Below are 72089 nucleotides of genomic sequence, written 5' to 3' on the forward strand. Positions count from 1 at the left end.
CCTCAATATTATAAAAGCCCTCTAGGAAAAGCCGACAGTGAATATCAACCTCAATGGGGAAGAACTGAGAGTTTATTCTCTAAGGTCAAGAACACAACAGGGATGCCCATTCTCGCACTGCTGTTCAACATAGTACTAGAAGTCATACCGTCAGCAATCAGACAACACAAAGAAATAAAAGGCATCCAAATTAGCAAAGGAGAAGTCTAACTTTCACTCTTCCACAGATAACATGATATTTTATGTGGAAAACCCAAAAGACCCCACCCTGGAAATGTAAGGAGTCATATAGGAATTCAGCAAAGTGGCAGGGTATAAAATCAATGCACAAAAGTCAGTTGCATTTCTATACACTAACAATGAGGCAGAAGAAAGAGGAATCGAGGAATCGATCCCATTTACAATTGCAACAAAAAGCATAAGATACCTAGAATTGAACCTAACCAAAGAGGGAAAGGATCTTTACTCTGAAAACTATAGAACACTTATGGAAGAAATTGAGGAAGACACAAAGAAATGGGAAAACATTGCACACTCAAGGATTGGAAGAACAAATATTATTAAAATGTCTATACTATTGTATGGTGACTAACATAACATAATAAAATTTTAAAAAATAAGTAAAATAAGTAAATGAAAAAAAATGTCTGTGCTACCCATAGCAATCTACACATTCAATGCAATCCCTTTGAAAATACCCTCAACATTTTTCACAGACCTGGAACGAACATTCCTCAAATTTGCATGGTACCATAAAAGTCCTCAAATATCCAAAGGAATGTTGAAAAAGAAAACCAAAGCTGGAAGCATCACAATTCCAAATTTCAAGATATATTACAAAACTGTAATCATCAAGACAATATGGTACTGTCACAAAGACAGACACATATATCAATGCAGTAGAATAGAGAACTGAAAAATGGACCCTCAACTTTATGGTCGATTAATCTTCGAGAAACAGGAAAGAATATCCAATGGAAAAAATATTTATTCAACAAATGGTGTTGGGAAAACTGTACAGCAGAATGTAGAAGAATGAAACTGGACCACTTTTTAATTAACATATAATGTATTATTTGTTTCAGGGGTACAGGTCAATGATTCATCAGTCTTACACAATTCACAATGCTCACCATAGCACATACCCTCTGCAAAGTCCATCACCCAGCCACCCTTTCCCTTCCATCTTCCTCTCCTCCAGCAAACTTCAGTTTGTTTCCTGAGATTAAGAATCTCGTATGGTTTGTCTCCCTCTCTGGTTTCATCTTGTTTCAGTTTTCCCCCCCTTCCCCTATGAACCTCTGTCTTGTTTCTTAAATTCCTCATATCAGTGAGATCATATGATAGTTGTCTTTCTCAGAATGACTTATTTCACTTAGCATAATACCCTCCAGTTCCATCCACGTCATTGCAAATGGCAAGATCTCTTTCCTTTTGATGGCTGCATAATATTCCATTGTATATATATATACCACTTCTTCTTTATTCATTCATCTGTCGATGGACATCTTGGCTCTTTCCACAGTTTGGCTATTATGGACATTGCTGCTATAAACATCAGAGTGCACGTACCCCTTCGGATCCCTACATTTGTACCTTGGGGTAAATACCCAGTAGTGCAATTGCTGGGTCGTATGGTAGCTTTATTTTCAACTTTTTGAGGAACCTCCATACTGTTTTCCAGAGTGGTTGCACCAGCTTGCATTCCCACCAACAGCGTAGGAGGGTTCCCCTCTCTCCGCGTCCCCACCAACATCTGTCGTTTCCTGACTTGTTAATTTTAGCCATTCTGACTGGTGTGAGGTGGTATCTCATTGAGGTTTTGATTTGGATTTCCCTGATGCCGAGCAATGTTGTACACTTTTTCATGTGTCTGTTGTCCATTTGGATGTCTTCTTTGGAAAAATGTCTGTTCATGTCTTCTGCCCATTTCTTGATTGGATCATTTGTTCTTTGGGTGTTGAGTTTGATAAGTTCTTTATAGATTTTGGATACTAGCCCTTCATCTGATATGTCATTTACAACTATCTTCTCGCATTCTGTCGGTTGTCTTTTGGTTTTGTTGACTGTTTTTTTTGTTGGGCAAAAGCTTTTTATCTTGATGAAGTCCCAAGATGTTGCCCTTGCTTCCCTTGCCTTTGATGAAGTTTCCAGGAAGAAGTTGCTGTGGCTGAGGTTGAAGAGGTTGCTGCCTGTGTTCTCCTTCAGGATTTTGATGGATTCCTCCCTCAGATTTAGGTCTTTCATCCACTTTGAGTCTATTTTTGTGTGTGGTGTAAGGAAATGGTCCAATTTCATTCTTCTGCATGTGACTGTCCAATTTTCCCAACACCATTTGTTGAAGAGACTGTCTTTTTTCCATTGGACATTTTTTCCTGCTTTGTCAAAGATTAGTTGACCATAGAGATGAGGGTCCATTTCTGGGCTCTCTATTCTGTTCCATTGATCTATGTGTCTGTTTTTGTGCCAGTACCATACTATCTTGATGATTATAGCTTTGTAATAGAGCTTGAAGTCCAGAATTGTGATGCCACTAGCTTTGTTTTTCTTTTTCAACATTCCTCTGGCTATTCATGGTCTTTACTGGTTCCATACAAATTTTAGGATTATTTGTTCAATTTCTTTGAAGAAAGTGAATGGTATTTTGATGGGGATTGCATTAAATGTGTAGATTGTTCTAGATAGCGTGGATATTTTCACAATATTTGTTCTTCCAATCCATGAGTATGGAACATTTTTCCATTTCTTTTGTCTTCCTCAATTTCTTTCATGAATCTTCTACAGTTTTCTGAGTAGTGATTCTTTGCCTCTTTGGTTAGATTTATTCCTAGGTATCTGATGGTTTTGGATGCAATTGTAAATGGGATCGGCTCCTTAATTTCTCTTCTGCCTTGTTGTTTGTGTATAGAAATGCCACTGATTTCTGTGCATTGATTTTATATCCTGCCACTTTACTGAATTCCTGTATGAGTTCTAGCAGTCTTGGGGTAGAGTCTTTTGGGTTTTCCACATAAAGTATCATATCATCTGCAAAGAGTGAGAATTTGACTTCTTCTTTGCCTATTTGGATGCCTTTTATTTTTGTTGTTGTTGTTGTCTGGTTGCTGAGGCTAGGACTTCTGGTACTATGTTGAATAGCAGTGGTGATAGTGGGCTAAACTGGACCACTTTCTTACACCACACACAAAAATAAACTCAAAATGGATGAAAGAGCACAATGTGAGACAGGAATCCATCCAAATCGTAGAGGAGAACCCTTGCAGCAACCTCTTTGGCCTTGGCCAAAGCAAGTTCTTCCTAGACACGTCTTCAAATGCAAGGGAAACAAATGCAAAAAAAATGAACTCTTGGGACTTCATCAATGTAAAAAGCTTTTGCACAACAAAGGAAACAGTCAACAAAACCAAAAGACAACCAACAGAATGGGAAAAGATATTTGCAAAGGATATATCAACTAAAGGGCTGGTATCCAAAATAAGCTCTTTAAGTTCTATAAAGAATTTATCAAACATAACAGCACACAAACAAATAATCCAGTCAAGAAATGGGCAGAAGACCTGAACAGACATTTCTCCAAAGAAGGAATACAAATGGCCATCAAACACGTGAAAAAAGCTCAACATCCCTTGACATCAGGGAAATACAAATCAAAACCACAATGAGATCCCACCTCACATTAGTCAGAATGGCTAAAATTAACAATTCATGTTACAACAGATGTTGGCAAGGATGTGGAGAAAGGGAACCCTCTTACATTGTTGGTGGGAATGCAATCTGGTGCAGCCACTCTTGAAAACAGTATGGAGTTCGCTCAAAAAGTTAAAAATAGAGCTACCCTACAACCCAGCAATTGCACTACTAGGTATTTACCCAAAGGATACAAACATAGTAATCCGAAGGGGCACCAGCACCCCAATATTCATAGCAGCAATATCCACAATTGCCAAATATGGAAAGAGCCTAGATGTCCATCAACAGAGGAATGGACAAAAAAGTAGTGGTATATACATACAATGGAATATTACTCACCCATCAAAAAAAAAATGAAATCTTACCATTTACAACAATATGAATGGAACTAGAGAGTATTTTGCAAACCGAAGAAACTCAATCAGAGAAAGAAAATTATCATTTGATTTCACTCATATGTAGAATTTAAGAAATGAAGCAGATGGTCATAGGGGAAGGGAGGGAAAAAGAACATATGATGAAAAATAAAACATGATGAAAATATGATGAGAGGGAGACCAACCATAATAAGCTCTTAACTATAGGAAACAAACTGAGGGTTGCAGGTAGAGAGTTGGGGTAACTGGAAAAAGGGATGGGGTAACTGGGTGGTGGGCATTAAGGAGGGCATTTGATGTAATGAGCACTGGGTATTATATGCAACTGATGAATCGCTAAACTCTACCTCCGAAACTAACACACTATATGTTAATTAACTGAAGTTAAATAAATTTAAAAACAAAAGAAAAGATAAATGAAACCAGAGCTGATTCTTTGAAAAGATAAAAACAATTCATTAACCTCTAGCCAAATTCATCAAAAAACGAAGAGTAAGGACTCAAATAAAATTACAAATGAAAGAGGAGAAATAACAACCAACATTACAGAAATGGAAAACCTTATAAGAGAATATTATTAAAATGATATGCCAACAAATTGGACAAGCTGGAAAAATGGATAAATTCCTAGAAACATATAAACTACCAAAACTGAAGATGGAAGAAATACAAAATTTAAATAGACTAATTATAAGCAATGATATTGAATCATTAATCAAAAAACTCCCAAAAAAGGAAAGTCCAGAACTAGATGGCTTCACAGACTAATTCTACCAAATATTTAATGTAGTGTTAATACCTATTCTTCTCAAACTATTCCAAAAAATAAAGGAGGAAGGAAAACTTCCAAATTAATTCTATGAGGCCAGCATTACTCTGACACCAGAACCAAAGAAAGATACCACTGAAAAAGAGAGATACAGGTCAATGTCTCTGATGAACATGGATGCAAATATCCTCAGCAAAACACAAGTAAACAGAATCCAACAATACATTCAAAAAATCATTCACCACTATCAAATGGGATTTATGCCTGGGATGTAAGTATGGTTCAATATACACAAATCAATCAATGTGATACATCACATCAACAAGAGAGAGGATAAGAACCATATTATCATTTCAATATATGCAGAAAAAGCATTTGACAAAGTACAACATCCATTTATGATAGAAAACCCCAACCAAAGTAGGCTTAGAGGGAACATACCTCAACATAATAAATGCCATATATGAAACACCCATAGAGATCATCGTACACAATGGGAGAAAACCAAGAGCTTTCCCTCTAAGCTCAGGAACAAGACAAGGATGTCCACTCTCGCCACTTTTATTCAACATAGTACTGGAAGTCCTAGCCATGACAATTAGACAACAAAAGAAATAAAAGTCATCCAAATTGGTAAGAAAGAACTAAAACTTTCATTATTTGCAGATGACATGATAGTATACATCAAAAACTTTAAAGACTTAACCAAACTGTGGAAAGAGCCGAGATGCCCTTCAACAGATGAATGGATAAAGAAGATGTGGTCCGTATATACAATGGAATATTACTCAGCCATCAGAAAGGATGAATACCCAACTTTTACATCCACATGGATGGGACTGGAGGAGATTATGCTAAGTGAAATAAGTCAAGCAGAGAAAGTCAATTATCATATGGTTTCACTTATTTGTGGAACATAAGGAATAGCATGGAGGACACTAGGAGAAGGAAGGGAAAAATGGGGGGGGGGATTGGAGGGAGAGATGAACCATGAGAGACTATGGACTCTGAGAAACAAACAGGGTTTTAGAGGGGAGGGGGAAGGGGAGATTGGTTAGCCCAGTGATGGGTATTAAGGAGGGCATGTACTGCATGGAGTACTGGGTGTTATATGAAAACAATGGATCGTGGATCACCACATCAAAAACTAATGATGTATTGTGTGGTGACTAACATAACATAATAAAATTTTAAAAATTAAAAAAATAAAAATAAAAAAAAGACTCAAGCAAAAATTCCTAGAACTTATAAATGAGTTCATGAAAGTTGCAGTGCACAAAAAGAATGAGCAGAAATCTGTTGCATTTCCATACACTAACAATGAAGTAGTAGAATTAGAAATTAAAGAGCCATTCCATTTATAATTGCACACAAATTAATAAGATACCTAGGTAAAAACCTAATCAAAGAAGTGAAAGGCCTGTACTCTGAAAACTATAAAACATTGACAAAAGAGGTTGAAGACATCACAAAGAAATGGACAGACTTTCCTCCCTTATGGATTAGAAGAACAAATACTGTTAAAATGTCTACATTCTATACATTTAATGCAATCCTCATCAAAATACAAACAACATTTTTCACAGAACTAGAACAAACAGGGAACGACGAAAGACCCCAGATAGCCAAAGCAATTTTGAAAAAGAAAAAGTTGGAGGTTTCACAATTCCAGACTTCAAGTTATATTAAAAAGGTATAATAAAACAGTATGGTACTGTCACGGAAGTAGACACATATCAATGGAACAGAATAGAAAACCCAATTATATGGTCAATTAATTGTTGACAAAGCAGGAAAGAATGTCCAATGGGGTATGGAGAATCTCTTCAACATATGAGATTGGGAAAACTGGTCAGCTACATGCAAAGAAATGGAACTGGACCACTTTTTTCACCATATATTCAAATTCAACATGGATTAAAGACCTGAATGTGAGACCTGAAACCATAAAAATCCTAGAAAAGAACACAGGCAGTAAGGTTTATGGTATCAGCCATAGCAATATATTTCTAGAGATGTCTCCAGAAGTAAGGAAAAAATAAAGCAAAAATAAACTATTAGGACTAAATCAAAATAAAAAGCTTCTGCATAGCAAAGGAAACAATCAACAAGCTAAAAAGTAACCTACAGAATGGGAGATATTTGCAAATGACATATCCAATAAAGGCTTAGTATCCAAAATATATTGAAGAACTGATACAATTCAACATCCAAAAACCAAATAATTCATTTTAAAAATGGGCAGAAGAAATAAACAGACATATTTTTTTTTTCAAAGAAGACATCCACATCCAGGTGGCCAACAGACACATGTAAAGATGCTCAATATCACTAATAATCAAGGAAATAGTTATCAAAATTACAATGAGATATCAGCTCACACCTGTCAGAATGTCTAAAATGAAACACACAAGAAACAAGTTGTTGGCAAGGATGTGGAGAAAAAGGAAATTTGTGCAATGTTGTGAAACTGTCTAATGGGAATATATCTATATAGATATAGACATAATGTAATATTACTAAGCCATAATGAATAATGAAATCTTGACATTTGCAATGGCATGAATGAAGCTAGAGAATATGTGAAATAAGTCAGTCAGGGAAAGACAAATACCATATGATCTCACTCATATGTATAATTTAAGAAAAAATACAAATGAGCTAAGGAAAAAAGAGAGAGAGAGAAAGACAACCCCAGGAACAGACTCATACATATTGAGAACAAGCTCATGGTAACCAGAGTGGAGGGGAGCATGGGGTTGGGTGAAATAAGTGATGGGGATTAAGGAGTGCACTGGTCATTATGACTACTGGGTGATGTATGGAATTGTTGAATCACTATAAGGTGAACATCTAACACTATTATAACACTCTATGTTTGCTATACTGGAAGATAAAATGAAAGTTTGGAGAAAGAAAATAAATAAAGTAAAAAGATTAAACAATAAAAATGAATCTTTGGGAATAAAAAATTTAAACTAGGCAAACTTTGCTGTATAAAATTGTGTTATCATATACTCAAAATAAAAACATTCTAGTATTTACTTATCCTTACGGAATATTTTATGAAAATTTTATTTTAAATTATACTGTATCACCAAATTTTTATGTTGTCTTTGGAAGAAACATTTAATAAGGATTATGTATAAAGAAAAAAATTATCTCACTTTGTGAAAAGGAGAAGCTAAATTAGGTTTAATCAATATGTTAAATTATTTGGGAATCATTATCAAGAAATGATGATAAAACTTATTAGGATATATCTCTGTGGAGATATGTTACTAATAAAGGTATTGCAGAAAGTTTAGAAAGTTCATAGAAATTTATCAATTATTGGTGTCTAGTTATTATGTTTAAATATTGTATTACACAAAGTAACTACTTTTTCTTAACAAATGATTTATTTCTTGTAAGAAACAGTTATTTGGTAAACTATTTTATAGAACTATATCCTAAAGTGAAACAATTTCTTATTTAAACAACAGAAAGCATAATCCAATCTGTCCCCCATCAAAAGGCTACTCCATAACTGAAGTATCTTAAACCCATGAACTGTACTGCTAAAAGAGGGGGGAAAGAAATGAAATTTCCACAGGAAAACTATGTAAATCTGACAGTGGTTAAGCACACATCAGCCAGTACCCAAAAATATTACTGAGCATGAAAGATTAATGGAAAATCTAAACTTGCTATGAACAATTCTTTGTTCTTAATAAATTTCAGAAATTACTATCTCTTAATTGTGTTGGTACACGTTATGTAATGTAAACTGATAAAATCAAAAAAGTAAAGTGGACTGTATTATTGTCGATCTGATTCTTTATTTTGGTTAACAGCTGGCTTATGTAGTTGGCTGCTCCCATGTTGGGGGCAAAGATATTTACAATTGTTAGATCTTCTTGTTGGATAGACCCTTTAAGAATGATATAGTGTCCTTCTGTGTCTCTAACTACAGTCTTTAGCTTAAAATTTAATTTGTCTGATATGAGAATTGCTACCCCAGCTTTCTTTTGAGTTCCATTGGCATGAAAAATTGTTCTCCATCCCCTCACTTTCAATCTGGAGGTATCTTTAGGTCCAAAATGAGTCTCTTATAGACAGCATATGGATGGTTCCTGTCTTTGTATCCAATCTGCAATCCTGTGAAGTTTCATGGGAGCATTTAGGCCATTCACGTTGAGGGTTAGTACTGAAAGATATGTGTTTATTGCCATGCTATTGTCTGTACAGTCCCTGCTTCTATGGATTGTCTCTGTAAATTTCTGGTCCATATTACTCTTGGGGTCTTTCAGCTTTTATAGGATCCCCCTTAGTATTTCTTGCAGGGCTGGCTTTGTGGTCACATATTCTTTCAGTTTCTGCCGGTCCTGGAAGCTCTTTATCTCTTGGTCCATTCTGAATGATAGTCTTGCCAGATAAAGTATTCTTAGCTGCATGTTCTTCTCATTTAGTACGTTGAATATGTCTTGCCAGCCCTTTCTGGCTTGCCAGGTCTCTGTGGACAGGTCTGACGTTATTCTGATGTTCGTCCCTCTGTACATAAGGAATCTCTTCCCCCTAACTGCCCTTAGGATGGCTTCCTTAGTGCTAAGATTTGTAAGTTTTAATATTATATGCTGGGGCAGTGGTCTGTTCTTGATCTTGGGAGGGGTCCTCTCTGCCTCTAGGATATGAATGCTTGTTTCATTCCCCAGATTAGGAATTTCTCAGCTATGATTTGTCAAATATATCTTCTAGTCCTCTCTCTTGCTCTCCATCCCCTCAAGGATCCCGGTAATTCTGACACTGGATGTTTCATGGCATCCTTGATTTCTCTAAGTCTGTTCTCATGGATTTTAAGCTGTTTGTTCCAGGCCTCCTCCTGTTCCTTCCTTTCTATCAGTTTATCTTCTAGATCACTAATTCGTTCTTCTGCCTCATTTACCCTAGCAGTTAGAGTATCTAGTTTAGACTGCATCTCATTCATAGGATTTTTAAGTTTAGCCTGATTAGCTCTCATTTCTGCCCGTAGAGATTCTATGTTGCCATTAATGGTTTTCTCAAGCCTAGTTAATTTCATCATAATTGTTACCCTGAAGTCTATTTCAGACATCTTTCTTATATCCATACCCATTAAGTCTGTGGGAGAGGCCATTGCCTCTGGTTTTTTTCTTTGTTAGGAGTTCCTTCTCCTTGTCATTCTGTGAGAGGTGGTTGAGGGGATGTACAGAGTTGAAAATACCAACCACAATCCAGGCAAGGTGCATCCTGGCAAAGTTTGGAGTAATTGGAAGCTACCACCAAAAAAACACAACCAAAATGAAACCCAAGAATAAGATTTATAAAGGTCAAAAAAAAGGGGGCTGAGGGGAAGGGGAGCTATAATCTCTCAATGTGGACAAGGTAAAGTGTTTCAGTTCTTCCTGGGTGTACTTTGTTCTCTTTGTTAGAGAGCACTACTTCCCAGAGTTACAGGGAGATTAAAACTAATATATATATATATATATATATATATATATATATATATATATATATATATATATTATATATATATTTATATATATATATAAAGGTAGTATTGAATAGGGAAAAAAGGACTACTTTGAAGATTATATTTATAAAGAATAAAAAAGTATAGGTGTGAAAAAGTACAAGTTAAAAAGTTACTATGGAATATGTTGTATTAAACATCTAGTTGGAATAATAAGTAGGTAAAAAGAAAAAAACAGAGAAGAAACATGAGAAAGAATAAAAAAAGAAAGCTGTATTTAAGTAATACACAGGTCATGAGGCAACACCAGTAGCTCAATATACTATTATCCCCTAGCGTTGGGGTTTTACAGTTTTATGGGAACCCTCGGGTTTTTGTCCTCTTGTTCTTCCAGCTTCTCTTCTGGGGGACGGGCCTGCTGCATCGTAGATGGAACTGGAGTGGATTATGTTAAGTGAAGTAAGTCAAGCAGAGAAAGACAATTATCATATGGTTTCACTCATATGTGGAACATAAGCAATAGCATGGAGGACGATAGGGGAAGGGAGGGAAATCCAAAGGGGGAGAAATCAGAGAGGGACATGAACCATGAGAGACTATGGACCCCAAGAAACAATCTGGGAGTTTCAGAGGGGAGGGGTGTGGGCAGAGGGGGTAATAGGGTGATGGGTATTGAGGAGGGCACTTACTGTGATGAGCACTGGGTGTTATACTTAACTAATGAATCACTGAACACTACATAAAAAAACTAATCAGGTACTGTACAGTGGCTAACGGAACATAAAAAAAAAAAACGTAAAGTGGACTGGATTTTAAAGCAAATACAGGTAAATTACTAGATATATACAAGAACTTTAAAAGGAGTCTTTAGCTCAAATTTAAAACAAACATTCCTGGGGCACCTGGATGGCTCAGTTGGCAAGTGTCTGTCTTCTGCTCAGGTCATGATCTCAGGTTCCTGGTATTGAGCCCCACATCAGGCTCCCTACTCAGCCAGGGAGTCTGCTTCTCCCACTCTCTGCTCATGCTCTCTCTCTATCTCTCTCAAATAAATAAACAAATAAAATCTTAAATACAATAAAACAAACATACAGGACTGGAATCCTCAGAATTTTCTAGTGTCTTGAAAATCTCCATTTTCTCTTTATCTGTCCTGAGGCATTCATTTGATCAACAAGATCACTTTGATCTAAAAGATCTTTATCACTAATGACCTCTCCTGATACTTTTACTTCCCTTTCATAAACCTAGATTTTAATAATTCCATTAATTCCTTAAGGTCTAAAATTTTCTTAGATTAATTTAATCGAGACTGACCACCTTGGAAATGATTTTTGTGGATGATCAACTTTTCCAGTTCTCTTTTAGCATCTGCTCTTTCCTCATTTTTCTGATCCATAGTATTTGCTGTGATGAGATGATACACAACAACTGGCTTTGACTGTCCAATTCTATGAGATCTATCCTGAGCTTGAAGATCAAAGTGGGGGTTCCAATCACTATCATCAATGATAACTGTATTTGCTGCAGTCAAATTAATGCCCAAATCACCAGTTCATGTACAATCAAAAAAGATAAAGAGAAAATGGAGATTTTCAAGATAACTAGAAAATTCTGAGGATTCCAGTCTTGAATGTTTGTTTTAAATTTGAGCTAAAAACCGTCTTTTAAAGTTCTTGTTTGCATCCAGTAATTTACCTGTATAGGTTTTATTTATTTTTTAAAATTTTATTTTATTTTATAATGTTATGTTAGTAACCATACAATACATCATTAGTTTTTGATGTGGTGACCCACAATTCATTGTTTTCGTATAACACCCAGTGCTCCATGCTGTACGTGCCCTCCTTAATAACCATCACTAGGCTAACCCAACCCCCCCCCCACTCCTCTAAAATTGTGTTTGTTTCTCGGAGTCCATAGTCTCTCATGGTTCGTCTCCCCCTCCGATTTCACCCCCTTCCTTTTTCCCTTCCTTCTCCTAATGTCCTCCATGCTATTCCTTATGTTCCACAAATAAGTGAAACAATATGATAAGTGACTTTCTCTGCTTAACTTATTTCACTTAGCATAATCTCCTCCAGTCCCATCCATGTGGATGTAAAAGTTGGGTATTCATCCTTTCTGATGGCTGAGTAATATTCCATTGTACATATGGACTACATCTTCTTTTTTTTTTTTAAATGTTTTATTTATTTATTCATGAGAGTCAGAGAAAGAGAGAGAGAGAGAGGCAGAGGCAGAGGGAGAAGCAGGCTCCCCGCCTAGCAGGGAGCCCGATGCGGGACTCGATCCCAGGACCCTGGGATCATGACCTGAGCCGAAGGCAGACGCTTAACCATCTGAGCCAACCAGGCGCCCCTGGACCACATCTTCTTTATCCATTCATCTCTTGAAGGGCATCTCAGCTCTTTCCACAGTTTGGCTATTGTGGACATTGCTGCTATGAACACTGGGGTGCATTGGCCCTTCTTTTCACTACATCTGTGTCTTTGGGGTAAATACCCAGCAGTTCAATTGCTGGGTCATGGGGTGGCTCTATTTTTAATTTTTTGGGAACCTCCACACTGTTTTCCAAAGTGGCTATACCAACTTGTAATCCCACCAGCAGTGTAAGAGGGTTCCCCCTTCTCCACAGCCTCTCCAACATTTAGGTTTTAAAATCCAGATTATCCACTTTACTTTTGTGATTATGCATATTTTTTTCTCTCTCTGAATAATCCATGGATCAATCAAGCCTGCTAAACTTGATTTTTTTTTTTTTGAGAGAGAGAGAGAAAGAGAGCATGAGCAGAGGGCAGAGCAGAGAAAGAGGTAGAGAGAGAATCTTAAGTAGGATCTAGACCTAGCACAGAACCCAAGGCAGGGCTCAATCTCACAATCCTGACATCATTACTTGAGCGAAAATCAAGAGTTGGAGGCTTAACCAACTGAGTCACCCAGATGCCCCGAACTTGAAATTTCTAAAATGACAGTAATCCACTAAAATATCCAACATTCTTGTCATTTAAAAAAAAAAAAAGGCAGAAACTTGACCTCTGGCTTTTAGTTCTGGCAGCATTGGATGCAGAAATAAGATGGAAATAAGAATTTCCCAGAATTTGTTACAAAATCTTCGTCAATCTTAAACTCTTGTGTGATCTGGTCTATAGGATACTCAGTCAAATATGGATGATTACAGCATTTATGAAGGAGCATCATTATATTCTGCACCTTCAGATTAACTTCAGATTGTACAGGGATGTTCATTTCCACAACAGCCCTTTCTCAGTCTACTTCTGGCCACATTTGACTGGTCAATTTTTCCAGTTCACTAGGGAAATCATCTATTTTGCTATAATTTATTGACTTTCTAGTTTGCCATCTTGGTCATGCCATGGTACTTAGTTAACTGTTCCTTTTTCACTGGATTCAAGTGTGTTTGCAATTGCACCATTCACAATGGCTGTATAAAAGAGTTGTTTCTTTGAAAGTGGTGCATAAATGACTATTTCTCATTTAGGAGGAATTTTAAAAGCAACATCAGATTTTAGTCACTTAGGTAAAAAAGATGTTAGAATCTGGTGCAGCATGTGCAAACACTCTGTTCTCTTTATTTACCAATAATATCTTCTGCAGTTTCAGAAAGACTAGTGATATCATACCAAGATTCAAAGCTTTTCAAGTCACCGAATACATCTGGCAACAAAAAGTTTAGTGATGGCCAAAGTTCTGAAAAATTGTTTTACAAGGGAGTCCCAGGCAAAAGAAGTTTGTTATCTGCATTGAATCATTTTAACTACCTGATCAGATGGCACTTCATATTCTTAATCCAGTGTCCTTCATCTACTATTAAGTATTTCCAATAACTGTTGTAAAGTCTTTTGGTGTCTCATGGCTATTTCAAATGAAGTAATTACCACAGGATGAATATTCAGTGTCCCTTTTTACTTTTGAATATTCTTTACACAATTTTCAACGTTCCTGCTGGGTCCCATGAAATAATTTAGTAGGAATGTCTGGTGTAAATCTTTACAATTCAGCCATCTATTTAGGAAGTGTAGACAAAGGACCACAGACAAGAAAAGGTCCTTGTAGTCCTCTCTGAATCATTAATGCAATTGTAGCAATACACTGAACTGTCTTTCCCAATCCCATTTCATCTGCTAAAATGCCATTAATTCCGTTTTCCCAAAGTATCCTAAGCCATTCCATGCCTTCCACTTGGTACCATTGCATCACTCTTTTTGGGAAGTGTTCTGCTTGTTGAAATGGTACTCGCTGTTCATGACAATTCCAAACTGGGATGAAAAACAATTTAGTATTCTGCCTAACCATTTGAGGCAATCTATATTTAATTATACTATTTGAATCTTCGTTTTTCTGAAGGTCTTTTATACAGAAAAGGACCTTTTATAGAGATTAAAAAAGAACCTTTCGTTCTCGTTCTTTATTTATTTATTTATTTATTTATTTATTTAGCCATGGACAAAATTTCCTCTTTTGCCATTACCTCTGAAATATTGTATGATTCATCTTCTCTTCCTCTCTACTTTCTCATAACTGGATTGTATCCACCTGCATCAATGGAATTTTTACCCTTAGTAACTTTTAAATATTCTTTTTTTTTTTTTTTTTTATTTGAGAGAGAGAGTGAGAGAGAGAGAGAGCACAAGAGGGAGGAGTGGGAGAGGGAGAAGCAGACTCCCTGCCGAGCCCGATGCGGGACTCGATCCCGGGACTCCAGGATCATGACCTGAGCCGAAGGCAGTCGCTTAACCAACTGAGCCACCCAGGCGCCCCTACCCTTAGTAACTTTTAAAGATTATTTTTATCTCTCCAATTCATCTTTCTTCTTCTGTTCCTCTAGTTGTTGCTGTTCCATTTAGTCAATAAAAAGTTGGAGTAGATCTTGCTTTTTATGTTGAAGTCTACAGTACTGAATGTCCACAGGCTCTCTATCCCATGACATGGGAGTCTTTTCTATCATCCTTTGTTCTCTCTCAAACCTAGCAGCCTCAAGCTCTTCCTCCTCCAGCATGGCTTGGGTAATCACTGCAGTCTGCAGTTATTCAATCATATGTGGGGCTAGACCCACTGCTGCTTGCAGGCCACTGTGCCAGCATGGCTGGACACGCAGCGTGGAACCAGTCCTCTCTCAGAATCTGTACCACTGCACTCTAAGTCTCACAGCTGCTGCCTGCCCAGCCTTCCTTGCCAAATCCCCAGCCAGGGAAAAATACATGTAACAAATAAGTTCTTTTTTTTTGTTGCATATTTTTTTTATTTTTTTATATTATGTTAATCACCATATATTACATCATTAGTTTTTGATGTAGTGTTCCATGATTCATCGTTTGCGTATAACACCCAGTGCTCCATTCAATACATGCCCTCTTTAATACCCATCACCAGGCTACCTCATCCCCACACCCCCATCCCCTCTAGAAACCCTCAGTTTCTTTCTCAGAGTCCATAATCTCTCCTGGTTCGTCTCCCCCTCCAATTCCCCCCCCTTCATTTTTCCCTTCCTACTATCTTCTTCTTTTTTTTTTTTTTTTAACATATAATGTATTATTTGTTTCAGAGGCACAGGTCTGTGATTCAACAGTCTTATACAATTCACAACACTCACCATAGCACATACCCTCCCCAGTGTCTATCACCCAGACATCCCATCCCTCCACCCCCCATCAATCCAGCAACCCTCAGGTTGTTTCCTGAGATTAAGAATTCCTCATATCAGTGAGATCATATGATACATGTCTTTCTCTGATTGACTTATTTCGCTCAGCATAAACCCTCAAGTTCCATCTACGTTGTTGCAAATGGCAAGATTTCATTCCTTTTGATGGCTGCATAATATTCCATCGTATATATATACCAGATCTTCTTTATCCATTCATCTGTTGATGGACATCGTGGCTCTTTCCAGAGTTCGGCTATTGTGGACATTGCTGCTATAAACATCAGAGAGCACGTACCCCTTGGGATCACTACATTTGTATCTTTGGGGTAAATACACAGTAGTATACTTGCTAGGTCGTATGGTAGCTCTATTTTCAACTTTTTGAGGAACCTCCAGATTGTTTTCCAGAGTGGCTGCACCAGTTTGCATTCCCACCAACAGTGTAGGAGGGTTCCCCTTTCTCCTCATCCCCGCCAACATCTGTCATTTCCTGACCTGTTAATTTTAGCCATTCTGACTGGTGTGAGGTGGTATGTCATTGAGGTTTTGATTTGGATTTCCCTGATGCTGAGCGATGTTGAGCACTTTTTCATGAGTCTGTTGGCCATTTGGATGTCTTCTTTGGAAAAATGTCTGTTCATGTCTTCTGCCCATTTCTTGATTGGATCATTTATTCTTTGGGTGTTGAGTTTAATAAGTTAAAGGCCCCTACTATTATCGTATTGTTGTTGATGTGTTTCTTTACTTTTGTTATTAATTGGCTTACATAATTGGCTGCTCCCATGTTAGGGGCATAGATATTTACAATTGTTAGATCTTCTTGTTGGATAGACCCTTTAAGTAGGATATAGTGTTCTTCTTCATCTCTTATTATAGTCTTTGGTGGGGCGCCTGGGTGGCTCAGTTGGTTAAGCGACTGCCTTCAGCTCGGGTCATGATCCTGGAGTCCTGGGATCGAGTCCCACATCGGGCTCCCTGCTCAGCAGGGAGTCTGCTTCTCCCTCTGACCCTCCTCCCTCTCATGCTCTCTGTCTCTCATTCCCTCTCTCGCAAATAAATAAAATCTTAAAAAAAAATTTATTATAGTCTTTGGTTTAAAATCTAATTTGTCTGATATAAGGATTGCCACCCCAGCTTTCTTTTGGTGTCCATTAGCATGGTAAATCACTTCCACCCCCTCACTTTCAATCTGGAGGTGTCTTTGGGTCTAAAATGAGTCTCTTTCAGGCAGTATATCAATGGGTCTTGTTTTTTTATCCAATCTGATAGCCTGTGTTTTTTGATTGGGGCATTTAGCCCATTTACATTCAGGGTAACTATTGAAAGATATGAATTTAGTGTCATTGTATTGCCTGTAAGGTGACTGTTACTATATATTATCTGTGTTCCTTTCTGGCCTATGTTGCTTTTAGGCTCTGTCTTTGCTTAGAGGACCCCTTTTAAGATTTCTTGTAGGGCTGGTTTTGTGCTTGCAAAATCCTTTAGTTTTTGTTTGTCCTGGAAGCTTTTTATCTCTCCTTCTATTTGCAATGACAGCCTAGCTAGATATAGTATTCTTGGCTGCATATTTTTCCTGTTTAGTGCTCTGAATATATCATGGCAGTCCTTTCTGGTCTGCCGAGTCTCTGTGGATAGGTCTGTTGCCAATCTAATGTTTCTTCCATTGTAGGTTACAGATCTCTTCTCCCGAGTTGCTTTCAGGATTTTCTCTTTGTCTCTGAGACTCGTAAGTTTTACTAGTAGATGTTGGGGTGTTGACATTTTTTTATTGATTATGAGGGGGGTTTTCTGTGCCTTCTGGATTTTGATGCCTCTTTCCTTCCCCAAATTATGGAAGTTCTCTGATATAATTTGTTCCAATATACCTTCTGCCCCTCTCTCTCTTTCTTCTTCTTCTGGGATCCCAAATATTCTAATATAGTTTAGTCTTATGGTATCACTTATCTCTCAAATTCTGCCCTCGTGATACAGTAGTTGTTTATCTCTCTTTTTCTCAGCTTCTTTATTTTCCATCATTTGGTCTTCTATATCACTGATTCCCTCTTCTGCCTCATTTATCCTAGCAGTTAGAGCCTCCATTTTTTATTGCATCTCACTTTTTGATTTCGACTTTGTTAGATTTTAGTTCCTTTATTTCTCCAGAAAGTGTTTCTCTAATATCTTCCATGCTTTTTTCAAATCCAGCTAATATCTTTATACTCGTCATTCTGAACTCTAGTTCCGACATCTTACTAATGTCCATATTGATTAGGTCCCTGGCAGTCGGTACTGCCTCTTGTTCTTTTTTTTGAGGTGATTTTTTCTGTCTTGTCATTTTGTCCAGAGGAGAATAGATGAATGAGAGAACAAAATGCTAACAGGGTAACAACAACCCCAGAAAAATGTACACTAAACAAATCAGAAGAGACCTGAGACCAGAGAAAAAGAAAGGGAAGGAAAGAAAGAAAGAAAGAAAAAAAAGAACAAGAAGATTAAAAAAAGAATATGATCAAATATTGTCAGGCTGGTACATAGATCAGTGCTACACACTAGATTTTGCACGTATTTTGGTCTGTTAGAAGAAACTGCCTCCCAAAATTTTAAAGAAAGAAAAGCTTATATATGTACAAAAATGACTGTAAAGATGAAAATTATAGAAGATTTTATAAAAGGAATTGATAAGATAAGAAGGTGGTTGAAAAAAGAAAGGAGAAATTTAAAGAAAAAGGGCGTGATTGTGATCAGGCAGGAGACTAGAACAAAGCTATACACTAGAGATTTAGGGTATATTTTGTCTATTAGAAGAAACTGTATCCCAAAATTTCAAAGAGAGAACAATTAATATATATACCAAAAATAACGTTAGCTACTATGAAGGGATAGAATATGACTCTAAAAATGAAAAATAAATAAGATTTTTAAAAAAGGGATTGGTAATGTGTTGGTTGAAAAAGGGAAAAAGAAAAATTTAAAAAAAAAGAAAAAGAAAATTAAAAAAAAAAAAAACTTTGAAAGACTAAAGAATTTGGGGGAAAAAGCCATGAATTCTATGTGCTGTATTTCCCTAGTGCTGGCGTTCTGCCGTTCTCATTGATCAGTAAACTTAGTCTTGGCTGGCTGTTCTTGCTGATTTTCTGGGTGAGGGGTCTGTTGCAGTGGTTCTCAAATGTCTTTGCCTGAGGCGGAATTGCCCTGTCCTTGCCAGGGGCCAGGCTAAGTAATCTGCTTGGGTTTGCTTTCGGTAGCATTTGTTCCCTGCAAGCTTTCCGTACAGATTTGGAGGACAAGAGTGAAAATGGCAGCCTCCCAATCTCTGCCCTGGAGGAGCCAGGAACTCGGGGCCCCACTCCTCAGTGAGCCCCCAGAGTAAAGCAGTCAATCACTCCTTTCTTCCCGGTCTCGGGCCGCACTCCGTGCTCACCCAGCCTGTGACTGAGCATTTCTATCTCTGGCACACGACCCCGTTTGGAGTCTCCAAACCCAGCAGATTCCTGCAGAGTGCTCACATGCCACTCCTCCTGGGGGAGGAAGGGGAGTCTCCCCAGATCTGCCACTTGTTCAGACCCTGCTTGAAGAGCAGTGGCTGACTGTGCCACAGATCATGGTTTATGGCAACCCCAAGCTGAGAGCCCACTCCGTGGCTCCGTCTTTGCAGCCGGCTTCCCTGCTCTAATACCTGGGAGCTCTGATGCACTTAGGCACCCCCGATCTTTCTGTGACCGCAAGGGTCCTGAGACCACACTGTCCCAGCAAGGGTTCCATCCCCTGCTTAGCCACTGGAGAGACATCCCTTAGCGGACCAGACTTCTAAAAGTTCCGGTTTTGTGCTCCACCACTCTATCACTTGCCAGTAGCGGCTGATGGAGGCTCCCTCCCCCCGCCGTCTATCTTCCCAAATATCACCTCTGATTCACTTCTCTGCACATCCTACCTTCCAGAAAGTGGTCACTTTTCTGTTCAGAGAGTTATTGCTATTCTTTTCTTCGATCTCCTGTTGAGTTCGTAAGTGTTCAGAATGGTTTGATCCTTATCTAGTGAATTCCCGGGATCAAACGAAATTTAGGTCTCCTACTCCTCCGCCATCTTGCTCCTCCCCTAACAAATAAGTTCTTATTAGAAATTTAACAAAGACCCATTTGTTTTAGTTTTATTGAGAATGAATGGATATATATCACTGCATGTTCTTTAAAGATTTTATTTTTAAGTAATCTCTACACCCAACATGGGGCTCGAACTCACAATCATGAGATCAATAGTTGAATGGTCTACTGACTGAGCCAGCCAGTTGCCCCTATCACTGTATAATTTTAATGCGTAGAGCATGATGGTTTGATTTACATATATCATGAAATGATAACCACAATAGGTTCAGCTAACATTCCATCTTCTCATATAGATACAATAAAAGGAAAAACTGAAGAAAAAAGAAGAAAAATTGTCCTTGTAATAAGATTTCTTAAGATTTACTCTAACAAATTTCCTATATATCCCACAGCAGTATTAGCTCCAGTCATTACGTTGTACATTGCACACCCATGGCATATTTATCTTGTAAAATAACAAAATTTAACTGAGTAAACTTTTTGTTTGAGTATAGTTTACACATGATGTTACATTATTTTCAGGTGTACAACATAGTGATTCAACAATTTTATAAATTATGCTGTGCTCACCAGTAGTGTAGCTATCATCTGTCATCATAAAACACCATTACAATATTATTGACTATATCCCCATACGTTTGTTCCATTATGTCCAATCTTGAACCAACCAATGAAATGTCTTATTTTGCTTTTTAAAGGTTAGGGACAGAGTTAGATTTACTCCTAGACTAAAATAAAAGGATTTACCCCTCCCCCTTAACAAAGACCTGGAGATAGAGATGAAGGTATTATCTTTCCAAGTCAATGCCTGAGTAAAGGAAAGGAAAAGAAGGAAAAGGAGTTTTATGTTCATTTGAATTTGAAGTCTTGATTCATCATCTTCAGTGGCAGCAGTCAATGCTGATATCAGTTACTTCTCATCCTCATTAACTTAATTTAGAGATCTCAAGGATCTTTTAGATTTGCAGCAATGTCTGTGGACTGGATTACTTGGTAAGGTGCTTTTCAATGGGTCACAAGACTATCTTCCTCTGATGATGTTTGAGAATACCAGTCACCAAGCTCTTGACTATGACTGTCAGATTCCTTTGAATAGGATTAAGAAAGGCTTCTTTAACCTGTTGATGACAGGCTTGATCATAAGATATTAGAGACTTATAGAAGCAGATTATACTTGCATAAGGCAGCAAGAAATCAGAATGTTGAATACTGGCAGAATTCCAAGAATTTCTAAGGTTTTTGTTAATGCTCCTGTGATTTGTCCAGTCAAGTGGGTGCCTCAATCATTGGATATAGGGAAAAGTACAATTCAAGTGGGAAACACATTTTTAATTTTTTTTTTTTTTTTTAACTGTGAGGCCATCTGCTTTCCAGGAAGGAAAGTCTATCCCATCTGGAAAATATATAACAACAAGAACATATTGAAAACCCATACAAAGTGGCAGTAAAATGAAGTCCAGCTACAGGTAATTAAAGGGCCAAGAAGGAAGTGTGAAGTCTCTAGGAACAAACAAACAGTTTTTCCAGGATTATGAATCAAACAGGTCAGACACTGCTGGTTGACTGTTTCTGCAATTTCATAGAAGTCTCTACACCAATGTCTATTCATAATCTGAGTCATCTTAAATGCACTATTGTAGATCAAGGAATGTAAAAAAAAAAAAAAAAAAACGTAAAAATATGGGGTTTTCCAGGGATCTAGGAAGAACCTGTGGCTGTCTTGATTCCCATTGTCCCAAGTGTTTCTTAGTTTACGTCATTGTTTGCCCACCTTTATTTCTGATTCAAAAGCAGACTGTTGTCATGTTACAAGGACATCAAGATGGCAAAAGTCTGACAATGAGGAGGAATTTCTTGCATAAGGACAATGGACTTTATCCATGTGTGTCACAGTCTTACAAATACAATATAGAGAAGACAGTATAATTTATTTAACAATGTTTTCCATGTATTTTACATGTCAAATAAGGTTAATTAGTTCAACAAATTATTTGGAATATTGAAGGTAAAAAAAATAAACAAACAAAAATTTAGAATTTGAGTTTGGGAAGTTTGTCAAAAATATCAAAAAGATTGGAGAGCCTGAGTGGCTCAGTGGGTTGGAGTGTTCTACTTCTTGATTTTGGCACATGTCATGATTTCAGGTATGTGTGATCAAGCCCCACATTGGGCTGGGTGCTTGGCATGGAGCCTTCTTTTTTTTTTTAATTTTTTATTGTTATGTTAATCACCATACATCATTAGTTTTTGATGTAGTGTTCCATGATTCATTGTGTATAACACCCAGTGCTCCATGCAGAACGTGCCCTCTTTAATACCCATCACCAGGCTAACCCATCCTCCCACCCCCATCCCCTCTAGAACCCTCAGTTTGTTTTTCAGAGTCCATCATCTCTCATGGTTCATCTCCCCCTCCAATTTTCCCCCCTTCATTCTTCCCCTCCTGCTATCTTCTTCTTATTATTTTTTTTTTTTCTTAACATATATTGCATTATTTGTTTCAGAGGTACAGATCTTTGATTCAACAGTCTTGCAAAATTCACAGCACTCACCATAGCACATACCCTCCCCAGTGTCTATCACCCACCCACCCCATCCCTCCCACCCCACCCCCTACTCCAGCAACCCTCAGTTTGTTTCCTGAGATTAAGAATTCCTCATATCAGTGAGATCATATGATACATGTCTTTCTCTGATTGATTGACTTATTTCGCTTAGCATAACACCCTCCAGTTCCATCCACGTCATTGCAAATGGCAAGATCTCATTCCGATTGATGGCTGCATAATATTCCATTGTATATATATACCACATCTTCTTTATCTATTCATCTGTCGATGGACATCTTGGCTCTTTCCACCATTTGGCTATTGTGGACATTGCTGCTATAAACATCGGGGTGCACGTACCCTTTCGGATCCCTACTTTTGTATCTTTGAGGTAAATACCCAGTAGTGCAATTGCTGGATCGTATGGTAGCTCTATTTTCAACTTTTTGAGGAACCTCCAAACTGTTTTCCAGAGTGGCTGCACCAGCTTGCATTCCCACCAACAGTGTAGGAGGGTTCCCCTTTCTGGCATGGAGCCTTCTTGAGATTCTCTCTCCCTCTCCCTCTGCCCTCCACCCTCCCTCCCTGTCTAAAAACAAATAAAAAAGATGAGGGTTTTTTTTTGTATTTTTTAAGGCATACACTTATTGTGATGAGCACCATGTATTGTATATAAGTGTTGAATCACTAAATTGTACACCTGAAACTGATATTTCATGGTATGTCAACTAACTGGAATTCAAATAAAAACTACATATGCCAACCTGATCAAAATTATAATGACATTTTTTTCAAAGTGCTGGGACAAACAATCCTGATATTTGTATGGAATCAGAAGAGACCCCAAATCACCAAGGAAATGTTGAAAAAGAAAACAAAGCTGGGGGCATCACGTTGCCTGATTTCAAGCTATATTACAAAGCAGTGATCACCAAGACAGCATGGTACTGGCACAAAAACAGACATACAGACCAATGGAACAGAATAGAGAACCCAGATGTGGACCCTCAACTCTATGGTCAAATAATCTTCGACAAAGCAGGAAAATCTATGCAATGGAAAAAAGACAGTCTCTTCAATAAATGGTGCTGGGAAAATTGGACAGCCACATGCAGAAGAATGAAACTCGACCATTCTCTAACACCATACACAAAGATAAATTCAAAATGGATGAAAGACCTCAATGTGAGGCAGGAATCCATCTAAATCTTAGAGGAGAACATAGGCAGTAATCTCTTTGACATCGGCCACAGCAACTTCTTCCAAGATACATCTCCAAAGGCAAGTAAAACAAAAACGAAAATGAACTTTTGGGACTTCATCAAGATAAAAAATCTTCTGCACAGCAAAGGAAACAGTCAACAAAACAAAGAGGCAACCCACAGAATGGGAGAAGATGTTTGCAAATGACACTACAGATAAAGGGCTGGAATCCAAGACCTATAAAGAACTTCTCAAACACAACACCCAAAAAACAAATAATCAAGTCAAAAAATGGGCAGAAGACATAAACAGACACTTCTGCAAAGAAGACACACAAATGGCTAACAGACACATGAAAAAATGTTCATCATCATTAGCCATCAGGGAAATTCAAATCAAAACCACAATGAGATACCAGCTTACACCAGTTAGAATGGCAAAAATTGACAAGGCAAGAAACAACAAATTTTGGAGAGGTTGTGGAGAAAGGGGAACCCTCTTCCACTGTTGGTGGGAATGCAAGTTGGTACAGCCACTTTGGAAAACAGTGTGGAGGTCCCTCAAAGAATTAAAAATAGAGCTACCCTGTGACCCAGCAATTGCACTACTGGGTATTTACCCCAAAGACACAGATGTAGTGAAAAGAAGGGCCATGTGCACCCCAATGTTCATAAGGACAATGTCCACAATAGCCAAACTGTGGAAAGAACCAAGATGCCCTTCAACAGATGAATGGATAAAGAAGATTTGGTCCATATATACAATGGAATATTACTCAGCCATCAGAAATACCCAACATTTACATCAACATGGATGGGACTTGAGGAGATTATGCTAAGTGAAATAAGTCAGGCAAAGAAAGTCAATAATCATATCATTTCACTTATTTGTGGAACATAAGGAATAGCATGGAGGACATTAGGAGAAGGAAGGGAAAAATGAAGGGGGGGAAATCGGAGGGAAAGATGAACCATGAGAGATTGGACTCTAAGAAACAAACTGAGGGTTTTAGGGGGAGGGTGGGGGGTATGCGTTATCCCAGTGATGGGTATTAAGGAGGGCACGTACTGCATGGAGCTCTAGGTTTTATACAAAAATAATGAATCATGGATCACTACATCAAAAATTAATGATATATTGTATGGTGACTAACATAACATAGTGAAATAAAATAACAAAACAAAACAAAACAGGGGCACCTGGGTAGCTCAGTTGTTAAGCATCTGCCTTCGGCTCAGGTCATGATCCCAGGGTCCTGGGATTGAGCCCTGCATCAGGCTCCCTGCTCCATGGGAAGCCTGCTTCTTCCTCTCCCACTCCCCCTGCTTGTGTTCCCTCTTTCGCTGTGTCTCTCTCTGTCAATTAAATAAATAAAATCTTTAATTAAAAAAATACATATAGTTATTATTTAAGCAAAACTAAAAAAATTTAAATAAAATTGTTTTAAAGTATTTTCCTAAATAGGATCACAGATAATCATGAAATGTAAAAAAAAAAAAAAAAAAAGGTAAAAAAAATCTTTCACTATCTGTTATCAAAATTAGACCAAAAGTAAAAAAAAAAAATCCTTTTAACAGAGAAACAACCAAATTCTCATTTTGCTTCAGCTCATTTTTTATATTAAAACTCATATTTTAGATAAATGTATTTTAATTTTAGACAGCTTGACTACACATTAAAATTTATTTTCAAAGTTTTATTTTCTATAAAACTTCTACAATTTTCTTTTTTACATTCTAATCTGGTCCTATGTTTTATTTTCTCTTTAAAGCAGCTTCATTTAAAAATAGAATTCCTTTTTTTTAACAACAATAAAAAAGGAGTCTCCACCATTCATACTTACCTGGCATATAGAGATGTTTCCCTTATTAGTAATAGGAGTTTCAATTATTGCATATGTTAATTTTTTTAACTTGTGAAACCCTAATTTCTAGTGAAAACTTAGTAATCAATTGTGAACTGTTGTATCTGCATTTTTATTTGCAAATTTATTAATACATTTTAAAATTTCTAGAAACATGCTTACACAGCAAAGGAAACAGTCAACAAAACTAAAAGACAACCTATAGAATGGGAGAAAATATTTACAAATATCTTATCAGGTAAAGGGCTAGTGTTGAAAACCTATAAAGAACTTATCGAACTCAACACCCAAAAACAAATCCAGTCAAGAAATGGGCAGAAGACATGAACAGATATTTCTCCAAAGAAGACATGTAATAGGCTAACAAACACATGAAAAAATGTTCAACATCACTTGGCATCAGGGAAATTCAAATCAAAACCACAATGAGATACCACCACACACCAGTCACAACTCAGGAAACAACAGATGTTGGCACTACAGCTACCCTATGACATAACAGTTGCACTACTGCAGAGAAAGGGGAAACCTCTCACAGTGTTGGTGAGAATGCAAAGTGATGCAGGCACTCTGGAAAACAGTATGGAGGTTCCTCAAATGTTAAAAATATAGCTACCTTATGAGCCAGCAACTGCACTATTAGGTATTTATCCAATTGGATAAATATTTATCAAAGGGCCAGATGCACCCCAATGTTTATAGCAGCAATGTCCAGAATAGCCTAACTATGGAAAGAGTCCAGATGTCCATCAACAGTTGAATGGATAAAGAAGATGTGGTATATATACACAATGGAATATTACTCAGCCATCACAAAGAATGAAATCTTGCCATTTCCAGTGACATGGATGGAACTAGAGGGTATTATACTAAGTGAAATTAGTCAGTCAGAGAAAGAGAAATACCATGTGATTTCACTCATATATGGAATTTAAGAAACAAAACAGATGAACACAAGGGAAGGGAAGGAAAATTAAAATAAGATGAAAACAGAAAGGAGGCAAACCATAAGAGACTCTTAACTATAGGAAACAAACTGATGACACCTTCTTTTCACTACATTCTAGTACTATACTGAACAATAGTGGTGAGAGTGGGAATCCCTGTCATGTTCCTGACCTTAAGGGAAAAGATCTCACTTTTTCCCCATTGAGAATGATATTTGCTGTGGGCTTTTCATAGATGGCTTTATGATATTGAGGTATGTTCCCTCTATCCCTATACTGTGAAGAGTTTTAATCAAGAAAGGATGCTGTAGGGGCGCCTGGGTGGCTCAGTCATTAAGCGTCTGCCTTCAGCTCAGGTCATGATCCCAGGGTCCTGGGATTGAGCCCCGCATTGGGCTCCCTGCTTGGGAGGAAGCTTGCTTCTCTCTCTCCCACTCCCCCTGCTTGTGTTCCCTCTCTCACTGTGTCTCCCTCTGTCAAATAAATAAATAAATAATTTTTTTAAAAAAAAGGATGCTGTATTTTGTCAAATGCTTTTTCTGCATCAATTGAGAGGATCACATGGTTGTCATCAGGGAAATACAAATCAAAACCACAATGAGATACCACCTTCACCAGTTGGAATGGCTAAAATTAACAAGACAGGGAACAACAAATGGAGGTGATGATGTGAAGAAAGGAGAACACTCTGACACTGTTGTGTGGAATGCAAGCTGGTACAGTCACTCTGGAAAACAGTATGGAGGTTCCTAAGGAAGTTAAAAATACAGCTACCCTATGACATAACAGTTGCACTACTGGGTATTTACCCCAAAGGTACAGATGTAGTTAAAAGAAGGGCCACCTGTATCCCAATGTAAAAAGCAGCAATGTCCACAATAGCCAAACTGTGGAAGGAGCCAAAATGTCCTTCAACAGATAAATGGACAAAGAAGATGTGGTTCACATATACAATGGAATATTACTCAGCCATCAGAAAGGATGAATACCTACAATTTACATTGACATGGATGGAACTAGAGGGTATTATGCTAAGTGAAGTCAATCAGAGAAAGACAATTGTCATATGGTTTCACTCACCTGTGGAACATAAGAAATAGCACAGAGGATCATAGGGGAAGGGAGGGAAAACTGAATGGAAAGAAGTCATAGAGGGAACCAAACCATGAGACTCTTGACTCCAGGAAACAAACTGAGGGTTCTGGAAAGGGCGATGGGTGGGGGGATGGGGTAAGTGGGTTATGGGCATTAAGGATGGCATGTGATGTAATTTGCACTGGGTGTTATACGCAAATAATGAATCATTGAACACTACACAAAAAACTAATGATGTACTAATTGAATTTAAATTTTAAAAAATGGATTGTTTCAGGAATGATGGCTTTCCCTTAGGGAAAAACAAGATGTCTTGTCATGCAGATTACTTCATTTTTGGAGAGGAGGAATGGAGATTCCCTATGTGGCAGACTCATCAGCACTGATTGAAAAATTCCCAGCTGACCAGTTTAAGATTACATTTCTAGGGGAGGTTGAAATTGCAATTCGATTATGTATTAAGGTTCAGATTTGCAACTCGATCTAAGTGACAACATTTTGGGCTTCTGTGTGTGTGTGTGTGTGTGTGTGTGTGTGTTTTAACCATCTTATAACTGGCAGTTTGTACCTCTTAACCACCTCCTTACGATTTGCCCTCCCTCAGCTCCTCACTTCTGATAACCATAAGTCTGATCTCTTTTACAATTCATTTGCTGTTTTGGTTTATTTGTTTTTTTTAAATTCCACATATAAGTGAGACCATATAGTATTTGTTTTTCTCTCTCTTAACTTGTTTCACTCAGCATAATGCCTTCAAGTTTCATCCATGTTGCTGCAAATGACAGGATATCCTTGTTATTTTTATGGCTGAAAAATATTCCATTATATATATATATATCACATTTATTTATCAATTCATCCATCAATGAACACTTAGGTTGTTTACACATCTTGTTTATTGTAAATAATGCTGCTAATAAGCATGGTGGTGCAGATATCTTTTCATATTAGTGTTTTTGTTTCCTTTGCATATATTCTCAGTGTGAAATTGCTGGGGCATACGTAGTTTTTTGAGGATCCTCAGTACAGTTTTCCACAGTGGCTGTACCAATTTACAATCCAACCAACATTGCATAATGGTTCTCTTACCTCCACATTAATGTGAGCATTTGTCATCTTTTGTCTTTTGGATAATGGCCATTCTAAAAAGTATGAGCTTATATCTCAGTGTGATTTTTAAAAATATTTTATTTATTTGACAGAGAGAGACATAGCGAGAGACAACACAAGCAGGGGGAGTGGGAGAGGGAGAAGCAGGCTTTCCGCCGAGCAGGGAGCCCGATGTGGGGCTCGATCCCAGGACCCTGAGATCATGACCCGAGCCAAAGGCAGACGCTTAACGACTGAGCCACCCAGGCGCCCCTATCTCAGTGTGATTTTAATTTGCATTTCCTTAATGACTACTGATGTTGAGTGTATTTTCGTGTACTTTTTTGGGCTTTCATATATCTTCTTTGGAGAAACATTTGTTTAGATCTTTGCCCATTTTTAAATTGGGTTATTTGTTGTTGTTCTTACTACTGAATTCTATGAGTCATTTATATATTTTAGGCGTGAACCTCTTGTCAGGTGTTTGGTGTGCAATTTTTTTTTCCCACTCTGTAGTTTTGTTTTGTTTTTTTCACATTGTTCATGGTTTCTTTTGCTGTGCAGAAGCTTTGTAGCTTTATTTAGTCCCACTTGTTTAGTGTTTTGTTTTGTTTTTGCTTCTGCTTTAGGTGTCATCCAAAAAATTATTACTCAGACCCAACTTAAAGAGTTTTTATTTCTATGTTTTCTTATAGGATTTGCATGGTTTTGGGTCTTATGATTAAGGTTTTCATCTATTTCAAGTTAATATTTTGAGTGGTGTAAGATGGATCCAATTTTATTCTTTTATGTGTGACTATCCAATTATCTCAGCACCATTTATTAAAGATGAGGTCTTTTCTCCATTGAATATACCTGGCTCTCTGTTGAAATATTAGTTGGCTGTGTATGCTTGGGTTTGTTTCTTGAACATGGGATCCCTTTCCATTTATTCCTCTCTTTCAATTTCTTTTATCAATGTCGTAGTTTTCACTGTAGAGATGTTGCAACTTCTTAGTTGACTTTATTTCTAAGTATTTTACTCTTTTTGATTCTTTTGTAAATGGTATTAATTTCTTTTTACTAGAAAATTTGTTGTGAATGTCTAAAAATCCTACTGATTTATTTTAATTTTGTATCCTGTAACATTACTGAATTCATTAATTATGTCTAACAATTTAAGCTGCATCTTTAGGATTTTCTATATATAAAACAATGTCACTGCAAATAAAGACAATTTTACTTCTTCCTCTCTGATTCTGATATTTTTTTTTTTCTTTTGTGGCTTCTGTGGCTAGAACTTAAAATACTACATTGAGTAGGATTTCTTTTTTCTTATCTTTCTTCTGTGGTTAAAATTTCTAGTACTATAATAGAATAGATGTTGTGACAGTTTCTTGTTCCTGATCTCAGAGGAAAAGTTTCACCCTTTCACCATTGAGTATTATATTAGCTGAGGCCTTGTCATATATGACCTTTATTACATGGAGCTGTGTTCTTTCTATGCCTAATTTCTGAAGAGTTTTTATCATGAATGAATATTAAATTTTGTCAAATTCTTTTTCTGTGTCTATTGAGGCAGTAATATACTTATTTTTCCTTCCATTCTGTTAATGTGATGTATCGCATTATTTTATATGGATGTGTTGAACCAGGCTTGCATCCCAGGGATAAATTCTACTTGATCATAGTAAATGATTTTTTAAATATGCTGCTGAATTAGGTTTGCTAGGGATGCCTGGGTGACTCAGTCAGTTAAGCATCTGCCTTCAGCTCAGGTCTTTATCCTGGGGTCCTGGGATGGAGTCCCACATCAGGCTCCCTGCTGCTTCTCCCTCTGCCTCTGCCTATCTCTCTCTCTGTATCTCACAAATAAATAAATAAAATCTTTTTTAAAAAATAATTAGGTTTGCTAATGTTTTTATTTTTTTTATTTTATTATGTTATGTTAGTCACCATACAATACATCATTAGTTTTTGATGTGGTGATCCACGATCCATTGTTTTCATATAACACCTAGTGCTCCATGCAGTATGTGCCCTCCTTAATACCCATCACCGGGCTAACCCATCCCCCCACCCCCTCCCCTCTAAAACCCTCAGTTTGTTTCTCAGAGTCCATAGTCTCTCATGGTTCCTTTCTCCCTCCGATTCCCGCCCCCCCTTCATTTTTCCCTTCCTACTCCTAAGGTCCTCCATGCTATTCCATATGTTCCACAATAAGTGAAACCATATGATAAATGACTTTCTCTGTTTGACTTATTTCACTTAGCATAATCTCCTCCAGTCCCACCCATGTGGATGTAAATTTGGGTATTCATCCTTTCTGATGGCTGAGTAATATTCCATTGTATATATAGACCACATCTTCTTTATCCATTCATCTGTTGAAGGGCATCTCAGCTCTTTCCACAGTTTGGCTATTGCAGACATTGCTGCTATGAATGTTGGGGTGCATATGGCCCTTCTTTTTACTACATTTGTATCTTTGGGGTAAATACTCAGGAGTGCAATTGTTGGGTCATAAGGTAGCTCTATTTTTAATTTTTTGAGGAACCTCCACACTGTTTTCCAGGTGGGTTTGCTAATATTTTTAAAGAAGTTTTGCATCTATAATCATCAGGGATATTGGCCTCTTCCCTTTTCTAGTAAGATTATTTTCTGGTTTGATATCAGGATAATTCTGGCCTTATAAAATGAATTTAGGAAGGTTTCCCTCCTCTTCTAATTTTTGGAAGAGTTTGAGAAAGGTTGGTGTCAATTCTTCCTTAAGTATTTGGTAAAATTTACCAGTAAAGCCATTTGATCCTGCATTTTATTTTCATTGAGATACTTTTAATTACTGATTTAATGTCTTTACTGGCAATTGATCTCTTCAGATTGTCTATTTTTATTCAATTTTGATAAGTGGTATGTTTCTATGATCTTTAAAAAATATTCTAGGTTGTCCAGTTTGTTAGTATACTTGTTCATAGTAGTCTTTATCCTCTGAATTTTTGTGGTATCATTTGTAATGTCTCCCTTTTCATTTATAATTTCATTGCTTTGGTTCCTTTTTCTTTCTTATTTGGTTAACTTAGTTATTGGTTTGTCAATTTTATCATTTTAAAGAAACAACCATTGATTTAGTTAATCTTTTCTATTGTTTTTCTGTTCTTTTATTTATTTATCCTCTAATCTTTATTATTTTCTTTCTTTTGCTAACTTTAGGCTCAGGTTTTGTTTTGTATTTTTTTTTATAATTCCTTAAATCATAGACTTAGGATGTTTATTTGGGATTTTTCTAGCTTCTTACTATGAAAATTTATTGCTATGAACTTCTCTGTTAGAACTAGTTTTGTTATATCCCTTAAGTTCTGCTATGATATGTTTTTTTTGTTTGTTTGTCTGAAACTTTTTTATTTCCCCTTTATTTCTTCTTTGATCTATTGGTTGTTCAAAAGACTATTGTTTAATTTCCATGTGTTTTAGTTTTTATTTTCCATTTTCTCCCTTCTTTATTTCTAGTTTTATGCCATTGTGATCAGAGAAAATACTTCACATGATTTGAATCTTCATGAATTGTCTAAGAATTGTTTTGTTACTTAACATAAGTTCTATTCTAGGAAATGTTTCATGTACACTTGAGAAAAATGTATGTGCTGCAGTTCTTGGATAGAATGTTCTGTACATGTATGTTCACTCCATTTATTCTACACTGCTTTCAAATCTGTTGTCTCATTGTTTGTCTGGGTAATCTATTCATTGTTGAGAGTGGGATTTTAAAGTCTCCAACAATTATTGTATTACTGTTTATTTCTTCTTTTAGCTCTGTTTTTGCTTTATATATTTAGCTACATTAATGTTGAGTGCATAAATATTTTTATGTCTGTTATTTTTATATTTTAATTTTACTTTTTATTAATTTTTTACCTAAATTCTACTTAATTAGCATATAGTGTAATATTAGATTCAGGAGTAGAACTTAGTGAATCATTACTTAAATATAACCTCCAGAGCTCATCATAACAAGTGTCCTTCTTAATAACCATCACCCATTTAGCCCATCACCCACCAACCTCCCTCCATCAATCCTCACTTTGTTCTCTATCATTAAGAGTCTCAGGGTTTGTTTTCCTGTTTTTTTTTTCCTCACCGTATGTTCATCTGTTTTGTTTCTTAAATTCCACATATGAGTGAAATCAAAGAATATTTGTCTTTCTCTAACTTACTTCGCTTAACATAATACCCTCTAGTTCCATCCACTTCACTGCAAATGGGAACATTTCCTTCTTTTTGATAGCTGAGTAATATTCCATTGTATATATATACCACATCTTCTTTATCCATTCATCACTCAATGGACATTTGGGCTGTTTCCATATTTTGGCTATCATTGATAATGCTACTATAAACATTGTGGTGCATGTGCCCCTTTGAATCTGTATTTTTGTATCTTTGGGTAAATATTTAGTACTGCAACTGCTAGGTCGCAGGGTAGCTTATTTTTACCTATCTGAGGAACCTCAATACTGTTTTTCAGAGTGGCTGCACCACTTTGCATTCATACCAACAGTGTAAGTTGGTATGAATCCTCTTTCTCTGCAGCCTTGCCAACATCTGTTGTTTCCTGTGTTGTTAATTTTAGTCATTCTGACAGGTGTACAGTGGTATCTCATTGTGGTTTTGACTTGTATTTCCCTGATGGTAAGTGATGTTGAACATCTTTTCATATGTCTGTTACCCAATTATATGTCTTCCTTGGAAAAATGTCTATTTATGTCTTCTGCCATTTCTTCACTGAAATATTTGTTTTTTTCGGGGGTGTTGAGTTTGATAGGTTCTTTATATATTTTGGATACCAGCACTTTATCAGATATGTAATTTGCAAATATCTTCTCCCATCCCATAGGCTGACTTTAGTTTTGTTAATTGTTTCCTTCACTATGCAGAAGTTTTTCATCTTGATGAAGTCCCAATGTTCATTTTTGCTTTTGTTTCCCTTTCCTAGAGTGATGTGTCTAGTAATAAGTTGCTATAACCAAAGTGAAAGATGTTGCTTCCTGTGTTCTCCTCTGGATTTTGATGGTTTCCTACCTCAAATTGTCCTCCATCCATTTTGAAATTATTTTTGCATATGGTGTAGGAAAGTGGTCCAGTTTCATTCTTCTGCATGTTTCTGTCCAGTTTTCCCAACACCATTTGTTGAACATGCTGTCTTTTTTTTTTTCCATTAGATACTCTTTCCTGTTTTGTCAAAGAGTAGTTTACCATATAGTGGTGGTTTTCTATCCTGTTCCATTGATCTGTGTCTGTTTTTGTGCCAGTACCATACTTTCTTGATGACTATAGCTTTATAATAGAGATTGAAGTCCAGAATTGTGATGGCTCCAATTCTGTTTTTCTTTTAGAGGATGCTTCAGCTCTTCAGGGTCTTTAGTAGTTCCATGCAAATTTTAGGACTGTTTGTTCTAACTCTGTGAAAAAATGATGGTGATGTTTTGATAAGGAGTGTGTTGAATGTTTACATTGTTTTGGGGAGTATAGACATTTAAACAATGTGTGTTCTTCCAATCCATGAACATGGGCCATTTTTCCATTTCTTTGTGTCTTCTTCAATTTCTTACTTAGATGTTCTATAGTTTTCAGAGTACAGATTGTTTACATCTTTGGTTAAGTTTATTCCTAGATATCTTATTGGTTTTGGTGCAATTGTAAATGGGATCAATTCCTTTATTTCTTTTTCTGCTGCTTCATTATTTGTGGACAAACGCAACATATTTCTGTACATTGATTTTATATCCTGGGACTTCGCTGGATGAATGTGTTAGTTCTAGCAACTTTTTGGTTGGATCTTTCAGGTGTTCTACATAGAGTACCATGTCCGCAAATAGTGAAGGTTTGACTTCCTTGCCAATTTGGATGACTTTTATTTCGTTTTTTTATTGAATGCTGAGGCTAAGACTTCCAGTATTTTTTAAATATTTTATTTATTTATTTATTTGAGAGAGAGAGAGAGATCACAAACAGGGGAGAGGCAGAGGGAGAGGGAGAAGCAGACTCCCTGCTGAGCAGGGAGCCTGATGTGGGGCTCGATCCCAGGATCCTGGGATTACAACCTGACCTGAAGGCAGATGCTTAATGAACTGAGCCATCCAGGCGCCCATAAGACTTCCAGTATTATGTTAAATAGCAATGATGAGAATGGATATTACTGTTTTGTCCTGACCATAGATGAAAAGCTCTCAGTTTTTCCCCAGTGAGGATGATATTAGCTGTGGATCTTTCATATATATCCTTTATGATGTTGAAGTATGTTTATCCCTACTTTGTTAAGGGTTTTTATCAAGAATGGATACTGTATTTTGTCAAATACGCCCCCCCCCCGCATTACCAGAGAGGATCATATAGTTCTTATCCTTTTTCTTATTAATATGGTGTATCACATTGATTTGCAAGTACTGAACCAACCCTGAAACCCAGGAATAAATCCAACTTGGTTGTGGTGAATAATACTTTTGATGTACTGTTAGATTCTATTTGCTAGTATCTTGTTGAGAACTCTTCCATGCTTGTTCATCAGGAATACTGGCTTGTACTTCTCCTTTGTAGTGTGGTCTTTGTCTTATTTTGGAATCAAGGTAATGCTGGACTCAAAAAGGAATTTGGAGTTTTCCTTCCATTTCTATTTTTTGGAAGAGTTTCAAAAGAATAGGTATTAACTCTTCTTTAAACGTCTGATAAAAGTCCCCTGGGCAGTCATCTGGCCCGGGACTTTTGTTTGTTGGGAGATTTTTGATTAGTGATTCAATCTCTTTGCTAGTAATGGGTCTATTCAAATTTTCTATTTCTTTCTGTTTCAGTTTTGGTAGTTTGTATGTTTCTGGGGTTCCTGGAATTGGCTTTCTAATCTTGTTAAATTAAAGAATGCTGAAGACTTTATTTCCATTATTTTTTTTATTTAAATTCAAATAGCCAAGGTATAGTACATCATCAGTTTTTGACATAATGTTCAATGATTCATTAGTTGAGTATAACACCTAGAGCTCATCATACCACATGCCTTCTTTAATGCCTATCACCCAGTTACCCCATCCCCCTACCCACCTCCCTTCCCTCATCCTTCAGTTTGTTTCTCAGAATCAAGAGTCTCATATGGTTTGTGTCCCATCTGATTTCTTCCCATTCAGTTTTCTCAATACCCATATTGTCTTCTGCATTACTTCTTATGTTCCACATATGAGTAAAACCATATGATAGTTGTGTTTCTCTGATTGACTTATTTCACTTAACATAATGCCCACCAGTTCCATCCATGTCAGTGTAAATGGTAGCTATTCATCCTTTCTGATGGCTGAGTAATATTCCATCATATATATGAACCACATCTTTAGCCATTCCTTCAACAAAGCAGGAAAAAATATCCAATGGAAAAAAGTCTCTTCAGTAAATGGTGCTGGGAAAATTGGACAGCCACATGCAAAACAATGAAACTGGACCATTCTTTTATCCTATACACAAAGGCAAACTCAAAATGTATGAAAGATCTAAATATGAGGACGGAAACCATTAAAATCCTAGAGGATAACACAGGCAACGACCTATTAGACCTTGGACAAACCAACTTTTTGCAAGATACGTCTCTAAAGGCAAGGGAAACAAAAGAAAAAATGAACTTTTGGGACTTCCTCAAGATAAAAAGCTTCTGCACAGCAAAGAAAACAATCAACAAGACTAAGAGGCAACCTACAGAATGAGGGAAAATATTTGCAAGTGAAATTTCAGATAAAGGCATGTATCCAAGATCTATAAAGAACTTCTCAAACTCAACACCCAAAAAAACAAATAATTCAGTCAAGAAATGGGTAGAAGACATGAACAGACATTTCTCCAAAGAAGACATACAAATGACTAACAGACAGGTGAAAAAATGCTCCACATCACTTGCCATCAGGGAAATACAAATAAAAAGCAAAATGAGATACCACCTTACACCAGGAAGAATGGCTAAAATTAATAAAACAGGGAACAAATGTCAGTGAGGATGTGGAGAAAGGGGAACCCTCCAACACTGTTGGTGGGAATGCAAGCTAGCACAGCCACTCTGGAAAACAGTATGGAGGATACTCAGAACATTAAATATAGAGCTACCCTATGATGCAGCAATTGCACTACTGGGTATTTACCCCAAAGATACAGATGTAGTGAAAAGAAGGGGCACCTGCACCCCAATGTTCATAGCAACAATGTCCACAATAGCCAAACTATGGAAAGAGCCAAGATGTCCTCTGACAGATGAATGGATATGTAATGGAATATTACTCAGACATCAAAAAGAATAAAATCATGTAAGAGAAAGAGAAATATCATATGATTTTACTCATATGTGGAATTTAAGAAAAGAAATATATGAACGTATGAAAAAAGAAAGAGAGAGACAAACCAGGAAACAGATTATTTTCTTATTAATATAAGAATTTTTTGTTTATCTTTTTTATTTAAAATCAACTAACATATAGTGTGTTATTAGTTTCAGAGGTAGAGTTTAGTGATTCATCAGTTGCATATAACACCCAGTGTTTGTTGCATCAAGTGCCCTCCTTAATACCCATCACCCAGTTACCTACCCACCCCCACCTCCCTTCAGCAACCCTCAGTTTGTTTCCTATATTTAAGAGTCTCTTACAGTTTGTGTATGTAACTCTCTTTCATTTCATCTTATGTTTTCCTTTATTTTTTCTCCCTTCCCCTATGTGCATACACTTTCTTTCTTAAATTCCACATGAGTGAAATCACATTGTATTTGTCTTTCTCTGACTGACTTATTTCACTTAGCATAATACCCTCTAGTTCAATCCATGTCATTGCAATTGGTAAGAGTTCATTCTTTTTGATGGCTGAGTAATATTCCATTATATATATGTACACACACACACACACACATACATACATATATATGCCACTTGTTCTTTATCCATTCATCTGTCAATGAATGTCTGGTCTCTTTCCATATTTGAGCTATTGTGGACATTGCTGCTATAAACATCTGAGTGCACATACCCCTTAAAATTACTATGTTTGTATCCTTTGGATAAATACCTAGTAATGCAATTGCTGGGTTATAGGGTAAATCCATTTGTAACTTTGAGGAACCTCCATACTGTTTTCCAGAGTGGCTGTACCAGTTTGCATTTCTACCAACAGTGTAAGAGGGTTCCCCTGTCTCTCATCCCCTGCAACATCCGTCATTTCCTGACTTTCGAATTTTATCCATTCTGACTGATGTGAGGTGGTATCTCACTGTGGTTTTGATTTGTATTTCCCTAATGCCAAGTGATGTTGAGCATTTTTTCATGTGTCTGTTGTCCATTTGTATGTCTTCTTTGGAGAAATGTCTGTTCATGTCTTCTGCCCATTTCTTGACTGGATTATTTGTTTTTTGTGTGTTGAATTTGATAAGTTCTTCATACATACTCTTAACTATAAAGAACACACTGAGGGTTACTGGAGAGGAAGTGAGAAGGAGGATGGATTAAATGGGTGATGGGATAAGGAGGGCACTAGCAGTAATGAGCACTGGGTGTTGTATACATGATGAATCACTAAATTCTACACCTGAAAATATATTACCCTGTATGTTAATCAAATAGAATTTAAATAAAAACTTGAAAAAATGTTAAATGAATGCTGCGGTACCAATACATATATCCGACAAAATGGACTTTGAAACACAGACTAACAAGACACAAAGGACACTCTGAAATAATAAAGGAGTCAATCCAACAAGATAAAACAACTGTAAATATTATGTACTCAACATATAGGCAATAAAATACATACAGCAGGTATTAACAGACATAAATGAAGTAATCAAGAGTAATAGAAAAATAGGAGGTAACAAAAACATCCCATTTACATCAATGGAAATATCATCCAATCAGAAAATCAATGAAGATATGGTAGCTTTTAATGATACATTGGACCAGATGCATCTAAGAGATATATTAAGAACATCCCATCCTCAAAAAGTAGAATACACATTCTTTTTAAGTTCACATGGAACATTATCCAGAATAGATTATATGCTAGGCCACAAAACAGGTCTCAAAAATTAAAAAAGATTAAATGAATACCACACATTTTTTCTAACCACAAAGTTATGAAAGTAGAAATGAACCACAGAAAGGGAAGGAGCAAGATATCAGAGGAATAGGAGACCTGAATTTCATCTGGTCCCAGGAATTCAGCAAGATATCTATCAAACCATTTTGAACACCTACAAACTCAACAAGAGATCGAGGAAAGAATAGCAGCAACTCTCTGAACAGAAAAGCGACCACTTTCTGGAAGGTAGGATGTGTGGAGAAATGAAACTGAGTGATATTTGGGAAGATAGGCCATGGGGGGAGAGTGCTTCCATCAGCCAGCTACCAGGAAGTGATAGAGCACCAGAGCACAAAATCAGAACTTTTAGAAGTCTGCTGTGATGAGGGACATCACTCCAGTGGCTAAGCGGGGGGTGGAACCCTCGCTGGGACAGTGTGGTCTCAGGACCTTCGAGGTCCCAGAAAGACCGGGGGTGCCTGAGTGTGGCAGAGCTCCCAAGTATTGGAGCAGGGAAGCTGGCTGCAAAGACGGAGCCAAGGTGTGGGCTTTCAATTGGGGATGCCATAATCTATGATCTGTGCGACAGTTGGGCCACTGCTCTTCCAGCAGAGACCCAACAAGCAGCAGATCTGGGGAGACTCCCCTTCCTCCACCAGAAGAAGCAGCATGGGAGTGCACTTCAGGAAATCTGCTGGGTTTAGAGACTGCAATTGGGGTCGTGTGCCAGAGAGAGAAACCCTCGGTCACAGGCTGGGTGAGCACGGAGTGTGGCCAGAGAATAGAGAGACGGGAGTGATTGACTGCTTTTCTCTGGGTGCTCACTGAGGAGTGGGGCCACGAGTTCTCGACTCCTCTGGGGTGGAGATTCTGAGGCCACCATTTTCATTCTCATCCTCCAAAGATGTACAGAAAGTTTGCAGGGAAAAAAAGCTACTGAAAGCAAACCCAAGCAGATTACTTAGCCTGGCCCCTGGCAATGGTGGGGAAATTCCGCCTCTGGCAAAGACTTTTGAGAACTACTGCAACAGGCCCCTCCTCCAGAAGATCAGCAAAAACAGCCAGCCGAGACCAAGTTTACCAATCAATGAGAACGGCAGAACTCCAGCACTAGGGGAATACAGCACATAGAATTCATGGCTTTTTTCCCCATGATACTTCAGTCTTTCAAAGTTAATTTTTTAAATTTTCTTTTTTTTCTTTTTCCATTTTTTTTGAATTCTACTTTTTCCCTTTTTCAACCAAAATCATATCAATACTTTTTCAAAAATATTTTTTTATTTTTCATTTTTAGAGTCATATTCTATCCCTTCATTGTAGTTAATCTTATTTTTGGAATATATATAAGTTGTTCTCTCTTTAAAATTTTGGGTTACAGTTTCTTCTAACAGACCAAAATATATGCTAAATCTCTAGTGTATGGATTTGTTCTAGTCTCCTGCCTAATCACATTCTCTCACTTCATTTTTTTTAATTTCTCTTCTTTCTTATTTCAACCAACTTCTTATCTCATCAATTTGTTTCATAAAATCTTTCATAATTTAACTCCTTACAATCATATTCCATCCCTTCATTATGGTTACCCTTATTTTTGCACATATATAAGTTTTCCTTTCTTTAAAGATTTAGGAGGCAGTTTCTTCTAATAGACCCAAATATGCCCAAAATCTAGTGTGTGGTACTAATCTATTCCCCAGCCTGATCATATTTGATCATATTCTTTTTTTTTTCTTTCTTTCCCTTTCTTTTCTGTGGTTTCAGATCTCTTCTGATTTGTTTAGTGTATATTTTTCTAGGGTCGTTTTAACCCTGTTAGCATTTTGTTCTCTCATTCATCTATTCTCCTCTGGACAAAATGACAAGATGGAAAAAATCACCTCAAAAAAAAGAAGAGGCAGTACCGACTGCCAGGGACCTTATCAATACAGACATTTGTAGGATGTCCGAACTAGAGTTCAAAATGACGATTATAAAGATACTAGCTGGGCTTGAAAAAAGCATGGAAGATATTAGAGAAACCTTTTCTGGAGAAATAAAAGAACTAAAATCTAACCAAGTCGAAATCAAAAAGGCTATTAATGAGGTGCAATCAAAAATGGGGGTGCTAACTGCTAGGATAAATGAGGCAGAAGAGAGAATCAGTGAGATAGAAGACCAAATGATGGAAAATAAAGAAGCTGAGAAAAAGAGAGATAAACAACTACTGGATCACGAGGGCAGAATTCGAGAGCTAAGCGATACCATAAGACAAAACAACATAAGAATAATTGGGATCCCAGAAGAAGAAGAAAGAGAGAACGGTGAAGAAGGTATATTTGAGCAAATATTAGCAGAGAACGTCCCTAATTTGGGGAAGGAAAGAGGCATCAAAATCCAGGAGGCACAGAGCACCGCCCCTCAAAATCAATAAAAATAGGTCAACAGCTGGACATCTAATAATAAAACTTACAAGTCTCAGAGACAAAGAGAAAATCCTGAAAGCAGCTCAGGACAAGAGATCTGTAACCTACAATGGTAGAAACATTAGATTGGCAACAGACATATCCAGAGAGACTCAGCAGACCAGAAAGGACTGGCATGATATATACTGAGCACTAAATGAGAAAAAATACGAAGCCAAGAATACTATATCCAGCTAGGCAATCTTTGAAAATAGAAGGAGTGATAACAATATTCTAGGACAAACAAAAACTAAACGAATTTGCAAACACGAAACCAGCCCTACAAGAAATATTGAAAGGGGTCCTCTAAGCAAAGGGAGAGCCTAAAAGTAACATAGACCAGAAAGGAACACAGATAATACACAGTAACAGTCACCTTACAGGCAATACAATGGCACTAAATTCATATCTTTCAATAGTTACCCGGAATGAAAATGGGCTAAATGCTCCAATCAAAAGACAAGGTATCAGATTGGATAGAAAACAAGAACCATTTATATGTTGTCTGCAAGAGACTCATTTTAGACCCAAAGACACCTCCAGATTGAAAGTGAGGGGGTGGAAAACCATTTACCATGTTAATGGACACCAAAAGAGAGCTGGGGTGGCAATCCTTATATCAGACAAATTAGATTTTAAACCAAAGACTATAATAAGAGATGAGGAAGGACACTATATACTTCTTAATGGCTCTATCCAAAAAGATCTAACAATTCTAAATATCTATGCCCCTAACATGGGAGCAGCCAATTATATAAGGCAATTAATAACAAAAGCAAAGAAACACATGGACAACAATACAATAATAGTAGGGGACTTTAACACCCCCCTCACTGAAATGGACAGATCATCTAAGCAAAATTTCAACAAGGAAATAAAGGCATTAATGACACAGTGGACCAAATGGACTTTGCAGATATATTCAGAACATTCCATCCCAAAGCAATGGAATACACATTCTTCTCTAGTGCCCATGGAACATTCTCCAGAATAGGTTACATCCTAGGTCACAAATCAGGTCTCAACCAGTACGAAAAGATTGGGATCATTCTCTGCATATTTTTGGACCAAATGCTTTGAAACTAGAACTCAATCACAAGAGGAAAGTCAGAAAGAACTCAAATACATGGAGGTTGAAGAGCATCCTACTAAAGAATGAATGGGTCAACCAGGAAATTAAAGAAGAATTAGAAAAAATTCATGGAAACCAATGAAAATGAAAACACAACTGTTCAAAATCTTTGGAATGCAGCAAAGGCGGTCATAAGGGGAAAGTATATAGCAATACAAGAAACAAGAAAGGTCTCAAATACACAACCTAACCTTACAACTAAAGGAGCTGAAGAAAGAACAGCAAACAAAGCCTAAAGCTAGCAGAAGAGAAATAATAAAGATCAGAACAAAAATCAATGAAGTAGAAACCAAAAGAACAGTAGAACAGATCAATGAAACCAGGAGCTGGTTCCATGAAAGAATTAATAAGATTGACAAGACCCTGGCCAGACATATCAAAAAGAAAAGAGAAAGGACCCAAATAAATAAAATCATGAATGAATGAGGAGAGATCACAACCAACACCAAAGAAATACAAACAATTATAAGAACATATTATGAGCAACTCTATGCCAGCAAATTAGATAATGTGGAAGAAATGGATGCATTCCTAGAGATGTACCAACTACCAAAACTGAACCAGGAAGAAATAGAAAACCTGAACAGACCTATAACCACTAAGGAAATTGAAGCAGTCATCAAAAATCTCCCAACAAACAAAAGCCAACGGCCAGACAGCTTCCCAGGGGAATTCTACCAAGCATTTCAAGAAGAATTAATACCCATTCTTCTGAAACTGTTCCAAAAAATAGAAATGGAAGGAAAACTTCCAACTCATTTTATGAGGCCACCATTACCCTAATCCCCAAACCACACAAAGACCCCATCAAAAAGAATTACAGACCAATATCCTTGATGAATACGGATGCAAAAATTCTCACCAAAATACTAGCCAATAGGATCCAACAGTACATTAAAAGGATTATTCACCACGACCAAGTGGGATTTATTCCTGGGCTGCAAGGTTGGTTCAATATCTGCAAATCAATCAATGTGATACAATACTTTAATAAAAGAAAGAACAAGAACCATATGATCCTCTCAATAGATGCAGAAAAAGCATTTGACCAAGTACAGCATCCTTTCTTGATCAAAACTCTTCAGAGTATAAGGATAGAGGGTATATACCTCAATATCATAAACAACATCTATGGAAAACCCCAGCGAATATCCTTCTGAATGATGAAAAACTGAGAGCTTTCCCCCTAAGGTCAGGAATGGGGCAGGGATGTCCACTATCACCACTGCTATTCAACATAGTACTAGAAGTCCTAGCCACAGCAATCAGACAACAAAAAAATCAAAGGCATCTGAATCGGCAAAGAAGAAGTCAAGCTCTCACTGTTTGCAGATGATATGATACTTTATGTGGAAAACCCAAAAGACTCCACCCCAAAACTGCTAGAACTCATACAGGAATTCAGTCCAGTGGCAGGATATAAAATCAATGCACAGAAATCAGTGGCATTCCTATAAACCAACAACAAGACATAAGAAAGAGAAATGAAGGAGTTGATCCCATTTACAATTGAACCCAAAACCATAAGATACCTAGGAATAAATCTAACCAAAGAGGCAAAGAATCTGTACTCAGAAAACTATAAAATACTCATGAAAGAAATTGAGGAAGACACAAAGAAATGGAAAAACATTCCATCCTCATGGATTGGAAGAACAAATATTGTGAAGATGTCAATGCTACCTAGAGCAATCTACATATTCAATGCAATCCCTATCAAAATACCATCCACTTTATTCAAAGCAATGGAACAAATAATCCTAAAATTTGTGTGGACCGAAAAGACCCTGAATAGCCAGAGGAATGTTGAAATAGAAAAGCAAAGCTGGTGGCATCCCAACTCTGGACTTCAAGCTCTATTACAAAGCTGGAATCATCAAAACAGTATGGTACTGGCACAAAAGCAGACACATAGATCAATGGAACGGAATAGAGAGCCCAGAAATAGACCTTCAACTCTATGGTCAACTCATCTTTGACAAAGCAGGAAGGAATGTCCAGTGGAAAAAAGACAGTCTTTTCAACAAATGGTGTTGGGAAAATTGGACAGCCACATGCAGAAGAATGAAACTGGACCATTTCCTTACACCACACACAAAAATAGACTCAAAATAGATGAAAAACCTAAATGTGAGACAGAAGTCCATCAAAATCCTAAAGGAGAACACAGGCAGCAACCTCTTCGACCTCAGCCACAGCAACTTCTTCCTAGAAACATCTCCAAAGGCAAGGGAAGCAAGGGCAAAAATGAACTCTTGGGGATTCTTCAAGATAAAAAAACTTTTACATAGCAAAAGAAACAGTCAACATAGCCAAAAGACAACTGACAGAATAGGAGAAGTTGGGACACCTCGGTGACTCAGTCGTTAAGCGTCTGCCTTTGGCTCAGGTCATGATCCATGGGTCCTGGGATCAAGCCCCGCATCATGCTCTCTGCTCAGCAGGAAGCCTGCTTGTCCCTCTCCCACTCCCCCTGCTTGTGTTTTCTCTCTCACTGTCTCTCTCTGTCAAATAAATAAAATCTTAAAAAAAAAAAGAAAAAGAATGGGAGAAGATTTTTACAAGTGACATATCAGACAATGGGCTAGTATCCAAAATCTATAAAGAACTTATCAAACTCAACACCCAAATAACAAATAATCCCATCAAGAAATGGGCAGAAGACATGAACAGACATTTCTGCAAGGAAGACATCCAAATGCCCAACAGACACATGAAAAAGTGCTCAACTTCGATCAGCATCAGGGAATTCCAAATCAAAACCTCAATGAGATACCACCTCAAACCAGTCAGAATGGCTAAAATTAAGAAGTCAGGAAACGATAGATGTTGGTGAGGATGCAGAGAAAGGGGAACCCTCGTACACTGTTGGTGGGAAGGCAAGCTGGTGCAGCCACTCTGGAAAACACTATGGAGGTTCCTCAAAATTTGAAAATAGAGCTACCCTACAACCCAGCAGTTGCATACTGGGTATTTACCCCAAAGATACAAATGTAGTGATCTGAAGAGGCACCTGCTCCCCAATATTTATAGCAACAATGTCCACAATAGCCAAACTATGGAAATAGCCCAGCTGTCCATCAACAGATGAATGGATAAAGAAGATGTGGTATGTATATACAATGGAATATTATGCAGCCATCAAAAAAACGAAATCTTGCCTTTTGCAATGACTTGGATGGAACTAGAGGGTATTATGCTAAGCAAAATAAGTCAATCAGAGAAAGACATGTATCATATGATCTCACTGGTATGAGGAATTCTTAATCTCAGGTAACAAACTGAGGGTTGCGTGAGTGGTGTGGTTGGGAGGGATGGGGTGTCTGGGTGATAGACATTGGAGAGGGTATGTGCCATGGTGAGCACTGTGATTTGTGTAAGACTGTTGAATCATAGACCTGTACCTCTGAATCAAATAATACAGTATATGTTAAAAAAAAAAAAAAAAAAAAGAAGATAGTAGCAATGGAGAAATTAAGGGGGGAAATCGGAGGGGGAGATGAACCATGAGTGACTATGGACTCTGAGAAACAAACTAGGGTTCTTGAGTGGAGGAGGGTGGGGTGATGGGTTAGCCTTGTGATGGGTATTAAAGAGGGCACGTATTGAATGGAGAAGTAGGTGTTATATGAAAACAATGACTCATGGAACACTACATCAAAAACTAATGATGTAATATATGGCGATTAACATAACATAATAAAATAAAATTAAAAAAAAAAGAAACCAACCACAGAAAAAAATCTGGAGAGAACATAAATAAATGGAGGTTAAATGACATGCTGATAAACTACAGATGGGTCAATCAAAAAAAACCAGAAAATCAAAAATTACATGGAGACAAATGAAACTAAAAACAAAACTGTCCAAAATCCTTGGGATGCAGCAAAATCTGTTCTAAGGGAAAAGTTAAAGCAATACAGTCCTGCCTCAAGTGCCAAGAAAAATCCCAAACAAATAAGCTAAACTTTCACCCAAAGAAGATTTAAAATTAAAAGAGAACTAAACACAAAAAGAGTGGAAGGAAATAAGAAAAGTTATAATAGAAATAAATGAAATAGAAACCTTAAAAAATAACAGAAAAATGGAAGAGATATTCAAACAGGATCTAGTTCTCTGAAAAGGTCAACAAAATTGCTAAACATTTAGCCAGACTCAAAAAAAAAAAAAAAAAAAAAAAAAAAAAGGAGAGAGGACTTACCTGAGCAAAATCAGAAAGCAAAGAGGAAAAAAACAATCCTACAGAAGTACAAAGAATTGTAGGAAAATATTATGGATAGTCACCATACAGTACATCGTTAGTTTTTGATTAGTGTTCCATGATTCATTGTTTGCATATAACACCCAGTACTCCATGCAATATGTGCCCTGCTTAAGACCCATCACCAGGCTAACCCATCCCCTCACTTCCTTCCCTCTAAAACCCTCAGTTTGTTTCCCAGAGTCCATAGTCTCTCATGGTTCCCCTCTGATTCCCCCCTTCATTTTTCCCTTCCTTCTCCTAACATCTTTCGTGTTATTCCTTATGTTCCACAAATAAGTGAAACCATATGATAATTGGCTTTCTCTGCTTGACTTATTTCACTTAGCATAATCTCCTCTAGTCCCATCCATGTTGATGCAAATGTTGGGTATTCATCCTGTCTGATGGCTAAGTAATATTCCATTGTATATATGGACCACATCTTCTTTATCCATTCATCTGTTGAAGGGCATCTGGGCTCTTTCCACAGATTGGCTATTGTGGACCTTGCTGCCATGAACTTGGCATGCATGTGTCCCTTCTTTAAACTACTTCTGTACCTTTGGGGCAAATACCCAGTAGTGCAATTGCTGGGTTATAGGGTAGCTCTATTTTTAACTTTTCGAGGAACCTCCACACTGTTTTCCAAAGTGGCTGTACCAACTTGCATTCCCACCAACAGTGGAAGAGGGTTCCCCTTTCTCCACTATCTCTCCAACATTTGTTGTTTCTTGCCTTGTCAATTTTTGCCATTCTAACTGGTATAAGGTGGTATCTGAATGTGGTTTTGATTTTAATTTCCCTGATGGCTAATGATGTTGAACATTTTTTTCATGTGTTTGTTAGCCATTTGTATGTCCTCTTTGGATAAGTGTCTGTTCATGTCTTCTGCCCATTTTTTGACTGGATTATTTGGTTTTTTGGATGTTGAGTTTGAGAAGTTCTTTATAGATCTTGGATACCAGCCCTTTATCTGTAATGTCATTTGCAAATACCTTCTCCCAATCTGTGGGTTGCCTTTTTGTTTGGTTGACTGTTTCCTTTGCAGTGCAGAAGCTTTTTATCTTGATGAAGTCCCAAAAGTTCATTTTTACTTTTGTTTGATTTGTCTTTGGAGACGTGTCTTGAAAGAAGTTTCTGTGGCCAATGTTGAAGAGGTTACTGCCTATGTTCTCTTCTAGGATTTTGATGGATTCCTATCTCATTGAGGTCTTTCATCCATTTAGAGTTTATCTCTGCAAACACAAACAATGGCTTTGAATGACACATTAGATCACATAGATTTAACACATATATTTAGGAAATTTAATTCTAGAACAGCAGAATGCATGTCATTTTCAGATGCACCTGGAACATTCTCAAGAATAGATCACACATTAAGCCACAAAACAAGTCTCAACAAATTAAAAAAAAAAAAAGAATCAAAGTCATACCATGCATCTTTTCTGACCACAATGCTGTGAAACTAGAAAACAACCACAAGAAAATATCTGGAAAGAACACAAATATATGAATGTTAATTAACATGCTACTAAAGAATGGATTAAGCAAGAAATCAAAGAAGAAACCCAAAGTACATGGAAACAAATGAAAATGAAAACACAATGGTCAAAAGTCTTTGGTATGAAGCAAAAGTGGTTCTAAGTGGGAAGTTTAGAGCAATATGGTCCTACCTCAAGAAGCAAGATGAATCTCAAAGAAAGAGCTATAGAAAGAACAGCAAAACCCAACACCAATGAAAGGAAGGAAATAATGACGATTAGAGCAGAAATAAATGATAGAAACTAGAACAAAACAACAAACAAACAAAACAAACAAACAAACAAAAAACAATGGAACATATACATAAAACCAGGAGCTGGTTCATTGAAATGATAAACAAAATTCATAAACCTCTAGCCAATCTCATCAAAAGGAAAAAAGAAAAGATAAAGGACTCAAATAAATAAAATTACAAATGAAAGAAAAAAAATAACAACCAACACCACTGAAATCAAACAATTGTAAGAGAATATTATGAAAAAAAGATATATGCCAACAAATTGTACAACCTAGAAGAAATCAATACATTCCCAGAAATATATAACCTACTAAAACTGAACCAGAAAGAAATAGAAAATTTGAATGGACAGATTACCAGGAAGTGGATTGCATCAGTATTCAAAAAAGTCCCAATGAGCAAAAAGTCCAGGAACTGATGGCTTCACTGATGTTTTCTACCAAACATTTAAAGAAGAGTTAATGCCTATTCTATTCCAATTATTCCAAAAATAGAAGAGGAAGGGGGCACCAGGGTGGTTCAGTCAGTTAAGTGGCTGACTTTTGATTTTGGCTCAGGCCAAAATCAGGGTCCTGGGATCAAGTCCTGCATCAGGCTCTGCAAAGAGCAGGGTGTCTGCTTCAGGATTCTCTCTCCCTCTGCCCCTCCCCCACCTTGCTCATGCTCTCTCACTCTAAAATAAATAAATAAATAAATAAATCTTAAAAAAAAAGAGGAAGGAAAACTTTCTAATTCATTTATCATGCTAATGGACACCAAAAGAAATCTGGGTAGCAATCCTTATATCAGACAAATTAGATTTTAAACCAAAAACTGTAATAAGAGACGAGGAAGGACACTATAGCTTATTTAAAGGATCTATCCAACAAGAAGATCTAACAAATGTAAATATTTATGCCCACAAAATGGGGCAGCCAATTATAGAAACCAATTAATAACAAAATTAAAGAAACACATTGATAATAATATAATACTAGTAGGGGACTTTAACACCCCACTCACTGCAATGGACAAATCATCTAAGCAGATCAAAAAGGAAACAAACGCTTTGAATGACACACTAGACCAGATGGACTTCACGGATATATTCAGAGCATTCCATCCTAAAGCAACAGAATACACATTCTTCTCAAGCACTCATGGAACTTTCTCCAGAATAGATCACATACTGGGTCACAAATCACGTTTCAACCAATACCAAAAGATTGGGATTATCCCCTGCATATTTTCAGAGCACGATTGTTTCAAACTTGAATTCAATCAAAAGACCAAATTTGGAAAGAACGCAAATACATGGAGGTTAAAGAGCATCCTACCAACAAATGAATGGATCAACCAGAAAATTAAAGAAGAGTTTTAAAAATTCATGGAAACAAATAAAAATGAAAACACAACTGTTCAAAATCATTGGGATGCAGTGAAGGCAGTCCTAAGAGGGAAGTATATAGCAATACAAGCCTTTCTCAAGGAACAAGAAAGGTCTCAAGTACACACCCTAACTTTACACCTAAAGGAGCTGTGAAAGAAGCAAATAAAACCAAAACCGAGCAGAAGAGAATTAATAAAGATTAGAACAGAAATCAATGAAATAGAAACCAAAAGAACAGTAGAACAGATCCACAGCAAAACTAAGAACTGTCTTCTTTGAAAGAATTAATAAGATGGATAACCCCTTAGCCAGACTAATAGAAAAGAGAAAGGACCAAGATAAACAAAAGAATGAATGAAAGAGGAAAGATCAAAATCAACACCACAGAAATACAAACAATTATAAGAACATATGAGCAAATATATGCCAACAGATTAGGCAATCTGGAAGAAATGGATGCATTCCTAGAAAGGTATAAACTACTGAAACTAAAACAGGAAGAAAGAGAAAACCTGAACAGCTCACAACCAACAAAGAAATCGAAGCAGTAATAAAAAATTTCCCAACAAACAAGAGTTGAGAATCAGATGGCCTCCCAGCGAAATTCTACTGAACATTTAAAGAATTCCTACAAACGGTGCACAAGAGATCCTTTTTTACTACAGCCACACCAACACTTGCTGTGTCTTTTGTTTTTTTTATTTTAGCCATTCTGATAGGTCTGAGGTGATATCTCATTGTATAATTGATTTGCATTTCCCTGCTAGGAAGTGACAATGCATTTTTTTTCATGTGTCTGTTGGCCATCTGTATATCTTCTTTGGAGAAATTTCTGTTGATGTCTTCTGTCCATTTTTTTAAATTGCATTTTTTTGGGGGGGGTGCTGAGTTGTATACATTCTTTACATAGTTTGGATAGTAACCCTTTGTTGGATGTGTCATTTGCAAATGCCTTCTCCCATCCCATAGGTTGCCTTTTAATTTTGACGATTCTTGCCTTCAATGTGCAGAATCTCTATATTTTGATATAGTCCCAAAAGTTTATTTTTGTTTTATTTCCCTTGCCTCAGGAGACATATGTAGTAAAATTTTCTTATGGCCAATTTCAGAGACATTACTGCCAATACTCTTTTCAAGGATTTTTATGGTTTCAGGTCTCACATTTAGGTCTTTATTCATGTTGAGTTTCTTTCTGAGTATGGTGGAAGAAAGTGGTCTGGTTTTATTCTTTTGCATGTAGCTGACCAGTTTTCCCAATACAATTTGTTGAAGAGGCAGCCTTTTTCCCATTGGATATTCTTTCCTGCTTTGTCAAAGAGCAATTGACCATATAACTGTTGGTTTATTTCTGTGTCTTTAATTCTGTTCTATTTTTAGGTCAGTACTGTTTTGATGACTACAGCTTTGTAATATAACTGAAGTCTGGAATTCTGATACTTTCATTTTCAAAATTGCTTTGGCTATTAAGGCTCTTGGTCCATACAAATTTTAGGATAGTTTGTTCTAGTTCTGTGAAAAATGCTGTTGGTAATGTGCAGATTGCTTTAGGTAGTTTAGACATTTTAACGATATTTGTTCTTCCAATCCATGAACATGGAATGTCTTTCCATTTCTTTGTATTATCTTCAATTACTTTCATCAGTGTTTTATAGTTTTCAGAGTACAGATCTTTCACCTCTTTGGTTAGGTTTATTCCTAGGTATCTTATTATTTTGGTGCAATTGTAAATGGGATTGTTTTCTTGGTTTCTCTTTCTGCTGCTTCATTATTAGTGTATAGAAATGCAACAGATTTCTTCACACTGATTTTGTATCCTGTGACTTTACTGAATTTATTTATCAGTTCCAGAGGTTTTTGGTGGAGTTTTAGGGTTTTTTGTTTGTTTGTTTGTTTGTTAGGGAGGGAGGGGGTGAGAGGAAGAAAGAGAGGGTAAGAGAGAATTTTAATCAGGTTCCATGCCCAGTATGGAGCCCAACATGGGGCTCAGTCTCACAACCCTGAGATCATGACCTGAGCTGAAATCAAGACTTGGATGCTTAACTGACTGAGCCACCCAAGTGCCCCTAGGGTTTTTTATATAGAGTATCATGTCACCTGCAATAATGAGTTTTACATCTTGCTTGTTAATTTGAATGCATTTTATTTATTTTTCTTGTCTGATTATTGTGGCTAGGACTTCCAGTACTATGTTGAATAAAAGTGGTGAGAGTTGGGCACCTGGGTGGCTCAGTCAGTTAAGCATCTGCCTTCAGCTTAGATCATGATCCTGGGGTCCTGAGATTAAGGCCCACATCTGGCTCCCTGCTCAGTGGGGAGTCTGCTTCTCCCTCTGCAACAACCCCCGCCCTGGCCGTGTCATGCGCTCTCTCATAAATTAATAAATTCTTTTAAAAAGTGGTGAGAGTGGACACTTTGTCTTCGTCCTGACCTTCAGTGAAAAGCTCAGATTTTCCCCATTGAAGATGATGTTCACTGTGGGTTCATATATGGTCTTTATTATATAGAGGTATGTTCCCTCTAAACCTAATTTTTTGGGGCTTTTATCATGTATGGATGTTTTACCTTGTCAAATGCTTTATCTTCATCTATAGAGATGATCATATGTTTCTTATCTTTTCTCTTATTGATGTGATGTATCACATTGATTGATTTGTGAATATTGAACCACTCTTGCATCCCAGGAATAAACCCCACTTGATTGTGATGAACGATTTTTTTTAAATGTATGGCTAGATTCTGTTTTCTAGTATTTTGCTGAGGATATTGGAATCTGTGTTTATGAAGGATATTGGCCTGTTTTCTTTTCTTTCTTTTTTTTGTGATGACTTTTGTGGTTTTGTTATCATGGTAATGCTGGCCACATAGAATTAATTTTGAAGTTTTCCTTTATTTTTTTTAATAGCTTGAGAAGAATAGGTATTAACTTTTCTTTAAATGTATGGTAGAATTCATCTGTGAAGCATTTCGGTCCTGAACTGCTCATTGGGCGTTTTTTGATTACTGATTCAAACTCCTTGCTGGTAATTGATCTGTTCAAATTTTCTATATTTTGCTGCTTTAGTTTTGTTAGATTATATGCTTCTGTGAACTTTTTTTAGAAGACTTTATTTATTTATTTGTCAGAGAGATAGAGAGAGAGCACAAGTAGGGAGAGCAGCAGGCAGAGGAAGTAGCAGGCTCCCTGCTGAGCAACAAGCCTGATGCAGGACTGGATCCCAGGACCGTAGGATCATGACCTGAGCCAAAGGCAGATGCTTAACCAACTGAGCCACCCAGGTGTCCCATTTCTGTGAACTTAATTTCTTCTTGGTTGTAAAATTTGTTGGTATATAGTTTTTCATAATATTCTCATATAGTTTTTTTGTATTTCTGTGGATTTTGTTGCTATTTCTCCTCTTTCATTGGTGATTTTGTTTGAGTCCTTTCTTCGTTGTTGTTGCTGTTATTGTTGTTGTTGTTGCTATTGTTGTCGAGTCTGACAAGAGGCTTATCAATTTTGTTTATCTTTTTTAAATTTTTTTTGTTTTTTATTTATTTAATTTTATTATGTTATGTTACTCATCATACAATACATCATTAGTTTTTGATGTGGTGCTCCATGAACCACTGTTTTCGTATAACACCCAGTGCTCCATGCAGTACGTTTCCTCCTAAATAACCATCACCAGGCTAAAAAAATCCCCCCTCCCACCTCCCCTCTAAAACCCTGTTTGTTTCTCAGAGTCCATAGTCTCTTATGGTTCATTTCTCCCTCTCATCCCCCCCCCCTTCATTTTTCCCTTCCTTCTCCTAATGTCTTCCATGCTATTCCTTATGTTCCACAAATAAGTGAAACCATATGATAATTTGCTTTCTCTGCTTGACTTATTTCACTTAGCATAATCTCCTCCAGTCCCATCCATGTTGATGCAAAAGTTGGGTATTCATCCTGTCTGATGGCTGAGTAATATTTCATTGTATATATGGACCACATCTTCTTTATCCATTCATCTGTTGAAGGACATCTGGGCTCTTTCCACAGTTTGGCTATTGCAGATATTGCTGCTATTAACATTGGGGTGCATATGGCCCTTCTTTTCACTACATCTGTGTCTTTGGGGTAAAGACCCAGGAGTGCAATTGCTGGGTCATAGGGTAGCTCTATTTTTAATTTTTTTGAGGAACCTCCACACTGTTTTCCAAAGTGGCTGTACCAACTTGCATTCCCACCAACAGCAGAAGATGGTTCCCCTTTCTCCACAACCTCTCCAACATTTGTTGTTTCTTTCTCTGTCCATTTTTGCCATTCTAACTGGTGTAAGGTAGTATCTCAATGTGGTTTTGATTTGGATTTCCCTGATGGCTAATGATGAACATTTTTTCATGTGTCTGTTAGCCATTTGTATGTTTTCTTCAGAGAAGTGTCTTTTCATATCTTCTACCCATTTTTAAACTTGATTATTTGTTTTTTGGGTGTTGAGTTTGAGAAGTTCTTTATAGATATCAGATACCAGCCCTTTATCTTTAGTGTCATTTACAAATATCTTCTCCCATTCTGTGGGTTGCCTCTTTGTTTGGTTGACAGTTTCCTTTGCTGTGCAGAAGCTTTTTATCTTGATGAACTCCCAAATGTTCATTTTTGCTTTTGCTTCACTAGCTTTTGGAGATGTATCTTGAAGGAAGTTGTTGTGGCCGATGTCAAAGAGGTTACTGCCTATGTTCTTCTCTAGGATTTTGATGGATTCCTGTCTCACATTGAGGTCTTGTATACATTTTGAGTTTATCTTTGTGTATGGTGTTAGAGAATGGTCGAGTTTCATTCTTCTGCATGTGGCTGTCCAAACTTCCCAGCACCATTTATTGAAGAGACTGTCTTCTTTCCATTGCATGTTTTTTCCTGCTTTGTTGAAGATTAGTTGACCATAGATTTGAGGGTCCATATCTGAGTTCTCTATTCTGTTCCATTGGTCTATATGTCTGTTTTTGTGCTAGTACCATGCTGTCTTGGTGATCACTGCTTTGTAATATAGCTTGAAATCGGGCAACATGATGCCCCCAGCTTTGTTTTTCTTTTTCAACATTTCCTTGGCAATTCGGGGTCTTTTCTGATTCCATAGAAATTTTAGAATTGTTTGTTCCAGCACTTTGAAAAATGTCATTGGAATTTTGATCGGGATGGCATTGAAGGTATAGATTGCTCTGGGTAGCATAGACATTTTAACAATGTTTATTCTTCTGATCCATGAGCATGGAATGTTTTTCCATCTTTTTATGTCTTCTTCAATTTCTTTCATGAGTGTTCTGTAGTTCCTAGCATATAGATCCTTTACCTCTTTGGTTAGGTTTATTCTGAGGTATCTTATGGTTTTGGGTGCTATTGTAAATGGAATCATTTCCCTAATTTCTCTTTCTACAGTTGAATTGTTAGTGTATAAGAAAGCAAGTGATTTCTGTGCATTGATTTTGTATCCTGCCACATTACTGAATTGCTGTATGAGTTCTAGTAATTTGGGGGTGGAGTCTTTTGGGTTTTCCACATAAAGTATCATGTCATCTGCGAAAAGAGAGAGTTTGACTTCTTCTTTGCCAATTTGAATACATTTTATTTCTTTTTGTTGTCTGAGCGCTGTGGCTAGGACTTCTAGTACTATGTTGAAAAATAGTGGCGAGAGTGGGCATCCTTGACGTGTTCCTCATCTTACAGGAAAGGCTCTCAGCTTTTCCCCATTGAGAATGATATTTGCTGTGGGTTTTTCATAGATAGATTTTATGAACTTGAGGAATGTTCCCTCTATCCCTATACTCTGAAGAGTTTTAAACAGAAAAGGATGCTGTATTTAGTCAAATGTTTTTTTCTGCATCAATTGAGAGGTCATATGGTTCTTCTCTCTCCCCTTATTAATGTGTTCTATCACATTGATTGATTTGCGAATGTTGAACCGCCCTTGCATCCCAGGGATAAATCCCACTTGGTCGTGGTGGATGATCCTTTTAATGTATTGTTGGATCCTATTAGCTAGGATTTTGTTGAGGATTTTGGAATCCATATTCATCAGGGATATTGGTCTGAAATTCTCCCTTTTGATGGGGTTTTTGCTTGGTTTGGGGATTGAGGTAATGCTGGCCTCATAGAATGAGTCTGGAAGCTTTCCATCTGTTTCTATTTTTGAAACAGCTTCAAGAGAAGAGGTATTGTTTCTTCTTTGAATGTTTGCTGGAATTCCCAGGGAATCCATCAGGCCCTGGACTCTTGTTTTTTGGGAAGTTTTTGATCACTGCTTCAATCTCGTTACTGGTTATTGGCCTATTCAGGTTGTCAATTTCTTCCTGTTTCAGTCTTGGTTTCCAGGAAGGCATCCATTTCATCCAGATTGCTCAGGTTATTGGCATGTAGTTGTTGATAATAATTTTATCTTTTCAAAGAACCAGCTCCTGGATTCAACACTCTGTTGTACTGTTTTGTTTTTTTAAGTGTAAGTTTTTAAAAAATATTATTTATTTCTTCTCTAGTCTTTAGTATTTTCTTTCTTCCACTGTTCTGGGGTTTTGTTGTTCTTCTTTTCTTAGGTCCTTTAGGTATAAAGTTAGGTTATTTGATATTTTTCTTGTTTCTTGAGATGGACCTGTATTGCTATAAATTTTGCTTTTAGAACCGCTTTTGCTACATCTCAAAAGTTTTACACCATTATGTTTTGATTTTGGAATTGTAATTTTGATTTCTTCCCTGACTTCTTGGTTGACACATTCACTGATGTAACATGTTATTTAACCTCTATATTCTTGTGATGTGTCCAGATTTTGTCTTGTGGTTGATTTCTAATTTCATAGTTTTATGGTCAGAAAAGTTGCATGGTATGATTTCGAACTTTTTCAATTTGTTGATACTTGTTTCTTGGCCTAATATGTGATCTATTCTATAGAATGTTCCATTTGCACTTGAAATGAATGTGTATTCTGCTATTTTAGGATGGAATGTTCTGAATATGTCTGTAAATGCATCTGTTCCAGTGTGTCATTCAAAATCAGTATTCCCTAGTTTATTTTCTGTTTGGAAGATTTGTCCATTGATTTAAGTGGGATGTGAAAGTCCCATGCTATTATTGTATTATGGTCAATTAGTTCCTTTATGTTTATTAACTGTTTTATGTATTTGAGCAGTCCCATGTTGGGTTCATTAATATTTACACTTCTTATATCTTTTTGCTGGATTGCCCCTTTATTATTATAAAGTGTTCTTCTTTGTTTCCTGTTACAATCTCTGTTTGTTTGTTTGTTTTTGTTTTAAGTAGGCTCCATGCTCTGTGTGGAGCCCAACAGTGAGCTTGCACAACCCTAAGACCATGGTTTCACTTATTTGTGGAACATAAGGAATAGCATGGAGGACATTAGGAGACGGAAGGGAAAAATGAAGGGGGGGGAATCAGAGGGAGAGATGAACCATGAGAGACTATGGACTCTGAGAAACAAGCAGGGTTTTAGAGGGGAAGGGGGAGGGGAAGGGGTTAGCCCTGTGATGGATATTAAGGAGGGCACGAACTGCATGGAGCAATGGGTGTAATATGAAACAATGGATCATGGATCACCACATCAAAAACTAACGATGTATTCTATGGTGACTAACATAACATAATAACATTTAAAAAATTAAAAAAAAAAAGTGTTGGACACTTAACCAACTGAGCCACCCAGGAGCCCCACAGTCTCTGGTTTAATGTCTATTTTGTCCGATACAAGTATTGCTACCCTGGCATTCCTTTGACATCCATTTGCATATAAATGTTTCTCCATTTTCTTACTTCCATTCTGCAAATGTCTTTAGGTCTGATATAAATCTCTTTTAGACAGCATATAGATTTATCTTGTTTTTTATCCACTCTGCCACCCTATATCTTTTGATTGGAGCATTTAGTCCACTTACATTCAAAGTAGTTATTCATAGATATATATTTATTGCCATTTTTTTTTACTTGTTTTGTGGTTGTTTTTGTAGTTTTTCTCTAATCCTTTCTTCTCTCTTTCATGGTTTTCTTTTTTTTTAAGATTTTATTTATTTATTTATTTATTTATTTATTTATTTATTTGACACAGAGAGAGAACACAAGCAAGCGGAGCAGCAGGCAGAGGGAGAAGCTGAAGCAGGCTCCCCACCAAGCAGGGAGCCTATGAGGGGTTCAATCCCAGGATCCTGGGATCACGACCTGAGCCAAAGGCAGATGCTTAACCGACTGAGCCACTCAGCCCCCCCACCATGGTTTTGTTTAATGATATTCTTGGGTTCCTTACTCTTTATTTTTTGCACATCTATTACTGTTTTTTTGATTTGTGGTTACCATTCAGTTTGTATATAACTTGTTTTGCATATAGCAGTGTATTTGGTCACTTAATTTTTAACTTATTCTTTATTCCTTTTCCCTCCCCATTTTGGATATTTAGTATCATCATTTACATCCTTTTATTTTGTCTTTCCCTTGATTGAATTTTACAGATACACTTAATTATGTATTTATTTATTTTTTGTGTGCTTTCAATTTTTTTTTTTACTCTTACTTACAGCTTTTGTTTTCCACTCACAGAGTCCCCCTTAACATTTCTCACAGGCTGGTTTAGTGGTTATAAATTCTTTTAAATTTTGTCTGGGAAACTCTTTAGCTCTCCTTCTATTCTGAATGATATCTTTGCTGGATAAGCATTCTTGGTTACAGATTTTTCTCTTTCAACACTTTGAATACATCTTGTCACTCCCTTCAGGCCTGCAGGGTTTCTGCTTAAAAATCAGTTGATTGTCTTTGGGGTTTCCTTTTATATAACTGTTATGTTTTCCTTTGCAACCTTCAAAATTTCTTTATCATTATTTTTTTTTTCCATTTTAACTACTGTGTCTTGGTTTGGACTTCCTTGGGTTGAATATGATGGGGAGTCTCTGTGGCTTCTGGCTCTGGATCTCTGTTTCCCTCCCCAGATTTCAACTATTATTTTATCTAATACATTTTCTGCCCCTATTGTTCTCTCTTCACATTCTGGGATTTCTATAATGTCAATGTTTTTGCTTTTCATGGAGTCACTGACTTCTCAAAGTCTATTCTCATATGGAGTATTTGTTTGCCTCTCATCTGTTCAGCTTGATTGCTTTCCATTCCTCTATCCTCCAGGTTACTGATACATTCTTTTCCTTCCTGTACCCTACTAATTATCTTATCATTTTATTATCATTTATTGAGTTCTTCATCTTTGATATGTTATTTTTTATCTCTTTGTCAAGGGTCTCACTGATGTCTTCCACCCTTTTCTGAAGTCCAATGAGCATCTTTATGATGATTTATTTAAGGTCTTCATCAGGCATATTCCTTATTTCTCTTTCACTAAAATTTCCTGCTGTGATTTTGTCCTGTTCTTTCATTTGGGACATATTTCTCTGTTTTCTCGTCTACCTCTCTGTGTCTGTTTCTCTGTGTTACATCTGCTCTTGAAAGTAGTGGCCTTATGAAGAAGAGTCCATGAATTACCCTAAAATGCAGTATCCCTTGTTCACTAAAACTTGTCACTTCAAGGGATTCTTCTATGTATGTTCCTTGCATCTGGCTATTGAGTCTGAGTCACTCTTCCTTTCAGCCCAGACGTCTACACTGACTCTATCTCTGTTGTGGACTGCACTTGATCTCTCTGATGCTCATTTTTTATTGGATTATTTGGGTTTTTGTGTGTTGAGTTGTATAAGTTCTTTATAAATTTCTAATACTAATCCCTTATTGGATACATCATCTGTAAATGTCTTATTCCATTAGGCAGTTCTCTTTTAGTTTTGTTGATTATTTCCTTTGCTGTGCAGAAGTGTATCTGTTTGTTTATTGATATACTCCCAATACTTTATTTTTGGTTTTGTTTCCCTTGGTTCAGGAGAAACATCTAGAAAAATAAGAGGAAAATAACTAGAAAAAAAGTAACTAGAAAAGTATTTATATACCAAAGAAATTACTGCCTGTGATCTCTTCTGGGATTTTATGATTTAAGGTTTCACATTTAGGTCTTTAATCCATGGTGAGTTTATATGTGTATGCTGTAAGAAAGTGGTCCAGTTTCATTCTTTCACATATAGCTGGGTAGTTTTCCCAGCACCATTTGTTGCAGAGATTGTCTTTCTCCCATTGCTCATTCTTGCCTCCTTTATTAAAGATAAATTGACAACATAATTATGGGTTTATTTCTGGGCTTTCTATTCTGTTCTATTGATATATGTGTCTATTTTTAGGTCAATACTATACTGTTTTGATTATTACAGCTTTGTAGTATATCTTGAAATCTGAGATTGTGATGCCTCCAGTCGTGTTCTTCTGTTTGAAGATTGCTTTGGCTATTTGAGGCCTTTTATGGTTCCACACAAATTTTAGGATTTTTTTCTATTTCTGTGAAAAAGTCATTGGTATTTTGATAGAGATTGCATTATATCTGTAGATTGTTCTAGGTAGTATGGATATTCTGAAAATGTTTTTCCAATGGATGAGAATGGAATATCTCTCCATTTGTTTGTGTCATCTTCAATCTATTTCATCAATATATTACAGTTTTGGAGTACAGGTCTCTCACTTGCTTGGCTAATTTTATTCCTAGGTATTTTATTATTTTTGGTACAATTATAAATGGGATTGCTTTCTTAATTTCTCTTTCTCCTACTTCACTACTAGTATATAGAACTGTAATGTATTTGGGGAGAGGATGCAAGATGGCAGAGTAGGAGCACCCTAAGTTTACTTCATCTGATATTTACAACTGTTTTTGTGTGTGATATATATATATATATCCATCTTTTTAATCTATTCATGTATAGATGAACACATGTGGCTAAAATTGACAACACAAGAAACAACAGGTGTTGGGAAGGATGTGGAGAAAGGGAAACCTCTTGCACTGTCAGTGGGAATGCAAACTGGTGCAGCCACTCTGGAAAAGTTCCTCAAATAGTTAAAAATAGAACTGACAACCCAGTAATCACACTACTGGATATTTACCCAAAGGGTACAAAAATACTGATTTGAAAGGATAGTTGCATCCCAATGTTTATGGCATCATTTTTGACAACAGACAAATTATAGAAAAAGCCCAAATGCCCATTGACTGATGAATGGATAAAGAACTTGTGGTATATATAGATAGATATAGATAGATAGATATAGATATAGATATAGATATAGATAGATAGATATAATATACACATACACACAATGGAATATTATTGGACCATAAAAAATAAAAACTTGCTATTTGCAACAACATGAATAGAGCTATAAGGTATAATGCTAAATGAAATAAATTAGTCAAAAAAAGACACATACCATATGGAAACACTTATAGGTGGAACTTAAGAAACAAAGTAAATGATTAAAAAAGAGAGAAAGAAAAAAAACAGACTCTTAAATATAAAGAACAAAGTGGTGGTTACCAGAGAGAGGTGGGAGGGGGGATGGGTGAAATACGTGAAAGGGATTAAAAGTGCATTTATCATGATAAGCACTGAGTAATGTATAGAATTGTTGAGTCACTATATTGTACACCTGCAACAAATATAACATTGTATGTTAATTATACTGGTATTAAATAATAATAATAATAATTTTTTAAAAAGACATTAACTCCTTCCCCAGATAAGGAAATAATGTCCTTAATAAAGTTTACTTTTTTGCTTTATATCCCTAAAAATCATATGATGTAAAATTAATGATACTTGAATATATGATATTAAATAAATAATTAAATTCCAAGTTAAATGATGAAGGAATAAGAGTAAATAGAAAAGAAAGATATTTGCCTAATATATTTATTTGTACACACAAACATATTCTTAACAAAATAAGGAGGAAATACTTGTGACAATTACAATCCTCATTTGTGTAACTGGTCATAAATTTCCTTTGCCCGTGAAGTTCTTTATTTGGTTAGGGGCCCCAAACCTTTATTCCTGAAAGGCCTGAGACATTATCAATGATGGTTGTATGGATTGTTATAGTTTTTAATTTATTTTAATCAAAAAGCATGGTAATACTAAAAGACACACTGTGGGACATTCTGTATACCAAACATACTCTTTCTTATATCCATTGTAGTAGTTGTCCCGTTTCCCTTTTTTTCTGACAAAGATTCCTTCCTTCACCAACATTAATCAAACCCCTGAGCCTTCCCCAAAAACCACATGTGCACTGTCTAGTAAAATTCTTAGCGAGAACTCTGCTAAGATGGTATAGCAAGAGTCTCTCATTCTCTAAATCTAACCACCTTTGGTATCTAATTAGGTTTCCCATTCTTTACCATCCACCAGATGATGTTTGATCAGACAGGCTCATCTTCAGCAAGAATCCAGTTAACTCAGTTTAGCTAGAATTTCCCTTATCATTGATGCTTCTTCTTAGTTAATATCTATCAACTCTACAACAAGGCTCCTTGACTGTAAATCCCTAATTACCTAGGCCATATTCAAAATTGAGCCTGGTTCCACACTGAGGTCTTTCTTCCCACATTGCAAAATTTCTGAATAAAATATGTGTTTTTCCTCCTCCTCCCCCTCTTTCTCCTCCTCCTTTTCCTTCTTCTTCTTTTTCCTCTTCTTCTTCAACTATGTCCATCTCTTATTTATCTTTGAGAGTTATGCCATGAATTGGAGACAATTAGACTCATCATTGGAACTCTGGACCCCATGCCAGAACCCTAAGTATGAATTTTGAATACTTTGTCTTCATTCCTAACAGATTGATTGAGTATCCAATGGTGAACTGGTCTTCTACACTATTGGTCCAGATAGACGTCCATTGTACTGGTAGAAAAATACTTTGAATATGAAAATTTGGGGTATAATGTAAAAGGGAGGTTTGGAGTCCCAAACAATGAGAGACTGGGTTTGAGTGTTTGTAAAGTATGGGTTAATTGTCCTAGGCAAGTACTGACTAAGTTAGAATGAGAGACCAGTAGAATCTAGTTTTAGTCATAAGTTTTTATACATATAAACATTGAAGGAGATAATCAAGAGGGCATACTGCTGGTTGGCCTTTGAGTTGGACCCAGAAAATCAGAGGCTCCTCATCCACCCTTGTACTTAGGAAGTATGCTCTGTCTACCATTCCCACAGTGAGAGCTATTCAAGGACATAGCCTTAAGAGAACAAGGTTTTTCTGAGAACATCTGGATGGTAGGCATGATTGAACCCAGTTCAGTCTGAACTATTAAAAGAAACCAGTTAAGAACTATATATAACCTGGAGGAGGCAAGATGACAGAAGAGTAGGGGATCTCGTTTCATCTGGTCCCTTGAATTTAGCTAGATAACTATTAAATCATTCTGAACACCAATGAGTTCAAACTGAGAGGTAAGAAAAAAAATCTGGAACTCTAAAAGTAGAAAAATGACCACTTTTTGTAAGGTAGGAGATGGGGAGAAGTGAATCTGAGGGGAGATATTGGAAGATAAATGGCAGAGGGAGGAAGCCAGCTACCAGAAAGTCATATAGCCCTAGAGGGGAAAATCGGAACCCTTAGAAATCTTCTCCAGTGAGAGACATTTCTACCTGAAAGGTACTCCAGTGGTGAAGCAGTGGTGAAAGGTACTCTAGGTGTGACAGTGTGGTCTCAGGATCCCCAGAGTCACAGAAAGAATGGGGGCACATGAGCCAGTAGAGTTCCCAAGCATTGGAGTGGGGAAACTGGGTACAGTCAGTGAGTCTGGGAGGGGGCTTTCAGCTCAGATTGCCATATACCTCGATCTGGGGCCCAATTGGGTGACTGCTATCCATGTGGGGACAGCATGGAACCCTCTGCCTTCCCCCCCCCCACCAGGCATACACGACTGGGGGACAGCTCTCAGTGCTGGAGCCCCTGCAAAAAACAGGAACCAGAGAGCCCTCTGCCTTCTGGGGAGGGGGGTGAGACTGGGTGTGCCCATGATCTAGTCACTGCTATCCATGCCAAGGCCCTACAAAGTGCAGTAGCTCCAGACCGTTTGTCTTTCACCAGAAGGATCACTGTGGGTGCACACCCCAGGAGTCTGCAGAGTTTGACACACACAAAAGTGAAGACAATTTATCCCTAATGGTTTACTAAAGAGAGGGGACCTCGATCTTTCAACTCTGGGCCTGGAGATAGGGGCATGACCATTTTTATTTTGATCTTCTAAAGAAGCGTGGAAAGCCTTCAGGGAACAAAAGCCACACAGAGCAACCAGCTTACACTGAGCCCAGCCCCATGGCAAGGGGAGGTACACTCTGCCCAGGCAAAGACACCTGAGAAGCAACACAGCACACCCCTCCCCCAGAAGACCAACTGGAAGAACAGGTGCACAGCAAGTTTATGGACCACATAGGACTGTAAACTCCAGCACTAGAGGAAAATGGTAGATAGAATTCAAGGTTCTTTTTCTCATGATTCATTTATCTTTCAGTTTAAAATTTTCCATTTATTTTTTCCTTTTCAACTAGTTTTTTTTTTATATTATCAACTCTTTCTTTTTAAGTCTTTTTTTAACTTTCATTTTTTACATTTACAATTTATAGATATATTCTTCATTTTTGGCTTTCTTTCACTCTAATCAACTTTATGTTTTTATATATATATGTTTTGCTTTCTTTACAATGTTGGGTCTTTACAATTTCTTTCTTCTTTACAATTCCTTTACAATTTAGTGTGTTCTAACACACAGACCAAAATACACTCAGGACCAAATGGATAACCCTGTTTTGTCCACCCTGTGAAATTATATTCTCTCTTTCCCTTCCTTTTTTTCTTTTTCTTTCTCTTTTTTTTTTTTTTTTCATTTCTTTTTTGGTTTCTGAACTCTTCAAATTTGCTTGGGTCATGGTTGATATTTTTTATTCTGTTCACTCGTTCATCCAACCTTTTCTGGGCAAAATGACTAGAAGGAGTAATTCACAACAAAAGAAAGAGCCAGAGGTAATACTCTCTGCCACAGATCTAATCAATATGGATATAAGTAAAATATCAGAGATGGAATTCAGGATAACAATAATAAAGTTAATAGCTGAGCTTGGAAAAAGCAATAAAGACACTAAAGAATCTCTCAGTGCAGAAATGAGATCTAATCAGGCCGATATTAAAAGTGCTCTAAATGAGATGCAGTCGAAGTTGGATGCTTTAACAGCTAGGGTAAATGAGGCAGAAGAGAGTGTAAGTGACATAGAAGACAAATTGATGGCAAGGAAGGAAACTGAGGAAAAGAGAGAAAAAGAACTAATAGACCATGAGGAGAGGGTTCGAGAAATCAGCGATGCCATAAAATGAAACAATATCAGGAATCCATCAAAATCCTAAAGGAGAACACAGGCAGCAACCTCTTCGACCTCAGCCACAGCAACTTCTTCCTAAAAACATCACCAAAGGCAAGGGAAGCAAGGGCAAAAATGAACTATTGGGACTTCATCAAGATAAAAAGCTTTTGCACAGCAAAAGAAATAGTTGACAAAACCAAAAGACAGAATGGGAGAATATATTTGCAAATGGCATATCAGATAAAGGGCTAGTATCCAAAATCTAGAAAGAACTTATCAAACTCAACACCCAAGTAACAAATGATCCAATCAAGAAATGAGCAGAAGACATGAACAGACATTTTTCCAAAGAAGACATCCAAATGGACAACAGACACATGAAAAAATGCTCCACATCGCTCAGCATCGGGGAAATCCAAATCAAAACCTCAATTGAGATACCACCTCACACCAGTCAGAATGGCTAAAATTAACAAGTCAGGAAATGACAGATGTTGGCGGGGATGCGGAAAAAGGGGAACCCTCCTCCACTGTTGGTGGGAATGCAAGCTGGTGCAGCCACTCTGGAAAACAGTATGGAGGTTCCTCAAAAAGTTGAAAATAGAGCTACCATACAATCCAGCAATTGCACTACTGGGTATTTACCCCAAAGATACAAAAGTAGGGATCCGAAAGGGTACGTGCACCCCGATGTTTATAGCAGCAATGTCCACAATAGCCAAACTGTGGAAAGAGCCAAGATGTCCATCAACAGATGAATGGATAAAGAAGAAGTGGTATATATATACAATGGAATATTATGCAGCCATCAAAAGGAATGAGATCTTGCCATTTGCAACAACATGGATGGAACTGGAGGGTGTTATGCTGAGCGAAATAAGTCAATCAGAGAAAGACATGTATCATATGACCTCACTGATATGAGGAATTCTTAATCTCAGGAAACAAACTGAGGGTTGCTGGAGTGGTGGGGGGTGGGTGGATGGGGTGGCTGGGTGATAGACATTGGGGAGAATATGTGTTATGGTGAGCGCTGTGAATTGTGCAAGATTGTTGAATCACCGATCTGTACCTCTGAAACAAATAATACAATATATAATAACAAAAGAAAGAAAAAGAAGAACATAGCAGGAGGGGAAGAATGAAGAGGGGAAATCGGAGGGGGAGACGAACCATGAGAGACGATGGACTCTGAAAAACAAACTGAGGGTTCTAGAGGGGAGGGGGTGGGGGGATGGGTTAGCCTGCTGATGGGTATTAAAGAGGGCACGCTCTGCATGGAGCACTGGGTGTTATACGCAAACAATGAATCATGGAACACTACATCAAAAACTAATGATGTAATGTATGGTGATTAACGGAATGATAAAAAATTTTAAAAAAAGGTTTTATCAAAAATGGATGTTAAATTTTTGTTTAAATGCTTTTTGTGAAGGAAAAAGCAAAGCTGGAGACATCACAGTTCTGGAATTCAAGTTATATTATGAAAATGTAGTAATCAAAACAGTATGGTACTGGCACAAAAATAGACAGATCAATGGAACAGAATAGAAAATTCAGAAATGCTGAACTCTAGAAAACAAACTGAGGGTGCTGTGGGGAGGTGGGTGGGGGATGGTATAATTGGGTGATGAGCATTAAGGAGGGCACTTGATGTAATGAGCACTGGGTGTTATATGCAACCGATGAATCACTAAATTATACCTCTGAAACTAATTTTAAAAAAAAGTTCAGAAATGAACTGACAATTAATATGATCAAGTAGTTTTTGACAAAGCAAGAGAAAATATCCAATGGGAAAAAGTCTTTTCAACAAATGCTGTTAGGAAAGCTGGACAGCAACATGCAAAAGAATTAAACTGAACCATTTTCTTATGCCATACAGAAAAACAGATTCAAAATGGATTAAATACCTAAATGCGAGACCAGAAACCATATAAACCCTAGAAGAGAGCACAGGCAGCAACTTCTCTGACATCAGCTATAGCAACTTCTTTCTAGATATGTCTCCTGAGCCAAGGGAAATTAAAATAAAAATAAACTATTGGGATCTCATTAAAATAAAGAGTTTCTGCACAATGAAGGAAACAATCAATAAAATGAAAGGCAACGTATTGCAAATGACATATGACGTTTGCAAATGACAAATAATATTTGCAAGTGACATATCTGATAAAGGGTTAGTATCAAAATATATAAAGAACTTCTAAAACTCAACACCCTAAAAATGAATAATCTAATTAAAAATAGGCAGGACACATGAATAGACTTTTTTTTTAAAGAGGGAGAGAAGGGGGAGGGGCAGAGGGAGAGGGAGAGAGAGAATTTTAAGCAGGCTCCATGCCCAGTGCAAAACCCAATATAGGACTCCATCTCACGATCTTGATACCATGACCTGAGCTGAAATCAAGAGTCAGACGTTTAACTGGCTAAGCCACTCAGGTGCCTTATGAATAGACATTTTTGCAAAAAAGACATACAGAAGGCCAACTGACACATGAAAAAATGCTCAATATCACTGGTCATCAGCGAAATACAAATCAAAACTACAATGAGATATCACCTCACACCAGTCAGATGGCTAAAATCAACAACACAAGAAACAACAGGTGTTGGCAAGGATGTGGAGAAAGGGAAACCTTCTTGAACTGTTGGTGGAAATACAAACTGGTGCAGTCACTGTGGAAAACAGGATGGAGGTTCCTCAAATAGTTAAAAATACAACTACTCCATGATCCAGCAATTGAACTACAAGATATCTGCCCAAAGAGTACAAGAATACTAATTCAAGGGGATACATACACCCAGTGTTTGTAGCAGCATTATCTACAATAGCCAAATTATGGAAACAGCTCGTGTCCATCTAATGATGAATGCATAAAGAAGAATATACACACCCACACCCACACACACACACACACAGGAATATTGCTCAGCAATAAAAAAGAATGAAATCTTTCAATTTGCAATGTCATGAAAGGAGCTAGAGAGTATTATGTTAAACAAAGTCAGTCAGTCAGAGAAATAAAAATCTATATTATTTCACCATATGTGGAATTTAAGAAACAAAACAAATGAGCAAAGGGGGAAAAAGAAAAAGAGAGGCAAACCAAGAAATGCTCTTAACTATGAAGAACAAACTGTGGTTACCAGAAGGAAGGTGGATGGGGAGATGGTTGAAGTAGGTGATTGGGATTAAGGAGGGCACTTGTGATGGGCACCAGGTGTTATATGGAAATGTTGAATCACTGTATTGTACATCTGAACACAATATCAGACTGTAGGTTATCTAACTGGAATTTAAATTTAAAAACAAAAAAATCCATTTGGCCGTATGTTTTTTTTATTAAATTTAGTCACTTTATATTTAAAGTAATTATTGATAGGTATGTCCTTACTGCTATTTTTTAAAATTGTTTTCTAGTCATTTTGCAGTTACTCTCAGTTCCTTTTTCCTCTTGTACTCTCATTTTCTGGTTTGATGACTTTCTTTGATGGTATATTTAAATATTTTACTTTTTATATTTTGTGGTATATACTATAAGATTTTACTTTGTGGTTACCATAAGACTTACATACAACAACTTCTATCTAAAATAGTCTCTTTTAATTTGATAACAACTTAAGTTCGATTGGATTCTAAAGCTCTACATTTTTTTTTTTTAAGATTTTATTTATTTATTTGGCAGAGAGAGAGAGCACAAGTAGTCAGAGTGGCAGGCAGATGGAGAAGGAGAAGCAGGCTTCCCACTGAGCAGGGAGCCAGATGTGGGGCTCGATCCCAAGACCCCAGGATCATGACCTGAGCTGAAGGCAGCAACTTAACCAACTGAGCCACCCAGGCGCCCCTAAAGCTCTACATTTTTGACTCCACATCTTTTATTGTTTTGATGTCACATTTTACATGTTTTAATCTTCTGTGTCTCTTAATTATTATAGTTACATTATAGTTATTGTTCTTTTTACTACCTATACCTGTTGACCTTTATATTCACTGCATTTACTATATATTTACCTCTCCAATGAAGTTTACTCATTCTTATGTTTTCTTGTTACTGAGTAGTACACTTTATTTTCAGCTTAAAGAAGCCCCTTTAACATTTCTTGTAAGGCCAGTCTAATGATGATAAATTCCTTTAGCTTTTGCTTCTCTGGAAAGCTTTTTATCTCTCCTTAAATTCTGAATAATAATTTTGCTAGGTAGAATATTTTTAGCTGGAAGGTTTTTGTTTTTGTTTTTGTTTTCTGTCAGCACTTTGAATATATCATGCCACTCCCTTGTGACCTGTAAAATTTATGTGAAAGAAATCTGCTGATAGTGTACATAACAAGTTTTTATCTTGTCTCACTTTTCAAATTTTAATTATAATGTGCATTGATGTGGATCTCTTCGAGTTCTTCTCATTGGAACAATCAGAGCTTCCTAGATCTGGATGTTGTTTTCTTCCTCAGGCTGGGGAAATTTTTAGCCATTTATTTCTTCAAGTAAGTTTTCTGGTGCTTTCTATCTATTCTTTTTCTGGGACCTCTATAATGCAAATGTTAATCCCCTTACTGTTCCATAAATTCCTTAAGCTATATTTTCTTTTTCTTTCTTTCTTTCTTTCTTTCTTTCTTTCTTTCTTTCTTTCTTTCTTTCTTTCTTTCTTTCTTTCTCTTTCTTTCTTTCTTTCTTTCTTTCTTTCTTTCTTTCTTTCTTTCTTTCTTTCTTTCTTTCTTTCTTCTTCTTTCTTTCTTTCTTTTTTCTTCCTTCCTTCCTTCCTTCCTTCCTTCCTTTCTTTCTTTCCTTTTTTCTTTCTTTCTTTCTCTCTCTCTCTCTTCCTTTCAGTCCTTCCTTCCTTCCCTCTCTGATTGGGTGAGTTCTACTGCCTTGTTTTTAACCTTACTGACCCTTTCTTCTACTTAATCTAATCTGTTGTTGAAGCCCTGTATTGCATTTTTCAATTCAATTATGTAATATTCAGTTTTATGACTTCTATTTAGTATTTTCTCTTTATTGAAGTTCTCACTGTGATCATCTATTCCTCTCCTGAGTTCAGTGAGCATCTTTATTTCCTATACTTTGAATTGTTAATCAGGTAAATTACTTATCTACATTTCATTAAGGTATGTTTTCCTGAAATGTTGCCTATTCTTTGTGTTTGAAATATATTCATTTGTTCCTTCATTTTGCTTGACCCTCTGTGTTGGTTTCTTTTTTTTTTTATTATGTTATGTTAATTACCATACATTACATCATTAGTTTTTGATGTAGTGTTCCATGATTCATTGCTTGCGTATAACACCCAGTGCTCCATTTAGTACCTGCCCTCTTTAATACCCATCACCAGGCTAAACCATCCCCCAACCCCCTCCCCTCTAGAACCCTCAGTTTGTTTCTCAGAGTCCATAGACTCTCATGATTCGTATCCCCCTCCGATTCCCCCCCCTTCATTTTTCCCTTCCTGCTATCTTCTTCTTCTTCTTCTTCTTCTTCTTCTTCTTCTTCTTCTTCTTCTTCTTCTTCTTTTTTTAACATATAATGTATTATTTGTTTCAGAGGTACAGGTCTGTGATTCAACAATCTTATACAATTCACAGTGTTCACCATAGCACATACCCTCCCCAATGTCTATCACCCATCTACCCCATCCCTCCCACCCCCACCACTCCAGCAACCCTCAGTTTGTTTCCTGAGATTAAGAATTCCTCATATCAGTGAGATCATATGATACATGTCTTTCTCTGATTGACCTTATTTCGCTCAGCATTATACCTTCCAGATCCATCCACTTCATTGCAAATGGCAAGATTTCATTCCATTGGATAGCTGCATAATATTCCATTGTATATATATATATATATATATATATATATATATATATATATATATACCACGTTTTTTTATCCATTCATCTGAAGATGGACCCTGGGATCATGACCTGAGCTGAAGGCAGCCGCATAACTGCCTGAGCCACCCAGGCGCCCCATTAAATTCCTTTAGTTTTGTTTGTCCTGGATGATTTTTATCTCTCTTTCTATTTTCAATGACAGCCTAGCTGGATATAGTATTCTTGGCTGCATATTCTCATTTAGTCTCTGAATATATCTTGCCAGTCCTTTCTGGCCTGCCAGGTCTCTGTGGATAGGTCTGTTGCCAATCTAATGTTTCTACCATTGTAGGTTACAGATCTCTTCTCCCGAGCTGCTTTCAGGATTTTCTTTTTGTCTCTGAGATTCATAAGTTTTACTATTAGATGTCGGGGTGTTGACCTATTTTTATTGATTTTGAGAGGGGTTCTCTGTGCTTCCTGGATTTTGATGCCTGTTTCCTTCCCCAAATTAGGGAAGTTTCCTGCTATAATTTGCTCCAATATACCTTCTGCCCCTCTCTCTCTTTCTTCTTCTTCTGGGATCCCAATTATTCTAATGTTGTTTCGTCTTATGGTATAACTTATCTCTCGAATTCTGCCCTCGTGATCCAGTAGTTGTTGATCTCTCTTTTTCTCAGCTTTATTTTCCATCATTTGGTCTTCTATATCACTGATTCTTTCTTCTGCCTCATTTATCCTAGCAGTTAGAGCATCCATTTTTTATTGCACCTCATTAATAGCCTTTTTAATTTCAACTTGGTTAGATTTTAGTTCTTTTATTTCTCCAGAAAGGGTTTCTCTAATATCTTCCATGTTTTTTTCAAGCCCAGCTAGTATCTTTCAAATCATCATTCTGAACTCTAGTTCCGACATCCTACTAATGTCCATATTGAGTAGGTCCCTGGCAGTTGGTACTGTTTCTTGTTCTTTGTTTTGAGGTGATTTTTTCCGTCTTGTCATTTTGTCCAGAGGAGAATAGATGAATGAGAGAACAAAATGCTAACAGGTAACAATGACCCCAGAAATATATACACTAAACAAATCAGAAGAGCCCTGAAATGGGGAAACAAAGGGAAAGAAAGAAAAAAGAAAAAAAAAGATTTTAAAAATATGATCAAATATGATCAGTCTGATGCATAGATCAGTGCCACACACTAGATTTGGGGCAT

General features: G+C 36.9%; 1 pseudogene; it reads right to left on the bottom strand.

The window, feature by feature from the left end:
- Window positions 1–11374: 11374 nt before the first annotated feature.
- Window positions 11375–34643, bottom strand: LOC118548043 (lymphoid-specific helicase-like; annotated as a pseudogene).
- Between the last annotated feature and the right edge of the window lie 37446 nt (window positions 34644–72089).

The sequence above is a fragment of the Halichoerus grypus genome, chromosome 8, assembly GCF_964656455.1.
Source record: "Halichoerus grypus chromosome 8, mHalGry1.hap1.1, whole genome shotgun sequence".
In the NCBI taxonomy this organism is placed as follows: domain Eukaryota; kingdom Metazoa; phylum Chordata; class Mammalia; order Carnivora; family Phocidae; genus Halichoerus; species Halichoerus grypus.